The sequence below is a fragment of the Hibiscus syriacus genome, unplaced genomic scaffold (assembly GCF_006381635.1).
Source record: "Hibiscus syriacus cultivar Baekdansim isolate YM2019G1 unplaced genomic scaffold, ASM638163v2 tig00110415_pilon, whole genome shotgun sequence".
Classification (NCBI taxonomy): domain Eukaryota; kingdom Viridiplantae; phylum Streptophyta; class Magnoliopsida; order Malvales; family Malvaceae; genus Hibiscus; species Hibiscus syriacus.
In genome coordinates, this window is record NW_024062729.1 from 293,289 (window position 1) to 365,042 (window position 71,754).

Below are 71,754 nucleotides of genomic sequence, written 5' to 3' on the forward strand. Positions count from 1 at the left end.
AGTAACGGAGGTAGGAACTAATTTTGGCCGAGAGGATAATCAGATGATTTTTTAGAATCAAATAAATTTAGGGTAAATTACCCAGATGGTCATTAAACTATAAGGTCACTTTTGTTTTGATCGTCAAATTTAAAAAAAAATATCAGTTAGACCTTTCAAAAAACATTATCGATTTGATACTTATTTAAAATAATTTAATAAATTTAACCCTTGACATTTACAAACCATTTCAATTCGATCCTCACTCTAAATTCTAAATATTTTAATAAATTTAACCTCTCAATAAAATGGTGTGTTATGTTGTCATGGATCCTCGGCCATATCCACCGGCTTTGGCCAAAATGCCTGTTTCAGGACTTTCAGACTAGGAAATAAACAATCTCTCTTTAACTACTGATCTTCGATGATTAATAGTCCTTGCTGGACTACGAGGAGGAATCTTCATAGATCCACGGCAATATCCACCGCCTTTTCCTTGTGGAATTTGTATAGTTTAGGGACGTTGAAACGGAGCTGGAGATGAAAGGGGGGAGTAGGGTTGGGATAAGAGGAGACAAATAAGAGAGATGGCAATATTCGATGGAAAATAGAGTAACGGCGAGTAGGCAGTGCAATGACAAACATTTTGTGGTTGGAAAACGAAACGTCATTGGATTGTGAAGCTTCTTTTTACTTACCTCACACAGCACCTCAGCACTGCTTGCATTTAAGTCCCTCAAGGCAGCTCTTTTGATATACTGGAAGTAAATTACTTGCCTCTCTTGTTGAGGTCTTACGCAAGGAATAAACAGCTCGAGAAGCTACCTGACACATACAAGATATGGACATTATGCCAATTAGACCATATAAACAACAGGAAAAATGGATTGAATTTTGTTTTGAATCCAACAATGGTTGAACCTTCAATGCTACAAATAGAAAATCCATGTCAATGCCCCTCTTTCGAGTTCCGAATGGAGAATTCATCACAACAGTATCAACAATTTGACCTAAAAACGGAGTGAAAGCATGAGAAGAAGACGGGAATCACAACTTAAGATTAAAGAAATGCTCAGTAGAACATCAGTCTGCTAATCTGCTCCATCTAACATTGGTCATTACAGCAACTGTCTGTTGTTGGATGATGTAAGTTTTTCTTGTTCTTCATGGTAGCTTGATCTTTATGTATATATATATATATATATACACACACACACACAACTGGTAAAGTATTAACTATCTGATTTTTTAATAACTCTTAAATTTTGATGATTATTAACATTGGACTCCGGTTAGCCATGTTATTTATTCTAAATTTTGGTTTAAATGAACAATATAATATAATGCCAATTCATTTCTTCCTCACATTTGTGCAGTTGGAAATTACTTTTCTTATAGCTTGTCTATGCATGATTGCATGTGTGTGTATCCTAGTTTTAGGATATTGACGTATTTATTTATTTATTTATACACGCATTTGCATCTTATCTTTATTTTTAATTTTCTGACTGCCGGAGGTTTTCCACGGAAGCTGATCTCAACCTGGCGTTGGGGTCAGCCTACTACCCTACCTCCCCCTTACCCCATTGCATATGGGAATCAGGGTTTTGTTGTTGTTGTTGTTCAGTAGAACATCAGTTTTAACATATTATTTTGAACTTAAAACTTTCCAACTATGTTTCTCTTGATTGATTCAGTACACATGGCATAGTTTCCAGAAAGTAACAAACACATCAATTCATAGTGCATCTTCAACATAAATATATATTGAAGTCAGAGAAGAAACAAGTTGAATTATTGTAGAGCAAATCAGCCATGTCCCGACAAATCTAAGCACGAAGATGACTAGCTATACACTTCCCAGATATTTGTTCACCCAAATTATTCCAATGTTCAAGACAAACACCATTGCCTGCAAACGACTAACCATTGATTCCATAGCTTAAAGAGGATAGCTTGTCCATATCAGTATCGTAATGTCCAGTAATTTTCACGAAAAAACAACTATCGCGATTATGTTACAGTTCCGAAGACAAAGAGGGATAGATAGGGAAAGGGAAGGAAAGGAAACTGTTACCTCTCCATCCTAGGTTACCGATGTCACACTGAATAAAATTTATGTCCAACTGCAGTTCAATTAAGAAAGCAAACACAAGGAAGACATCACGAAACAAGCAAATCACTAAGTGAGTAACACAAAATTAACTAGCAGATATTAAAACGAATCTCATAGATAAACAGGTAAAGAAGAAACAGATGTTAGAATAAGTATGACTTGGACCGATAAAATCTCTAGACTTACACTATTACATCAAAATCAACAAAAAGGAAAAGCACCTCAAGATCTTCTGCATTCATAGAAGCTATTTCAAGAGATTGAGAATCGATATCAATGCCAATAACCTGCCTAATCCAAAGCAAACAAAAACGCCCAAATCAATGCAAAAAGCACGCATTCAGGTCAAGGAATCAACAAAGAGAAAATGGGTTTTACTTAGCACCCAAGAGAGTAGCAGCAGCACCCAGAGTGCCACGTCCACAACCAAAATGCGCCACCACCTTGTTGCTAATATCATCAAATGAATTCTCAGCCTTAAAAAAACACAAAAACAAAACAAAACGAGAATCTCAATACCCAACTAGCCATTAGCACGAGAAAATGAAGCCCCAAAAAGAGGGAAAAAAAATAGTTCATACAGTGTAAAGCAAGCGAGAAGCGATGTGAGGGCCAGTAGGGTACTGTTCGAGCTCACCTGCGTTGAATAAATCAAATAATCCACCAAAAAACTGATTCAAAAACTACTTCCAGATGAACAAATTCTGGGTTTCATTTTAATGAGGAAGAGAAGACCTTTGGGTTTGAGAATTGTTGAAGATCGCCCAAGAGGCTGTCTAGTTGTTTAAGTTTCATTTTTCTCTTTAATGGAATCCTCCTCCTTTAACAAATAAAAAGTACACGCAAGAAGAACAGCAGATCCTTCCCCTTCCTGCTGATGCTTTATTTTCTTTCGTAAGCCAAGCCCACCCCTCTATTAAGGGATATACCGGAATTCCAGGCTTCTGAAAGTACAAATGCTTAAAGGCTTTTGCTCTTCCCGCCCTTTGTCAACATTTTTGGATAACAGATTTTTTTCAATTAGGTGATTAAAACTAGGGTAAACTGCATGAATAGCGACTGATGTTTAAGCTTTTTTTCTATTAATATTTTAAAATCAATAATTTAATTGTTAATATTATTTAATTTTTTGTATAAATATGTTATACGAAGTGAATGGTAGAAAGGATACAACATAAATTAGGTGGATGTTAAGATCTACTAGGATAATCAGGTGAAGATGATTTTAATATAACAAATTGAAAATAAAAATAATTTTAAATTTCATATCCACAACAAATTATAAGACAAAAATAGAAATAAATTTTGTATTACGCTAAGAGACAATTAAAATTTAATCACCCTTTTTATATATATTTAAAACTAATAATCATATTTTAAAACTAATAATCACCGTCCTATCCAATTAACATCTCTAATCTACTATTTATTCGAGTAGAAATGGCATAATTGGCGGCAACTCTGGTCAAATGTCAAGGGGGTTAATTATTTAGCCCAATATAGTATCATATTTTTTTATTTTAGGAATTACGATATTTATTATAGTGACTTAAAAAATAAAATATATTTTTATTATAATTTGTCACTCTAACTCGACAAAATCTAATTAAAAAAATATTATTTGAGCAAACTCGTCATATGGGCATGACAAGTTTATCCTACAATGTAGCATTTGTCGTAAATCTTAAATTAATTCGAGATAGCCTAATGAACTAATTTTTTCAAGCGCTTTACCTATTGGGCCAATTTTGCCCATAATTGACATCAACCATTTTTTACTTCAGGATTTGGGCTTCGTAGTCCAATGTCAAAATTGAGTTTTTTGGCCCATTACAGCAAACATGTTTTATATTTATCTCATTAGAGCACCCGATTTTATATTTTGGGAATTACGACAAATGTTACAGTGTAGTCGGAACTTAGGATATAATTTTTTTTATGGATTTCGATGAGTGGGCCCCACATAAGACATTAATTTAGTGTAGTTAATGGGACTCGCCACCTCGAAGTGATGCGTCTATTTAATTTTTTTTAAAAAAATTATTAAAAAATATTAAATTTTAAACCTTTAAAAAATTAACAAAACTCGTCGCCTCTTTCAAATAAAAAACCGTTTATAGTCGTTGTACAACGCGCAACACCAACCATCACTTATTTCTAATTCAAGTTAGCCTCAGGCTTTGACCCATCTGCTCATGTCCCACGTTTTATTTGGGGTTTTTTAGAATAATAATTTTGCAAACTTGTTTTAAGAAAAAAAATTAAGTTAAAACATATATTTTCCAAATTTAATGAAAATATTATTTTTTTAGTAATATAATGTGGTTAAAAGTGATAATATATATTTTAAAGATTCAACCATTTTACAATTAATGTACAAATATCGTATAATCTCTTGTGCTTAACACTGAAAAAATATTATTCATTTCAAGACAAAGTGGTTATGAAAAATGATATAGTACGTAAATAAATTTATGCGTATTTAAGTGTTTTTATTTATTTGGTGTTAATTAATCAGCTAAATCAATTCAATTAATTAATTTAAATCGACTTTTATTCACATCTATACTCATTGATCTGTGTACTTTCAGTTCTATAGTTCTGAGGCGACGCACGAAGTGGTTCAGTCTTACCTAGTTAACACGTAAGATTTTATGTTAAGACGATGAATTTGAATTTTAAAATTTTAGAAGATAAAATATTTTTTATAAAAAAAATTAAAATATATAATAACTTTAAATTTTTAAAAAGATGATTATCCTCCCACACCTCTCGATTCATCAGTGGGAACGGTTCGAAGAGAAACGTAAGCCGCAAAACCCCAAATGGGCGAAGGCTCGTAGTTCGGAGTCGGACCACAGGTTGAAGATGTCATTATTGAGTTAGGATGACATCATCTCGTAAACAATTTTATTTTGATTAATTTCTTTTAAAAAAAACCGTAATAATAAAAAGGAAAATTAAATTAATAATTACAAGTGTGGGCCCATCTTTTGATTTTGTTGATACTGAAAAACATTAAATAATAATAATAATAACAATACGAAATAAAAAGGAAGCAAAAAACAAGGGCCCACTCCACTAGGGAGGCAGTACTGTCCAAAAACTTTAAGTCATTTTCCTAACATGAAAAGCCCAAGAGAAAATAATGATAATAAATAATAAAAGAGTTTTATATGAATTTTGCTATCTGCAGACCCTAATTTTGTGGCCCACAAACCGCCTCCCTATAAAATATTGACAATAAAATAAAATAAATAATATTTAATATTTTTAAATAAATTAATTAAATTAGAAAATTACACAAGGAGAGAAAAGTTTAAAAAGTTAAAGAAATATTTAAAAAGATTCATGACAAAATATAATAAGATCTAATTTAAATTCTTTTATTCTCTCTCTTTTTTAGTCATAATTAGTCACCTCTTCTATATTTGCTGATCATCGATCATTTGTATTTATTATTTTAATTTACTTTATTATAACGTATCTTTTTTTTTTTCAATTCTACCTTTATGACACGTCTTATTAGGCTTTTAAAGATATGTTTTTTTCTATCTCTATGACACATTTCTTATCGTGTAACCGTTATTTTCGTTTATCTCTATTTTTAGGGTTGGATTTGACATCGTCATGACTGATCAAGATGACGCTTTATCTGTTATCATGCTAATATTTTCTGTTTTGGACCATCGATCGGATTTGGATACGCAATTTGTATTCGTGTATAGTATTTTCACATAATCAATTCTGATTTGCGATTTATCAGTGACTTTTTAATAGCTTCATCTCATTTTGTGGTTCATTTACCGATGTAGTAAAATCTGTTTGTATCTTCCTTTTATCCAAATTTATTTGGTTAGTTTTTTTTAACTTTTTATTGTATGGTATTATGATCTCAAGTGAATTTTTTGTATTTAGGAAAAATTTTTTTAGATGTTTAGTTTACAACCACTACGATGATGTCCTAAATTTATTTTGATCTATGAATAAATATATCTTAACTACTATTTTATTTTATTATTTTCATAACTATGTATTGTGCATAATTTTTTAAAACATTCATGAAGTATTGGTTTTAGGAAGGTTGGAATTAAAGGAATTGTTTTTTTAGGATTCTGGTTCGAGTACCCAGATGTTAGGGCCGTTAGCAATCATTATCTAAAGATTGAGAACCATCTTTAAACAAATACTATCATGTACTTATCTCAAATTATTCAAAAAAAAATGTATTGATATGTATATATTTTTATCCACGAATCATTGGCATCAAAGGAGGGTGTTATTTTTTATGCAACGAAATAAAATAAAATTTTGGAGGGTTAAAAGTCTCTAAAATTTAATTTAAAAATATCATATTTTGATGAATAACGATTTTTATTTATATAAATTTTTTTATCTTGGAATAAAATATTGATAAGTTAAAATTTTTAAAAATAAGAATATAAAATGACTATTTAATAAAATTTTAGTTTGATTTTTTATATTAAACTAAAATATTATTAGATTTAATTTAAATCTCATCACTCAATTATTTGAATTGATATTTAGATAACATCAATATCAATAAACTTTTATCATTATCCACACACATATATATATATATATATATATATATATTATAGTAGATGCAGAGCTCATTGAATAGTCTCTGTAATTAAATAGAGTGATATTTTTTCTTTAATATTTTAAATTTGAACATCTATATATTTATGATGGGTGTGTATATGTTGTCAATAATTAAAAAATTTATAAATATATATTAGTTTATAATTGCAACATACAATAAAAAAATTTAAGCTTAACTACACGGATGATCACTTATGTTTGTGTTTTGTTCACTTTTGGTCATTGATTTCAAAATACATAAGATATAGTAAACTTTTGTTCTTATTTAATTAGGATATAGTCACCACGAGTTAACTGCCATTAAATATTTGATATAATCACACATTTGGTCTCTGTTATTTATATATTCTCTCAATGTGGTCATACTTTTAATAAATTAAAATAAATTTAATTATTCAATCGAATAATGTCACTGTCATTGGTATCACGTGTCGTGTCGTGTGTCACCATTCGTTTGAAAGACTAACTTTATTTTAATTTAACAAAGCAAAGCAAATTGGTGAACAATAAATATATTAAATTAAAATAAAGTTAGTCCTTCAACCGAACGGTGATAGTGGCATGACACGTGTCACCAGTGACATCATTCGATTGTAGGATTAAATTTATTTTAATTTATAAAAATATGACTAAATTGAGAAAATATATAAATAAATGAGATCAAATATGTGATTATACCAAAATATCACATCACTTGATCTGTTAACTGCTAACGGCGGTTAACCCATGGTGAGCACATCTTAAATAATAAACAATGGTGATCATATCTTAATTAAATAAAAACTAAAGTGATCATGTTTTATGTATTTTTGAAATCAATGACCAAAAGAATACAAAATACAAACATAAGTGATCACCCGTATTGTTAACCCAACAATTTATGACAGTTGTTAAGGTCTAATAACTTTGATCAACCAAAATCTAATCTCACAAACTTTGGATTTGAAGCAATGAATTGAGCCGACAAGTTGACTCACGAGTCTAGAGCTTGGATTATTGAGTTTATCCGAATAACTTCAAAAACGTCAACTTTCATTTTGACAAATTGTTGTGTGATGTTATCAAATCAACAACTGTGGCTAATATTTTATATCTAAAACGCGTAACGAAAATTCCATTCACCTTGACTCTGAAGTATTCCCATGATTGAATGAATTTCCAACATGCTTTGCTTATAAGCGATTCAAAAACAAAAGAAACAAATTCTCCCACACGTTAAGTCTTTATTTCAAAGTCAAAATAACTTGTAAATTTTAAACATTAAATTTAAACCATAAGTTTCAATCTTTAAAATCTATAATCATTTGTCCACAGCTACCCGCGCAGGAAAATGTTCAACCAATGATTGAAGTTCCTCCGGCGCAGCCTCTGACTTCCGACAACTCAGCCTCGGATGAAGCATTCGGGCCTTGGATGCTCGTAGAAAGGAAAAAACGAAATTCAAGGAATGTTAATCCTACAAGGCAATTGGTCCATGATTCCAACCCCATCATAGCAAAATCAAATCCCATTTTGAAGTTGTCTCTAATAATCAGGAAAATCACCCAAAATCTAAGGTGACCGAAATGGAACCCACGATTCCATCGTCAGCATTGCCTTTGAACGCTGAATCTAGCCCATTGACTGAACCAAGGAATACTCTTATAGACAAAAACAAATTGAAGGACAAGGCTCCAACAAATCCAAAGAAAACCCCAACTGGCCCTAACGACCCCAAGAAACAAGCTCACCTCGGAGGTAAACCCGCCAAATTGCATGCACCTAGCAAAGCCCCCATGCAAGGATCACGTAATGCAGTTAATGGAGCTTCTTCCTCCAATTCACCACGATTGAACTTGGCTGAGAATCTTGACCCGAACAAGCACCATGCTGTGAAACTAATAGATGGAGATAATCCCCGCATCCCAACAGAAGTGCTAGTGCCTCCTGTAACTGGCAAAGAAACCAAGACTATGATAGAATAATGGGCTCTTTTGCCTTCCCTCTCCACACTACCTTTTATTTATGTATCCAATATATTTATGTGGAATGCTCAAGGATGTGGACACCGAAATTTCAATCGTGTTGCTCGGTAATACATACGAGACCATTCACTGGATACTGTCGAATTCGTTGAAACCCGTATAAGCAGTTCTGCTGCTGATAAAGCTATTTCTAAACTCAAAATTCTGAACTCTTTTAGAGTAGAAGCTGATGGTTTTTCTGGAGGCATTTGGATCGGTTGGTATGATCACATTCAAGTTGATGTTATTTTCAGTCACTTTTAATTTGTTCACTGCAGGATCCACTGTAAGTCCAACAACCATTCCGCTCTTGTCACATTTGTTTACACAAGTCCAAATCCTACAAAAAGAGAACTCTTTGGTCATACCTCCAATTGCTCTCCAACCATATTACCGAGCTTGGATTATCTTAGGTGATTTCAATGAAGCTTTATCTCCAAATGATCGAAAAGGTTATGTTAAAATCCCATCCTCGGATCAAGACTTCAGTAATATTGTCTTTGATTCAAGTCTACATGATCTTGGTTATCAAGGACCTGACTTCACCTGGTATAGATGACCTTGTGTTGTTCGCCTCGACCGATGTCTATGTACTGATAAATAGCTTATTGTATATCCTGATACACTGGTTTACCACCTTCTCAGAATGAAGTCCGATCATAGACCCCTTACTTTCCATTGGTAAAAGCTATAATAAGCGGCAGCAAAGTCAGTTTCGATACTTTGCGGGATGGACTCTCCACAATGATTTCCATAAACTTGTTCTCGATAATTAGGACTCTTCTCTCCCAATTACGCATGCCATCTCTAAATTCAGTAGCGCAACACAACATTGGAATCATCACACATTTGGGCAAATCTCTCATCGCAAGCGCAATATTACGGGGCAACTAAAAGGCACCCAACGATATCTTGATAAAAAGCACAATGCTTATCTCTCGCATCTTGAGACCAAACTTCAAGATGAACTTGAATTAATCCTTGATCAAGAGGAGCTACTATGGAAGCAAAAATCTCGCTCAGATTGGATATCATTTGGCGAAAGGAACACAGCTTATTTTCATAAAAAACCATTATCAACAGGAGGGCAAATCGAATTTATTCTCTTCAAATTTCAACTGGAGAGTGGTGCTCGGATATTAATACTCTTAGGCAAAAAGCCAACTTTTACTTCCAAAAATTATTTTCACTTCATGATGAGGTGCATGAAACCTATCCTGTTTCGGGGCACTTCCCAACTTTGCCTCTTGAGTTAGTGCAAAATCTGGAATTACTGCCAAATCCATTGGAAATAAAAGAAGCTCTTTTCGATACGGCTCCTCTTAAATCTCCAGGAGCTGATGGACTGCATGCACACTTCTATCAGAAACATTGGGACATTGTTGGTGCTTGGTCTGCTCTACGATCCAAAGTATTTTCAGTAGTAACAATATTGAGCCCCAATTGAACAAAACTATTATTGCCCTCATTCCCAAAATCCCAAGTCCTTCAGCTTCAAATATTTTCGACCTATCAGTCTTTGTACGGTCTTATATAAATTGGTCACTAAGATTACTGTTAAACAGCTCCAGCAAATTATGCCTCAACTTGTCGCGCCTAATCAAACTAGCTTTATTCAAGGTCGTAGCATCTCTGAAAATATTATTATTAACAAGAGGTTATTCACTCCATGAAAACAAAGAAAGACAAAGAAGGTTGGATGGCGATAAATGGTGGACTTGGAAAAAGCTTTTGATCGTCTTCGCTGGGACTTCATAGCTGATACACTTTATGAAGCAGGTTTTCCACCGGCAACTATACGTCTCATTTTACATTGCATTCATCTTCTTCTATGCAGGTTCAATTTAATGGAGGACTTAACAATGTTTTTAAACCACAATGCGGAATTAGGAAGGAGATCCAATCTCTCCTTACCTTTTTGTCCTTACCATGGAAAGACTTGGACATCACATTCACCTTGCCTATGAAGAGTGCTTGGAAACCATTTAAACTAGTACGTGGAGGTTTTCCTATCACCCAACTATTCTTTGCAGATGACTTAGTGTTATATGCCAAAGCTACTGCAGTGCAAGCAATCCTAATTGACGATATCCTGGTGGAATTTGGTCGTTACTCGGGTCACAAAGTTAACAAGCTCAAATCCCATATTTACTTCTCGCCCAATAAAAGTGTAGAATCAGCAAATACAGTCTGTTCCCATCTCAGCATCAAGCAAGTTCATAACTTGGGAGTCTATCTTGGAATGTTGGTTATGCACAAACGAGCCACATGCGAATTCTACAGCTTCATCATTGATAAGATAAAATCAAAGCTTATGGGTGGTCGGCTAGAACCTTATCTTTTGCGGATGGATTACCCTTGCTAACTTTGTGCTCATGGCTATGTAACATCCTAAATATCGGGTTAGTGACCAAATTGTAAAGTTTCAGAAATTAGTGATTAAAGTAGGATAATTGAATAGTTCAATGATTTATTCGAAATATGATGAATGTTATTTAGTAATTATTGAATGAATTAAAGGGTAAAATGGTCAATTGACAAGTAAGATTTTTATATTCCTTTTATAAGATAAGCAACCACGTGGAAAATGAGAGAATTATGAGTTTTCTTTCTTCTTCTTCCTCCTCCGTATCTCCAAGCTCAAAGATATCGAGCACGAACAAGTCCCGGAACGATTATCAAGTTATGATTCGATCGCAAGAGAGGAAATTATAAAAATAGATTGGAACTTAGTGAGGTCAAGGTAAGTGCATATTAATTCGTTTATGGTGCTAAATGGAAACAAGACTTGTGACAAGTATATTTCCTATGTTAGAATGCATGAATATATGATTATACGTATATGCATGACATAAATTGTATGTATGCATGATTATATGTGTTAACATGCTTTTGAATGTAATGATATGAGAAATATGTGCTATGTGATGTATATATATGAGCCATATGACAGGATATATGTGAACATGAGAAAACAAGTATAAGATATAAGTTATGTAATCCTATGAGAATATGAAAAGAAGCTATGTGACTACATGTATATGTGAAAGAAGCTATGAGCTTATATGACATGTGATATGAAAGTGTACATGTGAATATGTGACATGATAGATTGCTAATGCCCATGTTATGTATAAAGAGAGCTAGAGGTATAGTTGGCATGGCAAGAGTCGAGGGTTCTACGTGGTCCATCGGGATATATAGTATTCTTTGAAACATTTACAGGGTTTTATGAGACACATATGTGATCCATTGAAATATGTATATGGTTCTTAAGGAGTGGTCCTTTGGGAAAAATACAGTACATAGGTCCTTCGGGACAAAATTCATAGCCCTAATGGGACCCCATACGAGATGTGGTGACAGCATAGTGCACAACCTCAATAGACTCACATATCTACAGTTCTCACAGATGTACATGGGATAACAAATAATAATAATAAAAATATATATTACATGTAAAGTATATTTTTGTGATATGAATTGTTTTATATGATTTATATGATGATGTGTGTATGGTTTGAATGAGTCATATGATGATAAAAATATATGATTAAAGGATATAAATGATAATAGTATGGATAATAGAATAAGGTTAATGATGAAAGGATGAATGATGTGTATAAGTGTACATTTGATTACAGGAAATACTATATTGTTTTGTGTGATAGCATGATATGATATGTTCATGCATGATTAAGTAGTTAGAGTTACTTTAATGTGTTTAATGTCTCACTAAGTCATAGACTTAGAGTGTGATTGTTTCACACGTAGGTTTTAGAAAGCAAGAAGAGAAGTTTAGAGGAGCAAGACAGGTCAGATTCTCCTTTCACAATTCAGATCAGAAATAGGTTTAAATTATGTATTTTGTCATATGAAATGTAGTGGCATGTAAGATAAAAAATTTGTACTGGAAACGCTCTGATCAATTTGTAAAATCATATGTTTTTATATAATAGAAATTATTTGGGTTTTAGTGGAAATGTCTAACTGAATTTCATTGAATTTTGTCAAAGTAAACGTTTTAAACAGTCAATGTGACACCTCGGACTCGTATTCGAGTCGGGTACAGGTTGGGGTGTTATATTTAATGGTATCAAGCTAAGGTTTAGCCGATTCTAGGCTTAAATCGAAGTCAAATGAGGTTTAAAAGTGTGTAGATGCCAACTAAAAGTGAAAATTTTAATCTGATAGTGTAAGGAGTATGATGTCTTGCTAATAGAATAAGATTTGTATGATATAGTAGAAATTGATTATAGAAATTGTCAAAGTAAAGTAAATCAATAGCTAACAAATCTGATGGTGATAGCAATTCACCTGCCCTGGCCAGGCATGATGAAGAGCGGAAACTTCAGAAATGTCTTATAAGATTAAATGTTGATTTCAGAAAGTTGAAATAATATTAGAATAGTGATAGAAGATCTTTATTGTTTTGAATCGGAAAAGCGATATGGATTAATTTTGTTAGTACGTGGATAAGATGGAATATGGTGAACAAGTGTCACCATAAGAGCATTAAAAAGATCAAATGATGTGGTGAGTACTTATAGAAGAGCTCAAGAATAAGTTCATCAGTGACAAACGTATAAGATGTATAAAGTCAGAGCTTATGAGTTTGAAACAAAGTGATATTATTGAGCATAAATAAGAGTATGTTTATGATAAGGGTTTGCAGTTAAGATAGAAAAAGTTTACGTTGGCTAACAAGAATATGTGATGGGAATGTACTGGAAGTATAAGATTGTAAGATATTGTCAGGTTATGATAACCAAATATGAAATGGATCTGGATACAGTTGTATATATGGATCATAGTGATGTGGTATATAAAGGAAAAAGGAAGTAAGGATTTGTATAATTGAGTAAAGCTGAGGATTGATAAGAAGAGTTTAAGAATGAGTATATCGATGATTAGATTATAAGACAAATGAAGTCAGAATGTTGAGTTTGAGCAACAGAAATTACATGATGTATATAATTGGTTGACTAGGGCTTGTACCCTAGATTGAACATATGTTATTGATCAGTTGACAGAGTAAAAGTGATAGAGTTATAAGATTGAAGGAAAAGATAAAGTTGAGTTCATTGGTTATGATATGAATCTGAATATAGTTGTGTATTCTGATCAGATAGCTATAATGCAGAAAAGGAGATAAGTATTTGCATGGAACCTTAAGGAAGAAAATACAGGTATAGTAAATGATAAAGAATGAAGTTCTGTCTAAGAAATGGGTTATCAAAGTTATGAGGATGTAATGAAGATTGGTACATAGAGATGAGTGTAGGTGATAAGACAAGAGTATGTGAACATGAAAGGAAAGATATGATTTGGGTATAAGGAATAAATAAAGGAATAATGGAATAAAAAAATGAAAGGGATGAGTTAAAGGATCAGATATGATAAGGTTAGATGGAAGTGTATATGATAAGTGACAGTAAATGAATGTATAAAGGAAAAGGTAGTTGAAGAAATAAAGGAAGGAAATATTAAGAAATGAGGTAACATGAGAACAATAGAAGATATGTTCTTATTGATTTGTTCAGTGAAAATTCGAGGACAAATTTTCTTTAAAGGAGGGGAGATTTGTAACATCCTAAATACGGGTTAGTGACCAAATTGTAAAGTTTCAAAAATTGGTGATTAAAGTAGGATAATTGAATAGTTCAATGATTTATTGGAAATATGATGAAGGTTATTTAGTAATTATTGAATGAATTAAAGGGTAAAATGGTTAACTGACAAGTAAGATTTTTATATTCCTTTTATAAGATAAGCAACCACGTGGGAAATGAGAGAATTATCAGAGTTTTCTTTCTTCTTCTTTCTCCTCCCGTATCTCCAAGCTCAAAGATATCGAGCACGAACAAGTCCCAGCACGATTATCAAGTTATGATTCGATCGCAAGAGAGGAAATTATAAAAATGGATTAGAATTTAGTGAGGCCAAAGTGAGTGCATATTAATTCATTTATGGTGCTAAATGGAAACAAGACTTGTGACAAATCTATTTCCTATGTTAGAATGCATGAATATATGATTATATGTATATGCATGACATAAATTGTATTTATGCATGATTATATGTGTTAACATGCTTTTGAATGTAATGATATGAGAAGTATGTGCTATGTGATGTATATATATGAGCCATATGATGAGAAAATAAAGTATAAGATATAAGCTATGTAATCCTATGAGAATATGAAAAGAAGCTATGTGACTACATGTATATGTGAAAGAAACTATGAGCTTATATGACATGTGATATGAAAGTGTACATATGAATATGTGACATGATAGATTGCTAATGCCCATGTTATGTGTAAAGAGAGCTAGAGGTATAGTTGGCATGCCAAGAGTCGAGGGTTCTACGTGGTCCTTCGGGATATATATGTATTCTTTGGGACATTTACAGGGTCTTATGAGACACATATGTGATCCATTAAAATATGTATATGGTTCTTAAGGAGTGGTCCTTTGGGACAAATACAATACATAGGTCATTCAGGATAAAATTCATAGCCCCTAGTGGGACCCCATACGAGCTCTGGTGATAGCATAGTGCACAACCTCAATAGGCTCACATATCTACAGTTCTCACAGATGTACATGGGCAAACAAAGAGATAATAATAAAAAAATATATTACACGTAAAGTATATGTTTTTGTGATATGAATTGTATTATATGATTGATATGATGATGTGTGTATGGTTTGAATGAGTCAAATGATGATTAAAATATATGATTAAAGGATATAAATGATAATAGTATGGATAATAGAATAAGGTTAATGATGAAAGGATGAATGATGTGTATATGTGTACATTTGATTACATGAAATGTTATATTGTTTTGTGTTATAGCATGATATGATATGTTCATGAATGATTAAGTAGTTAGAGTTACTTTAATGTGTTTAATGCCTCACTAAGTTATAGACTTAGCGTGTGAGTGTTTCACACGTAGGTTCTGGAAAGCAAGAAGAGAAGTTTAGAGGAGCAAGACAGGTCATATTCTCCTTTCCACAATTCAAATCAGAAATAGGTTTAAATTATATATTTTGTCATATGAAATGTAGTTGGCATGTAAGATAAAAGATTTGTACTGGAAACGCTCTGATCAATTTGTAAAATCATATATTTTTATACAATAGAAATTATTTGGGTTTTAGTGGAAATGTCTAACTGAATTTCATTGAATTTTGTCAAAGTAAACGTTTTGAACGATCAATGTGACACCTCGGACTCGTATTCGAGTCGGGTATGGGTTGGGGTGTTACAGGTTATCCCAACGTATTTCATGCAAACTTGTCACTTCCTCTCTCGGTTTTCAGGATATTGAAAAATTAGTTCGGCAATTCATATGGAGTTCTAGTAAGCAAGATCGAGGTATTTCTCTTGTTAACTGGAACATCTTAACTCAACCTAAGCATAATGGGAGCCTCGGCATTCGAAAGCTTCGACATCATAATATTGCCTTCCATATGAAGCTTTGTTACGCTATTGCCTCATATACAGAGAAATATTACATTAAGCTTCTTCGCCAAAAGTATAAGGTGCTCTCCAACTGTCCCACCTCTATATTCCGGCCGAGTTGTTCTCACTTATGGAGGTCCTTATCCAAAGTATGGAATAATTTCTACAGCTTTTTATCTTGGTCCATAGGCGATGGAACTACGACCAGATTTTGACATGATAATTAGATGTCGAAACTTTGATGTCTTGTAGAATAGAAACACCAGCACATTACTATTGAAGATAACATATTAGTCCATGAAGCTGCCTTGCCAAACGGTAATTGAAACTAAAATCTACTCTGGCAGTCTCTCCAGCCCTCCACAATGTCGTATCTAATGAATATTCAACCTCCTAATCCGACTACTGGTAAAATCGATGTTGCTGGCCTCAAGGCCAACACGGTGAGTTCATTGTAAAATCTGCTTATGATCTTATAACCAAGGATCTTTTGGAACCCAAATATGTAAAATGGACTAAGCTTTGGCATATGACCATTCCTGAACGCACTAAACCTTTCCTATGGCTTTCATATAAAGATCGTTTGCTTACAAATGTCAATCGCTGCGCAAGGAAGCTTACGGATGATCCTTTATGTCAAATTTGTGGCTTAGCTAATGAACATACTCTACATATACTACGTGACTACCAACACTCTGCATCACTTTGGCAACTGATTCTCCAACATCAACCCCTACCGAACTTCTTTTCCACTGACACGTCTGATTGGCTCATGATGAACCTTGAATCAAACAGACTTCTTAGGAACAAACATGCCATGAAAGGTTCTTTTCTCCTCCATAACCTGGCAGATCTAAAAGAGAAGAAATTCATTCATATTTTCGAATTCGTTTATCCAAAATGACCAACTCCTCTGTCTAAGCAAAAATTGGTCCCTATATATCATCGACGCAAAGATTGTTACCCCGTCAGACCCCGTTGCTGCTCAACCAGAACATATATAATGGAAGCCAGCGCCCCCAGACTGGTTTACTCTAACACAGACGGAGCGGTTCACAAAATTTCCTCAAACGGCTCGGTGGGTGGCCTTATTAGGAATATGAATGGTGACTGGATCATTGGTTTCAATAAACCGGTTGGAATTTCAACGCCTCTTCAAGCTGAACTTTGGGGAATTTTAGAAGGACTTCATTTGGCGCTTTCCCATAATTTCGAACGCCTCCAATGGCAAACCGACAGTGCCGAAGCTCTTAATCTTGTCTCTTCGCCAATGACTAACTGCAGTCCAATAGCTCTTGTTCGCTCTATTGCAAATCTCATCTCAAAGCAATGGAAAATTGAATTCATCCTCATCCGGCGTGAAGCAAATGTTGCAGCAGATTTCCTTGCAAAAACTACCGCTGATACTAATGAAAGAGCTCAGACCTACATAGTAACTCCTCAAGAGATTATACCTCTTCTTCAACGTGACCTCTATGGTCCTGCTTTTCTCCGCATCTAGTATTTCTTTGTAATAACATCCTTTATAATTCAAAAAAAAATCTATAATCATAAGCATTTTATCAAATTGATCATAATTTGAACTATTTTTTATAAAAAAATAGTATTTAAAATTTCTATCAATTTAATTTGAAATAATTCATTAAAAATTAATCATTTATTAATATTTAGGTATGCTTACTTTCAAAATTATCGAAGTTTAGGAATTTATTGTATGAATGTCTTCATTTTCGATCATCATCACGTTCTCCGTAGCTCCTAGGGATGGTAAACTGGTACAATTTCGTGGATTCCGCACCATACATGCTCCAATTGGGGCGGGGATAGGTATAACTTTAGTGGGTAGTGGGCGGGTGTGGATTTAGAAAGTGGTACTCGTCGCGGGTGATGGGTTTGAGAGCTTACCTGCCCCGCATCTGCCCGCCCCACATCGTTCGTCCACTAAATACCCATTAAATTTTGGACCATTATAAATTTAGGTATAATTTTAGGGTAGGTCATTTATGTGTGCCGAAAAACAAAAATATTATGTGTTTGTCATTTATATTTCTAGGTTTTAATTATGTCTTTTATTATGTAACACTTAACTCAGATAATCATTGTTTATTTTATTATGTTTCTTAATGGACGTGTTTATTTTATGTTTGTTGCTTATGTATAACTTAAGGTTGTTGTTAGGCAGGTTTAGCCAGTACATCTCCAGTTGGATAGTGGATGTGGGGATGGATTTGAGAATGTACCCGTGTGGGCGGATGTGGATTTGAAAATTTTTACCCATAATGGGTGGTGGGAGGATGGTGGATTTAAAAATATTAGGTGGGTGTAGGGATAGGAGAAGGTATCCGCACCCGACCCGCCCGTTTGCCATCCCTAGTAGCTCCCATATCGTCTTCACGCCGTCGTTCATTAGTCCTTAATCGTCTGACCTCTTGTCATTTTTTTCATTTGCACTAAATTCCACAGCCAACCTCTTACGATGTTGCAACCACGTTGCCACTCATCTAATAATCCCCCTAGACTCCCAATGCATCTTTGCTCATCGTAACCCTACATGCTGCACTCATTGTCATCATCGTCACTTTTTTACAAACCACTTGCCCTTCAAACACTATCTTTTTTTTCTCGTGACAATCATTTTCCCCCTTCTGTTTGTTACTCTCACAATCGACCGACGTTCGTTGGTCTCAGCATCCAACCGTACACCAAAACCTATCTTTTTAAAGTTGAGGAACAAGTTGACTAAGGGTGCTATTGAGTTCAGTGAACCATGGTTGTAAGGCATGCATGGGTGACGTTGTAAGAGATCAACGAGGGTTGCGTGGTTGACTTGGAGAGGCGGTGACGACATCTGAGCAAACGAGGGCGACAATATTGAAGAATGGGTGATAGGGAAGACCATGTTTTGGGAGATGAATTTTGGGATTTTATATAATTTGTAAATATTGAAAAATTATCGACTTATTTTGAATTATAACCAATCTTATAGAAATATAAATTAAGGACTAAAAAAATTGTATAAATTGAACCCAAAGTTCAAGCAAATTAATTGATTCAATCTTTTTCTTCTTCTTAATATTCCAACTAAAGACAAATACAAGAATGATTAAGTTTAACGACATCATAATAGCAACCCATGGGTATGATTAAAGGCCAATTATGTAGTTCATTAGTATATATATTTTTATTGTACATATTAGTTTATATTGGAAAAGCTTTTTCTAAAGTTTATGAAAATGACTTAATAATAAGTTGTGCCACAACTTTTAATTCATTAGTTACGATTGTATATTACTATATATTTCAATAATTATACCTATGATTAATCATCACAATACGATCGAATAGATAATTATAATATTTGCCAACGAGTGTTGGCACAAGTGGTTGAGTTTCAAAAATTTGAGCTTGTAATGCAAAGTTTGAATCCCACCACCGTCACTCTTGATGGACAATCTGTAAAGTCCTATGTAAATCTCGATTGGGTCTTAGGTATGCCCTGAACCTGAACTGAGGGAGTCACCCCTGACCTAAACTTTATTGTAACAGAAAAAAGACAATTATAATATTTTTCAAACTTGTATTAAAATAAATGTAGACAAATTAACTTTATTACTTACCTATTTTATTAATTTAATCACCCTTGAAATTGAATTTTATGTGTAATGTGCATGGAGTCATTCTTCAAATTTGAGATTTAATCTTTTAGGGTAAATTGTATCCGTCATCATTTAATTATGGAAGATTCCAATATGAACATCTATTTATATGTTTATTCAATCGAATCATTTAATTATTTAATAATATTAATCAAGCTATCTTTTGTTAATATTTGATAGAAAATTGATGTCGCATTTAATGAAATTAGTATAATTATATATTTAGTCACTATTACTTACACATTCTATCCACTTTTTCCTAATTTTAATTTAATTTAATAAATCCAATCCTTCAATTATATGGTGACGCGTGATCAGATTTGTTTAAATTATCGATATAGAGAGACTCAACACGAACATATGTATATTTCTCATTTTTATCAGATAAAATATTAATCTAATTGAAAAATATAGTTATCTATAATTAGGTCAAGTTAGAAATTTTTTTCCTAATTCTAAGCCTGACCCAACCTAGTTATATCTAAATTTTAAAAAAATACTTATCTTATAAGATCGAATTAAATTAAAACTCATCGAATTCAAATCTTATCTCTATCTCTAATCTTATATTTAAATTAACAGCCTATTACGTGTGTGTATATACTATCATGGAGGCTAGAGAAAAGCTAATGTAGAAACAACCACTCAGTAATTATTATTTTTATAAAAAGCAGAGAAATAATATATATTTCTTGTTTGGGTATAAAAAAAATTATTACTTAATGAGCGGTGAGGAGAGAGCAAAACAAAGTGGGAATTTTCCCCCTAATTTATATATAAATAGACAAAAAGAAAAGGAATAAAATAAAACAAAGTAGGTTGCTGTGAGAGCATACATAGGGATCAGTATTTTAATATTTTATTTAGAAAAATATTATAAAAATGTAAATTTTGAAGAAAAAAAATCCATACCAAGAATGATTGATTGAATTATTTATACACTACTGAGATATGCTTCCCAGTTCTTTATTGTCACCTTTTTTATTCTCCATTATGAAATTCAATATTTTATTAACACGAAGAATATGCCAAAACGACATTAAAATTAAAAAAAAGCAACAGCTATTACTCCCAATTTTAATAATTTAATTATATTTTAAAGTATCGAAATATATTTTTAGTGTTTAATTTTTTTATTAAAAAATTAAACACTAAAAATATATTTAAATGAAGGTCTTGCTTGTTGACACTTGTCTTAATTCTTTTTGCAGATAACATCTAACACGGTGCCTTTTCGTATTTAAATGAAGGTTTCAAAAAATAAATACTTAAACTATGGTTCGAAATATATTTTTAGTGTTTAATTTTTTTTATTAAAAATATGTGTTTAATATTTTTTCTGTTATATTTTTAGGAGTTTATCATTATATTTTTTTAATTTTTTAAATATTAAAAATATTTTTTTAAAAGAAAAAATTATAAAAAAATAAACCTCCTTCCCCTCGTTGTCCCTCTCCCTCCCATCGCCCCACCTCCGACGGCGAACGGTCACCATCGGTCGAATTTTATTCTACACATGATGAGAAACACAATGGTGACAGACGTGTAACGTACGGACGGTTGTAGGCGTCAAAATTGCCGAAAAACTTATACGAAAAACCTAAAAATTCGACGACCTTTTGCGATGTTTTTCACGACGATCGACGCAGTTTCATCGTGGATGGGAGACTGGGTTTTGGTCGCGACAGCGATACGGTTTGATGGTGTCAATGATGACGACCATGAACTGACGATGGTCGTTCGGTGATAAAAAAATATAAATTTTGAGATTTTTTAATTATAATATTATTTTTTAAAATAAAATAAAATTTATAATTTTATATACATAACACGTATCATATAACGGCCAAAATTTTAGCAAAAAAATCTTTAAACTAATCGTATTTTGAGGTATAGTTTAAATACTTATTTTTTTATAAAACCTTAAATGAATAGAATTTGAGGTTACTTAAATTGTTTAAATTTTTCTTTTCATGACTTTGCTATACATTAGAAAAGACCACAGTATCAAAAGTTATAAAATAGTTACCGACTATAAAACGTTGTTTTGTTGAATCCTTTGACTATTAAAAGTTACAAAATGTTTACTTGATTATTCATGTGTTTCAAAAACGTCATTTTTGTTTTAAAAAAAAGGTGGTCGACTTGTGGACTGAGATATGATAAAATTTGATCTCATATCCGTTTGAGTTATATTTTGTGCATCGACTCTCCGTTTACATTATGTCGTCGACTTTGAGCTAGTACTTGAAAGTAAAGGCGATGCCAATAGGTCTCATTAAAATATGATTTTATCATATCACAATCAGCATGTTAATATTAAAATAAGAGTAGGACTAATATGCAATGATTTGTGTTGGAATATACGTTTATAGGAGATAGAACACAGAATGATTATTGGTGGTTAAATTAATTATTAAGTTATTTTAAATTAGCACCAAATTGATGTAATGTATAAGTTTTGAGACTAAATTTGCTATTATATCAACTCACATCATTATCTATATTAAATCAACCACCAAAATTAATAGTGAGATATTAAAATAGAAATTAAAAGTAACACTAGGCATAAATTTATGGAAAAAAAGACCAAAATAGAAACACAATAATATATGAGGCACCAAAGAGATTGTTTACCCTAATATTTTCGTTAGTCGATCGAGCATTATTACCGCATTGAATAAGGCATGAATCACTAGCAATGCACGCGAACCAAACATAATGCAACCATGCGTTAATCCTGGAAAAGACACGGCGTAGCCGACAAAGATTTTGGATGTACGGACAAAAACAAACGCGGCCATTTCGACTTCCTTCAAAACATTAAAAAATGTAAAAAAAAAAAAAAGTTGGGTGAAGCATTAATCTCTTGATTATAAAATATTATTTTATTAAAATTTTTAATTATTAAAAATTATAAAATGCTCATCTTAGGATGAGACATTGTTTGATTATTTCGATTATTAGAAGTTATAAAACGATCACTTAACTATTCATATGTTTTAAACTCGTCATTTTTCGTTAAAAATTGATGATTGTATAAGTTTTACACTAACATGTTGACTGAGATATGATAATCGTTTGAGATCATATTTTATCGTATCTTAATCAATAGGTTAACGTCCAGCTTAGACAATCGTTTTTTTAACGAAAAATAACAAATTTGAAATATTTAAATAATCGGATGATCATTTTATAGCTTTTTAAGTTGAATAACTCAACAAAACAATATTCTATAATTAATTGATAATTTTATAACTTTTAATAATCTTACGCTGAACAAATAAATATGTTACAGTTGGAAACATTCGTATATTGTGCCCTAATTTTGTTTTATGTATTTATATAAACTTATGTTACCAAAATATGTTGTCAGATTAACACGGGATTTAAGGGGCGTTGTCTTGTTTTATTGTTTGTTGTTTGTTTGTGTTTGGGACATGGGAATGTGGATTCAGGGAATGTTTGTCATGGAATAATCCAATTAATTATTCCAAGAGAATAATTTTGTTTGTCTGTTTTTTAATCAATAAATTAAATTAATTCGGTCATTTAAAAAAATCAATTTTTAAAAAGGTTAGACTAAAATATTGGATCTTTATTAGGTATTTTGAAAGGTTAAGACCTTTATACGAGTAAATGTAAAAACATTCAATTTTTATTCGATGGTTTTAAAATATTAAGACCTTATATATATATTTTTACATTATCTAAACTATTTATATTTTTTCACAATCATAGATTTAAAGATATTACACGTTTAAATACGTTAAAATTTATGTCTACTTGTATGTTACAATATTAACAATGTCAATCAAATTAATATTCAATCAACATAATATATTTAAACACTTTCAAACTTATATCTTTATGTATATTATAACAACACTACAACAAAATAGGTTTTTAGCGACGTTTTTTCAATCATATAGCGGCGTTTGTATAAAAACACCACAAAAATATGAGTCTTTAGCAGTGTTTGTATACAAACGCCTCTAAAGTAAGAGTCTTTTGCGGTGTTTGTTCAAAAAGCACCGCTAAAAATATCGCAAAACTCATTTTGCTCTAGTGCAACAACAATACTAACTATATAAACTACATCACAATAAATAGAATATAAATATAATAATATATATTTTTTTAACTTTACAATTAAAAATATAAAAAAAAATATTCATTTATTTTGTTAATTCGCGATTTTTGTTTTACATGTATATACACAATTTCTATAAAATCAAACTTTTTTGTTGTCTTTAAAAAACGGATTAACCCATGCTCATAGAAAAAGTAATCTTAGGGAATTTCAAAGCACTAGATTTTGGTTTTTGACCTCTTGAAAACTGTGTACCCTAATGTCTGTTGGTTCGGGGATGGAACTAGAGAAGGCTGAATTAGATCAGTCGTACTCCTAAAAATTTTAAATATATTTTAAATATTTTTTATTAAAAATAATTGTTCGTCATCTAATATTTTATAAATTATTCACTTCTTAAAATTATATAAATCCGTTTATTTTAAAATAAAGTCTTACGTTCATCCATGCTCGGTTTTTAAACCTCACTCCTCGTTTACCACACGTTTTTGTAATTTATTCACTTTTTTATTTCATTTTTCATTTCCCATTTTCCGTCACCTTGACGTCATTGATATCAGATTTACACGTCTCACATTTCTACATGGATGTTTGTTTGTCTCTTAATGGAATCATTCAGCGCTGAACGGTGAACCGTTCAGCATTTAGCGCGTTTGTTTCGCACCTCTGAATGATTCAATGATGCCTGATTCAGCAAAATAATGCTGAATGATTCAGCACATAAGTACATTCTGAATGATTCAGAGTCATTATCAAACAACATGTCACATTCAGAGCTAATTCATACAGAGACTCTGAATCATTCAGCATTTGAATCATTCAGCGTTTAACTATTCTGAAGTAAACAAGCAACCCCTAATTTTATGTATGTCTGCACATATTCATGTAAGCTCACATTTAAGATTAGGAATTAGACTTGGAATAGTTAAATTGTTTTTAAATTGGACTTGGTATAACATTAAATTATTAATTGGACTTGCATTATGATTAGAAATATTTTAATTATTCAATTTGATGATTTTTAATTTAATTTAATGTTATAAAGTTGGAAAAATGATTATTATAATCTTTATATCTATATATTTTTTGTGAGTATTTTTTATTTCTTTATTGTAAATATTTTGTAATATAGTAATTGAGAATTGTTTCCACCTTTTTCTGCCCCACTTTGAGATAAAGCAAAAGCAGAGAAAGGAACAAGAAACAAAAAAAGGAAGACATAAAAGAAAAAGGCAAAGCAATAAACAATTTTAAACAACAAAGGCTCTCAAAACCTCCATTGATTCAAACTCTCTCAAAAGGAATAGAGCTTGTGGTTGTGTGTTTCTTCTCTCCACTTAAACCAGGCTTTGCGATCTCAAAATCTTCTGTGCTTAAACGAGGAGATAAAGATAAAGCTTTCAACCGATCACTTCGCCACTACCGCCACCGCCACGTCCGCCGTCGTTATCGTTAGTTGTTTATCGAAGGGCCATGAACCGAGGAGCGTTGCAGAGCTCACCAGTGCAGCAGATGATGGCGGCCGGAAACCCTAACTGGTGGAACATCAACACCACGCGCCCACCGCCGCCGTCGACCTATCTACAACAACAGCAACAACCACCTTCTCCGACTGCTTTCTTCCCTCATTTCACACCCACTTCTTCCTCCTCCTCCAACTCCTCCAATTCGCTTCATATTCCTTATTGGCATGAGCATGATAACCAGGAGCTTCCTCACTCATGGAGCCAACTACTCGTGTATGTTTGTGTATATGTATATCTGGACGATGCATCATGCATGTTTTTTCACATCGTCTTAATTTCGTGTTACATATGTTTTATTTCCAGGGGTGGATTAATGGGTGAAGAACAGGCATTACACCATGTGAAGCAAGAAAACCCAGCAAGTGCAAGCAGCTATGTGTATGGACATGCAAGTGAAGGCTTTCATCATCATCAAATAATGGCTGCTGCTGCTTCATCATCCCCCAAGTCATCTGTAACGGGTTTCAGCAGCCCTAACATGCTGGAATTTTCTGGGAATAAAGCTGATGCAAGCCAGTCATTCCCAGATCGATCTTCTAATGTAAGTTGAACAAATTAAAGAAACTTAGGGTTTTCAGATCTGTTTCAAGACATATTAAACATGGATTCGATCAGATTAATCTTTACTTAAAATGATCGTTAAACCGATAAGTGGGGGGCACACCGGATAAATAATTCTCATGCCCTTATTTTGGTGTTTTTGGTAGTATAATAGCAGTGGAAGTGGTGGGACAATGAAGAAAGCTAGGGTTCAGCCTTGTGCAACCCATTCCAGCATCAAGGTAATGTACAGAAAAGGAAAAGCCAGTAAAAATTATGGATTTAACCTTTCAATTTTCCATCTCTGTCATATTCACCGCATAAACACAAAAATGCACGCACACTCATACAAGATACCCTTGAAACCAGAAAACAAACACACTCGTCCGTTATCTGCTACAGAGTTTGTCCTCCTTTGCTTGTCCATTTCTTCGCAGATTGGGATTCTTTTGGCCTTGCTATGTATACCTTTCTCTCTCATATATGTATGTATGTATGCATGTATGCATGCGTGTTAAAGGAATTGATTAATCAGATTTATATGTATTAACAGGTGAGGAAGGAGAAATTAGGGGACAGAATCACAGCACTTCACCAGCTTGTTTCTCCGTTTGGGAAGGTATATATAATGGGGAAAATACACCCATGGCCACTTAATTATTAGTTAGGTTATGGAGGGGTCAATTTTTTGGCTAAAAGTTACAATTTAGTGAATATTATAGTAAAAGCAATACTAAATTGATGGAATTATTATATATGAAAAGGGTTAAGTTTATTGAATTATTTTGAATTAAGTCCAAATTGATAGGTCAAATAAACTTTAGGGATTAAACTACTATTATACCATATCACATTAGACATATATTTCAATTTTAGCTATATAATAGCATATTTATAACAATTAAGTGACCTGAGGGTGAATTTTACCCAGATAAAATTAAGCTTTGATAAAGGAAATTTGAGAATGGTAAAAGATTTTACCATTTTACCATGTAAAAACACCCATGAATAAAGGTATGTGGACAGTGTCATATTTGAATGTCTTTTTGCAGACTGACACAGCCTCTGTCTTGTTAGAAGCTATTGGGTACATCAGATTCCTTCAGGGTCAGATTGAGGTAAATTTGTCTTTTTTTTTCTGGCCTGCTTGCAGACAACCATGGATGACATTAAGACCACACTGTTCAACATTTTGCTTAGTTGTTGAAGCATACATTCTCTTCCACTGTAGGCTCTCAGCTTACCCTACTTGAGCAACGGACAAGGAAATATAAGGCGGCGGCAGCAGCAGCCTGTAAGAACGCACAGATTGCTTAGATTCTCAGATTTCTCTAATTTTTTTCTGCATGAAAATATACGTATATACGTGTCGGAGTTATTAATGTGGTATTAATTGCTTCATGATTACAATGGTGTTTTTTCTTTATTAGGTTCAAGGGGAGAGAAACTGTATATTTCCTGAAGATCCTGGACAGGTAAGTCTTTATTTCATTTATAGTGGGAAAAAGGGACGGTGAAAAAAACAGGTATATAAGTTTTGATCTAATTTGATAGTATTAAATTTTAGGGTAAGTTACGCATTTAGTACTTAAACTATTAATTTTAGTCCGTTGTAGTACTAAACTTTCAATATTTTTAAAATCATACCTAATATATAGTTTTTGTTTCATTTTAGTATCACCGTTCAAAACTTAACATTAAATTTTAAAAAATTGAAAGTTAGTTTAGGTACTAAAACAGATCAAACTGATAGTTTGGATACTAAACGTGTTAAGTTTTTAATGACGGGTACTAAAATGAAATAAAAAATAAACATTATACATACTTTTAAAAAATTAAAAGTTTAAATACTAAAACAGATTAAAACCGATAGTTTAGATATTAAATACAAAACTTATCTTAAATTTTATATAAATTTCGAATTCCGGATTGAGTTATAACTTTTTAAAATACTATCTTGTCGGAATGAATTTAAATTTAGAAAAAAAATCAGTTCTATCCCGAAATAATTTTGAAAATATACTTTCATATATTTAAATATTCTTAGTTAGGTTTTGATAAAAAACACATGTAAAAATTTTAGCACAATATTTTTTCGATAAATCTAGGGTGTTATAAGTGGTGATATATGTTCTAAAAACTCAATTATTTGACAACGAACGTTTAAATACCCTCCAATCTCTTGTGTTTGAACTTGAGATCTCTAAGAATTACTAATTTATTCGATTATATTTTCTATTTTGACAAAAAATATATGAAAATTTTAAAATTTATTTAATTAATTCATATCAGATCATATTCAGATTTTTAATTAGATTTTAAGGTAATGTTAGTATTGATAAAAAATCAATTTAATTAAAATGCTTTAGTTTGATCGACTAATGAATTAAAAACTGTTATGTTTTTTTTTTAAATTTTTTGTAGCTGTTGAATGAAAATCAATTTAATTAAAATTATTATATAATATACATTTTATTTATATTTCCAATTTTCTTTTAAAAACCACATGCGTTATAATAAAAACAGAAATATAATAAATTTTATTTTTCTCATATACAGGAAAGTCATGAGGAACCGAAGGACCTGAGGAGTAGAGGGCTGTGTTTGGTCCCGGTGTCATGCACGCTTCATGTAGGCAGCGACAACGGCGCCGATTACTGGGCTCCGTCGTTCGGCGGTGGCCTCCAATAGAAGGCTCGGGAAAAGGCAAAGCAAGATTCAAAGAAATGTAGGAGTAGAGGGACGACAAGTTTTTTTCAGTGGGAACGATATAACATCATGAGCAGTCACTCTGCAAGAAAAAAAGAGATGAAAGGCTGATTGCTCATGATGCTATAAGAATTGCCCCTTTCGTTTGAACTCTTTTGTAGATGATTTGTGTGTTGAAATTAAGCCACTGGACCAGTGATTTGGATGATTTAGGCTCTAAATTATCTAAAACACTTTTTTTTCTTTATTTTTGATGCACTGAGAATTTATTAGTTTATAATTTAGGGTCTAGATTTAATTTTATTTTTAATAGTTCGGTGGTGAGACGATTTATATATCAGTTAGGGATGAGTATTTGACATGAATCTATTAAATTTTGATCAGATATGATCTTATAGGATAACCTTTTTGAAAAATTGAGCCCGGATTGGGTCGCCTTTTGTAAGGATAAGATTAGATTTGAATTTGAGGCGGAAGATACTCGATTAAAAAATAATAGTATAATTTGTTGGAAATATTTATACTGTAAAATCATATCGTTAGCACTGACATGACAATTTAAATAAAATAATTGAATAAAATAATTTGAATCGTGTCGTGGTGAAACCATAGTCTTATAAACGAATTCGTCTCGATATGTGTAATTGATACGATAGGTGGATCATCCCCGAAGTTAACATAGTCACTCCGATGATTCATACACCCGAAACATGAAGTGGACTGTAGTGGTCCTGTTCCTATTTTAGGAGAAATGAAGAATACTTAGAAAGTTACATAGAGCTTTTGAGAGGAATTGAGAATGTTTTTGAGTGAGTTGAGAAGCTGAAAATGCTTCTTTATTTATAGGCTAAATTCGGGGACAAAAACGTCCAAGTAAAAAATCAGATTAAATTCTGATTTTAATATTTTCGGATTTTATGCCTGTCATAAACCAATGAACCTGGTCTCAAAATTGTCCAGGTTCATAATTCCGAGATAACTGTTACAACAACTAATTAATCTGCAATTAAGCCCCCGTAACTGAAGCAGCATAACATCTATCTAATAAATTTTGTATATAGCTGAAATACTGTCCGGATACATCGCATATTCAAATAAGACATAATTCTAAAAATAATGCTTCTCAATTACAACTGACTTAATTTACATAATTCAAATGACAACTAATACAGCTGTTACACCTCTGTAAATTTTGAATCGAATATTAGCTCATTGTTCAGCCTATAAATATCAGAGAAAAATTCTTTCACATTCTTTGTTTACCCATAAAATTCTTACAAATTTTCTCCAAAAAAATAGTCCGCACACGGACATGTTGAAAACACATATAACCACAACCCAATCCGACGACGATGACAATTGAGATTGACTCTTGTTCTCTATCACTCAACAAGGGAGTAGATAATGAACACTATAAATATCTTTGTATGTGATATTTCCCACTCAATGTGGGATAGTGTCTATAGCATTACCAACACAATCGATCTTTATACATTTAGAGATACTTTTTATAAGGCATAATACAAACAAATACCCCCACTACAACAAAAGTGTTCTGTAGCGACGTTTTTAGCGGCGTTTTAAGGGCAAACGCCACAAAATTTAAGCATATCGCGGCGTTTACTATCCAAACGCCACAAAATGATACTTTAGCGGCGTTTTTTTAAACAAAAGCCGTAATAGAGTGGTAATTTAGCAGCATTTATAGCTAAAACGCCGCAATAGAGATGTTTATAGTGGCGTTTTTTCAACAAACGCCGCAATAGAGTGGTAATTTAGCGGTGTTTTTACACAAACGCCGCAATAGTGTTACTTTAGTGTCGTTTTTAAACAAAAACGCCGCAAAATATTTGGACATTAGTGGCGTTTTTATACAAATGCAGCAATAAATTTAATATTTAGTGGCGTTTTTTAATCAACGCCGCAATATAATATAACTTTAGCAGCGTTTTTAAGAAAACGCCGCTATAGAGGCTTAAGTTAGTGGCATTTTGAAACACAAACGCCGCTCAACATTTGGACAGTAGTGGCGTTTTTTAAGTAAATGCAGTGATAGAGTGAAACTATAGTAGCGTTTGGATTACAAACGCCGCAACTTTCTATAAAACCCCCCAAATTTTGAGACTGAGCCCTAGCCCTATTCTCTTCATCGTATTATTCCCCAATCAGTTGCTCAGTTTCCTCCATCAACCCTCGCATCGATTCTCCACCATCGGCGATAGTCACAAAGGTAAGAACATCTTCCTCCACCATCGACCTTTTGACTCTTATTTCTTTATTTCTCCGCTTTATTTCTCCTTTGGTTTGATTTCTTCGAAGCATTTCGTTTTGATTCATTTTGATAGCACTAAATTTCTATTCTGATTTTCTGCTTATTTCTTCATTTTGATTCAATGGGCATTGTTCCTTTAATGCATTTGTTAGAACCCATGTCACGAAAAGTTGAATAATTTGATTTAATTGATGCACCGTGCAAACTAGGTCTTTGTATTTTCTACAATTTGTCCATTGTTTAAAATATCTGAATAGATCAAGGCCCCAGTGATTGTGGTTGGTTGAAACTTGATTTATGAGATGAACGTCAGCCCATGAACTTGGAACAAGTCATGGCACCAATCATGCAACAGTTCAGGGAGATCGAAACCTATATAGAATGTTCCGCAGATACTCTAATTCAGGTTTCAATTTTCTTTTGTACGTTTTTTAGGTTTACATCACACTCATTTTGTAGTTTGTACGCATTAGGATTAGCAGTTCACCTTTTAAATGTTGGTTGTCGGCTATAGTGAGAATCAAGACTTAAGCTTCCATCGTTGTTTTGTTATTTGATGTAATATACTTCCTGTTTTATATTTCTTTTGAGCAATTGGTAAATGCTACCTTTATGTTTGTTAAATCCATTTACCATTTTTTGCCTGTTTAGTAGGTAAAGATATTTGAAGGTCAAAATATAAGTGTTACATTTTTATATCTCCAGGTCCCTGATGTATTCTATTATGCTCAAAAGGCAGTTCTGCATCCAACAGCTCCACTATTTGATCAAGAGAAACAAACCTTGAAGCCACGATGTATCAGGGCATTGAAACAAATATTTATGCTTTGTGATCATGATATGGACGGAGCCCTTAGTGATGCAGAGTTGAATGAGTTTCAGGTATTCTTTTCTCTTTTGTTGCTTTTTTTTTCTTAACCACAACTACTTCTCTCCTAGAAACTTGGAAGGTTTGACATGTTGCACAATATATAAACATGTTAAATGCTTTAATGGTCCATTACAACCTACTAAGATTATGGGTGTAAAGAGGGTGGTTCAAGAGAGGATAAAAGGAGGAGTCAGTGACCTTGGTCTTACACTTGAAGGGTTCCTATTTATTCATGCTCTTTTTATAGAAAAGGGGCACCTTGAGACAACTTGGGCTGTCTTGAGGAAGTTTGGATATAATGATGAATTAAAGCTTCGGGATGACATACTTCCAGTTCCAACAAAGCATTCCCCTGACCAGGTGACTCTTAGTTTTGATAGTGGACATAACTATTATTTGTTCAAACTGACATTGATGCTATTGTCTTGTTTTTCCTTGTATATATTTCGTTTAAATTCCAAAGCACTTGATTAATCATATATATGGTAATATGTTCGGTCCGAGCCTAGAATTAGGTTGGTAATTTTCTCAAGCTATGGACTTTTTGCGTGGGATCTTCCGATTGTATGAGAAATTAACTTTTAGCCTTGCCAATCTACTTCTACTGCTTTCATCTACTGATCATTTTTTTCTCGTATAAGAAATTAACTTTTAGACTTGGCCTCTGCTGTTGTTTACCCATTATCCTATTTGATTTTTAGAATATATTTCTATTAACATATTTGTTGTCCTTAATTCAGCCCATGGACTACAGAGCCTTACATAGAGGTTGCAAAGAGAACGCCTCAAGGAAATTTAACACTTAATTGGTTTTTATCTGAGGGTTGTTGTGCTTACTACTCATTCCTTGATTTCTTACTCTTGTTATAACATGTGATATCATCTTAGTGGCTATCTTGGACCATTTATTTCTGTTATGAGTTTTGTCCATATCCTAAATTTTCTGCACAGCACAGTGTCTTAAGGATCCTACTCGTGGCACTAGAAGCGTTTATGGATTTCACAAGATTTTTATGCATTTTCTAATTTGCATTTGTAAACCATATGGCAATAAGTATTGAACATCGGGATGCTGTTGATCTGAAGTTCCACTTACTTGCAGTGCATGGTCTTATTAAGTGGCTAATATTGCTGGATAGTTTCATAATTTCTTTAATTAAATTCTCTATGGAAGTACTTTACCATTTCACCATGTTTATTGTCAACTAAACATCACTGGCTATACTAATGCTTTATCTACATGTAGAAAAATATGATTGCCTCCCACCTCCGTTAGCATTTTGGGTTTATCTGTTCTCTTCTCTGTGCTCTTTTAGCATGGGACTTCAATTCATGGTTCTGAGATCAGATATCTTTCTTGGGTTTGGTAAAAATGCAGGTCTTATCTTGTTGGTATTGATTGATATTTTAACAATTTTATTCTAGTCAATCTACTTCTTAACTCTAACTCTCATTATATACGTGGTCTGCAGTGGGCCTGGATGACAAGTCTGGAGCCAGCATTGAGTTTGGCTAATTTGATTTGCATTGGATATGGTGGAGATCCAACTTCAGCCCTTCGTGTCAGTAGGCGACGATTTGTAGATTGTAAGAAGAAACAGACGGAAAAAATGTTTTTCACTGCTTTGTTTTTGGTCTTAAAAAATCCGGGAAGTCCACTTTGTTGAATTCAATTATAGGAAGGTGTTGAATATCAACCACTAATCAGTTTACCGATCTTGCTAGTTCTTTAGCTTCTTTTGTTCATCTACTAAAATTATACTATTTATTTGTCTTCCTATTCTTTATACTATGGTTCATCGATGAGAATGACATTTGTACTGCAGGTCTTTCTCAAGTAACTACACTCCAACAAATGATGTACGTTATGTATCGAATGTTGTTGAACAGATTGGGGTGAGTAATAACTGTTGATATGCCATATGACCTGGAATTTTCTTGTAATTCACTTGTTTCCTCTTTCTTTTTTACCACCCTATCTTTTCCCTGTGAGATCATTGACCATGATGGTGGGGTGTAAAATATTAGTTAAAAAAGACTAGGTTATTAGTTACTACAATGTCCTTGGGAAAATAAATTTATTTTCTTTGGTTTATAAGATTCTTGTGTATTGAAAACGTGGCTGCTCATTTCTGATGAGTTTCAGATTTAATGTGGCAATCTTTGTGATCCTGTTGACATTACAGGGTTCTCAAAAGACCCTTATTTTACAAGAGATACCAGAAGATGGAGTTAAGAAATTACTGTCCAACAAGGAGTGTTTGGCTGCCTGTGATGTAGTCGGGTGCACTGTCAAGGATCATTTGTTACTCCCAATAAATAGTCTCATTTATGTTATCAGCATTCTGTTAATGTTACTGAACCGTGTTTAACTGAACTTATATTACGTTAATGAAAAATTTTATTTATTATATTAGATTTGTGTTGCTTGTTATTGATATAGAGTTTGATGTTATAGCTGTTATGTTTGTTGGATAATGAAATATGTTGAAAAAATAGATTTGGGGGTAATCGACAATAATTTTTTAATTGGTTAAATTTTGTGTTATTTAGCGGCGTTTGTATCAAAAAAATGCCGCTATATATAAGACCTATCGCGGTGTTTGTATCCTAAAAACGACGCTATATTCCAGTCCTATCGCGGCGTTTGTACCCTAAAAACGCCGTTAAATACCAGACCTATTGCGCCGTTTTCACAAAAAAATGCCGCGAAATATCAACATTTATTGTGACGTTTGTGATAAAAACGCCGCTAAATATTAACACCAATTGCGGCGTTTTTAAGACAAACGCCGCTAAATATCGTTACCTATTGTGGCGTTTTTGGTTAACAAACGCCGTGAACTTTAGCGGCGCTATTTTCAGCGGCGCATTTTGCGGCGTTTTTCATAATGCCGCATGTATTTTTTGCAGCGCTTAAAAACGCCGCTATAGGAAGAAAAAAACGCCGCAAAAAACCATTTTTGCTGTAGTGCCCTAATGTTTGACAGTATTGTCAAATTTATCTGTATTGTTTTTTGGAACATTGACCCCCAAACGTTTCATTATGGGTAAAAAAGAACCTTCGGTGGATGAAAACCGTTAGTCAACTAACAGTCAGCGCATGGTGTTAACCATGCAAGAACATGTGGTCCCAGATCTTGATGTGGCATGTTCAAGTCATGATAGATGATGACATGGCACTGTCGTGTCAGATTTTTAAATAAAAATTAAAATATTATTATTAATATTTATATATTTTTATTTAATATTTTTTGTCCAATGAGATGATAACACATGTCAACACTATATTGGTTTAAATTTAAACCAAGCAAAACACGCTTTGTGGGGAGTTAAACCTAGGCCAAATGTTTGGAACCTTATCACCTAACCACCAAGCTAAATCTTTCATTTGTTTATCTTTTGTATTACAAAATATTTAACATATTCGTTATGTCTCTCACACATTTTATCAAACACCTTCTTCATCACTCTTGACATGCAGTTTCTTCTCCCTCTTAACATATATTGTTAATAATCACACAACTTGATGATTCTTGCAGTAAAAGAGGGAAAAAGATAGAAAGGATTTCAAGCACGGCGAATGCAGTGTCATTTTGAAGCACAAATTTGTACACGATGCTCGACCCTAAAACATAAGTTGATGATTTCAAAAAAGTCTCTAACTCCAAGTGCTTCGTTTCCTCATTCACCGTCACTAACTTCCCTCCTTTCTGGTTCACATTGAACCCTTGTTTTTTCCCCTTTCAATTTTGCTATCGGAACTGGTTGTCTCCGATCTATCTAAAGCGCTTTAACTTCATAGCGAAAGATATCATGCTCGATACATCAAAGATCGACTCAACTTCATGATGAAGGAGCCACCCGTAATTCAGCTCAACAACATGGAGCCATGATCTATTAGAATTTTCAAATCGAATTTCAACTCCGTGACGGAAGATATTCGATAAGAGAGTCGATAGACATTGAGTCAGATTTCAATCACAGAGAAAGATATCATACTCACAGGAGCAAATTCACTTTTGGACCCTCTTCTTACCGAGCAAAAATTTGTGTCATTTTGTCTTTGCCCTATTTTCGTTACACGATAAATGGGCAAAGAGGGGCAACTATGGACACCGATTTTTTTCCAAGGACTTTTTATTATTATATAGTCCAATCCAATCCAAAAGCAAGCCCTACTAGGCCCAACAGTCTAAGTCCAACATATGGGAAGCACACGTTTCAAGACCCTATTGGAGCTAGGGTTTCAACGCCGCACGTTCTTGTTCGTTAGATCATATTGTAATTTGACGGTCAGATTGAGAGCATTTTAGGGCTCTTGGAGAGTCCTCATTCTAGCCGCAACAAGCAACAAACCCACTTTCCAGATTTTCCGACACATCATGGAAAAGATAATCTCTTTTAGAGATTTTGCGAAAATCAAGCCAAAAAAAAAGAAAAAGGAGAGAGCATTTTAGTCTAATTGAAACTCTAAACCAAAAAAAAAAGATCCCTAAGTCTATAAATCCCTACAAAATCAAAACAAAGGGAGGTGAAATTGAAAGCAAAAATATATTTGTAATCTTGAAAGAAACATCAATAAAAGAGGTATTCTTTTAATAACTTTTTTCAATTTTGGTATTGTGTGTTTGCATGATCAACTGTTTGGTCTTTTCTTTTTTTGACTCGAAAAACCGCCACGGATGGAGGAAGCCGATGATCTTTCTTAGATCTTGCTCCCCTCGAGGCTTTCCGATGAAAATAGTGGTGAGATTCTAAAAGAGGGAGAAAAGGGCTTTCGAAAGGTGTAAAAAAAGTTTGATTTTACCGCAAATGAACGGTAGTCAGTGCCGGTCCACAGCGACCGAAAAGGCAGAGCTTGGCCCGAATCTGTTTTTTTTTATTTCCGGTTGAATGTTCTTCGAAAATTAAGAACATGAAGAACATGTAGAAAATAGGAGAGCAAGGTTTGATATGTTTTAGTAGAAATGTGAAAAATGAGATTTGTTTATGAATTTTGTACCTTATACTCGACCCGAGGACTCGTAGAACCCTCAAGATCCGTGCATTTTTCTAATGGGTACGGTCTGATTCTCTTACCTATCCCTATAAGTTTTCTTGAAAATTCACTTTGGCCCTTTTCCGTAGTTTTTAAATTTTTTTATCGTGGTTTTTAAATCCGTTCCAACGCACCTTAATTTGTTTTTTATTTTGTTTTTAAATTGTTGTTGCTCTTATCTATTTGTTTCAATTTCGATCTCTGTTTCCATGCTTGCTTAATTGATTCCTAAGTTTAAGGATTTGACTTAGAGTAGACCTCTTAGAATTTCTTTTAATTAGGTTTTTATTTAGATTAATTAGGATAACCTTCTAATCAATATCCGCTTACAATCGAGTTTTTTTTATTGTCCGTTTAAAACGTTAAAATTTAACCCTTTTTTTTTGTTCTTTTTTGATTTACCAAATATTTTATTTTACAATCTAACATCTTTTTTACTTTTTTAGGGGTAATTTTAATCGATCAAAGGTAAGTAATTCGGATCGGATTTTAATTTTTAATTTAACTTTTAATTTTCGCAATTAAGACAACTGAGAAATTAAATTGATACCGAAAGGACAGTACAGGGGTCCTAATCATTTCTTGACTGTAATCGACTTCCGAACCCGATATATTTCTTGTAAAACGTGGATAAAGTAAGATAGTAAATTAAGGTATCTGATCAACCCGATTTTAAATAATCGATGACGACTCTAACACATTTATTTGAGTTGAAGTCCAATTCTGAGCCCAATCGAGTTAATGTTACAACAAGTATCACAGACGAAACTGCGAATTCAAATGTCAGATTAAAAAATAAAATGATATTATACTAAAAATTTAAGATATCGTATATTAAAACTTTTTACCCTTAGCGTTTGCCCATTTTTGCAATATTGCCCTTATTATTATTTTTTTTCAATTGCACGTTTATTTATTTTTATCCAAATCGATTTTATAGACAGAAAATCTGATGTGGTCGGTGACTAACAATTTAATAAGAATTATTGATACAGAATTTCATGTGCATAATTGTTGGCACGATATTATTTTATCTTATATGTTGTATTAAAAAATATTTTAAAATATCTTCTGTTTACTATTTAATTCTAAATATTTGATTAATAAATGATATTTTTATTTTTAAATATTTTATTATCGTGTCATATAAAACAAATAATATTCTCTCACTAATTACGTTGGCAATTCTAATGACAAAAGGCGTAAATTATAGCCAAGCTAAACACAAACTATATTAGAAAAAGAACATAAATCTTAGATCGAGCTGATGTAGGAGAGAATCAACCTCAGCAGCACTCGATCTAAATGCATCCACGTTCGACATCTCGGATCGAGCCGGCGACGACGATGCTCGAGTAAGCGAATCGGCATGAAGGACGTCCTCGATTCTCGACATCACCGAGTAGGCCAAGCTTTCGAGTACCCTGGAATAGCTCTCCGGGATAGGCAGTCCATCATCCTGTTGAACCATTTAGAATAAGTCCATCAAACTCGGAGGAGATTAACAAACGAAATGGTTTATGGCCGTACCTTGTTTTCTTGGATCTTTGATATATCAAGTGCAGATTGTGGAAGTCCAGGGAAATGCTGCTTGAGTATGAGCAAGACGGTCGCCGCCCGCTCTTCGAATAGTTCCCTCTTCCCGACACTAACGCTTGTGCCCCATGAAGATGACCTTGCATCTTTCTGGACCTTCTTCCTTCTCCAAATAATAACCGAGGCTTCGATCCTGTTCTTGAAGTCGAGAATCTTGTGTTCGGTCGAGAAGTCCATCGCCGCGAGGAACTGCACCGGATCCAAGTACTCCACTGTTATGCTTTTGTAGGTCGAATCACCAAGGGTCTCTTTCATTCTGCATCACTCATGCTTTTGTAGATCGAAGGCTACTCGATTGGTGCGACATTGATTTCATTTCTTTACCTTGGGCAGGGAATCGATGTAGCTTTCCGGGATCTTTATTTCGGACAGGACTTCAGCATTGATGTTCATTGCTGCTTTCAGCACTTGGTTTACAGACTCCTTTTCGTAATGCAGCCATCGTAGTTGGTTTTCCGACAGTCCGTTTTCCGGAACCTTAACGACCGGATGCCATCATTTGTCTTCCCTCTGCCCGCTTTCCTTGCCTTCAACATCATCCTTGGACACATACCAAAACTCCTCTTGTCCAAAATTGTTGAGAGTCTCCCGTGGCATTGTACAATTTGATCAGCAAAACCAAAGTGTTAAAAACCTTTGTCATCGTCATCATCATCATATGCTAAGGATAGAGATACCGGCGATGAGCAACGCGTCGAGTTTGCGCAGGCAGAGTATATTCGCTAGCAGATCGGCTCTGTGTCTCGTGACCATAACCTGTCTAGTCGAAACAAATCATTAATTGGGAGATGATTAAATTCGGTGAAATTCACTAGAGAAAGATTATGAATTGATGTGGCTACCTCCATTTCTGTTCCATCCTTAGATGTCTGTTTAGCAGGAACAAGTTCAACAATGTGATCAGCAACAGATAAGTGATCCACCATCAGTTCGGAACAATCGATGTTTCTCGGACTAGGGACGATTAACCGGTGCCGATATGTGTAGAAACACAGATATAACGGAATATGTATCGAATATATATATATATACACACACACACCAGACATGAATTATATCCACCTGCTAGATTTGTGACTGCATTTGACAAAGCTAGAGTTGAAGAAACGCCTTTACCACCTCCAGACATATCTTCACCCAGAAGCAACTTTGCAAACCTTTCCTTCATCATCTCCATATCTGCATCAATGGCAGCTATGGTCAAAATTTGATTACATGTTTATATATAGGGAGAAAGATGCTTGAACCTGCACGCATCTCTTCTGGATTCAATGGCTCCGATTGCTCCACATATTGCTGCTGCACCATTGATTGGTCTTCTGCATTTTTTATGCCGACATCATCGGTCACGGCGGCGGCAGCCGATGCGCCGCCATCTGGGATGAGATTCTGGTGGTTGAGCTTCGAAGTTTTCGTACCTTTGAAAGAAGACGAGCCACGAATTCTGCACCTGCGCGTTATTGTACGAAGCATATCGTCGAGTTATGCGGAATCAAGCTTCTTCTTTGTTCATAAGAACAGAAACAAAGAAGAAGAAGAAGAAATGAATAGGGTTTCCGCGATAAGGTGCAGAGGTTGAAGAAATAGAAGGTTCGAGTGGTTGATTATCGTTTACTGTTTTTACGACAAGATAATGAGAGGTCTGCATGTATTCACAAAACGTGTACTATAAACAACAAAGTGATTTTGAATCGCTGATATGTCTTTGTTGAGGAAAATCAATGTCGCACAATGTACGGGAAAACGTACGAGTTTAACCGCTTTAACTGACTTGTCTCTCTTCCCTCTTTGCTCTAATAACATGATCATGGTGATAAAAATAATTTCTAAATTTGTTGAATAATATAATTGTGATAAAATTCTAAATTAGTTACTCGATATCATATATTTGAGGTCAAATAACATTTTAGATCACCATATATTTGAGTTTAATCAATTTAATCCTTATTTTTTTTAATTTTGATGTTTAAGTATTTTATCTTTTAGTATCAAGTTTTGATTGTGTTATGCACGAACTAACTTACCTCAATAATTGAATGAATCGTTGTTAATCCTAGTGGTTACGGGTTCGAGCACCAACGACTGTAGATGGGTAATTGAGTGTTCATTGTCAAATAGTTGAGAGTACTTATAACATATACTACTTCATAATCACCTTAGCTTAATAATTTTTTTGACTCCGACCTTTTTGTAAAAGTGTTTAAAATTATTGACTCGATATATTTGATCTCTATTAATTTTATGGATTCATGGGTTAGGCTACGCGTCGTAATATCCGATTTAAAAATATCACAATTTGATTTCTTAATTTTTTTTATTTTATTTCAAATTAAATTTGTTACTCTTAATTCTCAAATTATTTCATTATAACATTATAAATTTTAAATTTCTCAAATAATTTTATCTTGACATTCAAAATTATTTTTTTATTTTAACGTTCTAAATTTAGTTGTATTTTTAAAATTTTATGTTTTAGAGTTTTAAGTTTTACCTTTATGTAATTTGGACTTTTAAAATCTACGTTTAAATTATCTATTATAGATTTTAAAATTCGGTAGACCAAACGTTTAGCACCTCAATTAATATTTTTGTACCGTTTTGGTATCTAAATTTTATTTTTTTAAATCATACCTAACGTTTAATATAGATTTCAATATGATACTCCGTCGTTAAAAATTAACATAACTACTGACATGGTATTTTTTTTTAAAAGTAATGGTGATGCAATATTACTTTATAGTGACATGTCAACATAACCATTAATTTTTTAACGGGGAGGTGCCCAAAATAAAACCTAAACTAAATATTATGTATGATTTGAAAAAATAAAGTTGAAATATCAAAAGAAAATAAAAATACAAATTTAGATACTAAATGTACAGTTTATCTTTTAAAATTTTATTTTCCACATAATTTTTTAAAATAATATGATTAAAAGAAATAAATATAAATCGGATACTCGTGACCCAAAACATAAGTACTCGAATAATACGTATCTAATATTCATAGATCGAGATACAAGTCATATTTTCTACTACCCAAAAGATCAAGTACTCAAAATTCGAATACCCCTTATACCATGTTCGTCTCAAAAAATATGCAGACCATGTGACTTTTCAAAATAATATCCTTAAAATATTTTATAATAATATGAAATTTTAAAATATAAAACTAAGACCACACCACAAAATAACTATATAATCGTAACATTTTATTTACAAATGTCATCCTCCGAACATTTTTTCGAAGTAAAATCGTGATTTTTTTTTATAAATATAAAGTGCTTACAAGTATAAAATTATGATATTTTTTTTTTCAAAGTGTAACTCTCTAATTTTAAAACCTTATGGTCAGTGGTCGATGTACGTTGATGTTAGGGTAGACACTTGTTCATCCTGGAATTTCTTAAAATTCTAATTTTCTTCTTTAAAACTCAAAGTTTTCTTCATTAATACATGTGTGTCCACCCTGAAATTCTATGGTGCCCACCCTGAAACTTGATCGTATAAAAAATTTATATTATTAATATATATGTGTTCACCCTAAAAAAAAATTCTAAATCCGCCATTGTTTATGATGTGTTATAAGTTACACTTGTAAATGAACGAGCTTGCTTAATATATTAACGCATGGCTTAGGCAATAAACATACAATTAAGCCAGAAAAAAGGTGAAGTGGATGGTGAGGATTCAATTGCATTTATGATTGCCACAAAAATGAAGTATATACGTACATGGCAAGACCCCTGTGAATGCTTTAATTTGTTCATTGTTTTCAGCTACTATAATTTTTTTACCTACCAACTGCAAATACCCAGTTCCAAAAAAAGTAAATATTGAATCAATTTAATCTTCATTTAGTTAATAACATGATGGTAAAAAAGTAAATATTTCTCAATTGTGTATGAAAACCCAGCACTATTTTTTTTTAACTTTTCCCGACATATATTTCATGATGAGCCCTTGATTTCCACTCGGGCTTAAAGAATAATATAGGGTAAACTAAGTGTTTAGTACCTTAAATTATCGGTTTTGATTTGTTTTAGTATTTAAACTTTTAAATTTTTTAAAATCATACCTAAAATTTAATTTTTCTTTTATTTTAGTATATCGCCGTTAAAAACTTAAGTTTTTGTTTCATTTTAGCACCCACTCAAAAATTAACGTTAAAGTTTGAAAATAATTTGAAAGTTAAGGCACTAAAACTAACCAAAACTGATACTTTAGGTACTAAACGCGTTTAGTTTTTGGCGATGAGTGCTAAAATGAAATGAAAACTAAACGGTACATATGGTTTTGAAAAAAAATGGATGTTTAGGTACTAAAATGAAAAATTAATAGTTTATATACTAAATGCGTAATTTACCCAATAATATATTATCACGGTTAAATCATTTTCAATATTCAATAAATATGAGATTTGAATAGATATAATAACAAAATAGTTTATAAATCAACATATAAATAAACTTGTTATTGAATATAAATTAATCAAATATAATTTTATTTATATTTATTCGTTTGAACAAAAGATTTTATTTATATTTAATAAATCAATAATATATAAATGGTTCATAATAAGTTAAATGAACACCCGTGACAGAGGTATATTTAAAACTAGGGTAAACTATACGTTTAGTATTTAATTTATTAGTTTTGATCAATTTTAATACTTAAACTTTCAATTATTTCAAAATTATATTTAACATTTAGTTTTTATTTCATTTTAGTTGTAACAACCCGATAATATCAAAATAATAGTTAAATGGAATTGAAGATTTAATTGTGAAAATTGGTAATTTTTAGGGACTAAACTGAAAGGTTTTAAAACTTGTAGCTTGTTTTAGATTTAAAGAAAATTCAGGGACAAAACCCTGAATTTACCCAAAAAAGTTAGGTATTTGGTTTATATATATGATATATGCGTGAATTGGGTTCTGAAAATCAAAACCCAATTCCTCCCAAATTTCCATTTCCTTACCTCAACTTCCGACGACGATTCCGACACCGTCCGAATTCCGATCGTTGTTTTGAAAGTACCATCGTGTTCGTTATCGAGTCAGGAACAATTCCCTCAATTTAATTGAAGCGAAACGCTGCCAAACACCGTGAATTTCAAGTCAAAGCATCGATGTTTTTTTTAAGCTCAATCGCCTAGAAAATCCTAAATTCATCGTCGATCGCTACTCCGTTTACGACACCTCCCGCACCATCGTGTTCCTTGTGCCGTTCCGAGTCCGCCGGTGTCATCCTCGATCTCCGTTGACGGCGGCGCGTGGGGAGGTGGATCAGTCAAAGATTCGGCCGAGTCGAAATTGAGCTCTCCGCCGTTCAAAAATTTGAACCGATCTTAGTAAGTATCTCGAAATCGCTCAAAATAATTTTTAGAAATTTTTCCGTGATTTTTAGAGCCCCGGAGGACGTCGCACGCGCCACACGCGCCGCCGTAGGCGAGTGAACGCTGGAAACCGGTTTTGATCGGTTTAACCGGTTTTGAACCGGTTTTGACCGGTCACGACCCGACCCGTTGACCCGACCCGACCGTTGACCCGACCCGACCCGTTGACCCGACCCGTTGACCCGACCCGACCGTTGACCCGACCCGTTGACTGGTGCTATTCTGGGAATTAATTTGGTTTTGGTGCTATATTGGTAATTATTTTAAAATGGGTGCTATTTGTGTAAAATGTTTGACAGTTTGTTGACCTCTTTTGACCAGAACTTTGACCGGCTATTAAACGACCTTTGTTTTCGACCAAAAATACCTATCTTGATAGTTTTCGACGTCTCGAATCTGTTTTACTAAATTCAAACCCGAAAGTCTCCAAATCGTCAGTCAAACCCGTTGACTTTATTTTTGACCAAGAATTCGAAATTTCGGAAGGTCATACTTTATGTTTTTCGACGTCCTGAATTTGATTCCGAAGTCCGTTTTGCCAAATTCTGACCCGAAATTCCTGAATCGAGCTTGTAAACCCAAAAGGCTTAATATATTTTAATATTTTGATTATTTAAATGAGATTTGGTCAAGGATTTTTTCAATAAAATATTTTATGAAGGTACTCGTGTTTCACCTGAGCAAGGATCAATTAGGTCCGATATTATCCGTTCGTTAGATCAGCCTGAACCGCGTACTACGAGAATTACCCGTAGGTTTCCGTATATTATTTAAATAATATTTAGATTATTTATATTAGGATTCCAATATGGATTTTTCCAATTCGTAGGGTCTAGCGCTGCAGCAGAACGTGATCGACATACCCAGTAATAGGCTTCCCTATCTGATTTCCCAGACTGTTACAGGTGTGTTTCCTAACAGTATTATATTACTGATTTAAATAATTTATCTGAATACCGAGTATTTGATATTTGATTTGCTGTATATTCTGATATAATTTCTGAATTAAGGTATTTCATACCGATTTCTGAGATATGCTTATCTGATATCTGAATTATTGATTTGAATTCTGATTTCCGTATTTCTGCATATGGTTTCTAAGTATGAAATATTTGTTATGTTTTAAGTGATTAATCATTGTTTTCAATTGAATACATTCATTGTCATTTGGGGGGTATTGTTGAAGGAAGATTATCTGCAGACTTCTCGGCTTTGTGCTCAGGGTCTAAATGGCATGTGCGGTTGGGTGTATGGTTCTGGGGAACCTACACAACTATGATGTGAACGGATGGGGGTAGTGTTCATGTTTTAAAAATAAAAATAAAAACATATTGCATAAACCGATTTCATTGAAATATTTCATCTGTATATTTTCTTATATACTGTATGGAGCACACTGAGCTTTTTAGCTCATTCTGTAGTTTTTACCCTTTTTCAGATAGTAGCAGACAGTAAGCTAGCAGATTTGGCATCAGTGGAAATCAACTACTTATTTTGTACGAACATATATTTCTATATGTTTTTCAGTTATGTTTGGTGACATGTATTTGCTATAATTTTGGACATATCTGTATTATTAATATAATGTATTGTAAGATATTAAAAAAAAACCTCTGAATGGGATATGTGACCACTTAGGTTTGAGTCTAACTCACAGACCGGGTCTAGGGTGTTATATTTGGTGGTATCAGAGCTTTCGGTTTTAAACACTCGGACTGTATATGGGTCCTAAATTTTGGATTTTTAAGAAATAAAAAAAATGTCACCTTATGTTATGATTTAAAGTTTTCTCGAGATCCCTGATGCTAATCTGACACATGTTTCAAATTTTTTCTGTAGAGCCTTATAGATCCAACGATGAATGCTGCTAGAGGTCGTAGGACAGGACGTGGACGTGGTAGAGGGCGAGTCACTCGACCTTCTGTTACGATAGACGATCCGATGTCAGCACGTGATCCTCCTGTTCCGCAAGTAGATCCGACTCTTTCTCATGATGATCAGTTTACTCCCGTGAGAGACCCTCTCGTCACTGAAGATGAGGATACTGAGATGAATGAAGACGCCATTAATAGAGCTATCTTTCGCATGTTTCAGAGAGCTACTAGAGCCCTAGTAACATGACTGCGGTGGAGATTTCAAATTCTCTGGTTGCTGCTGGTGTAGTACCATTTGAGGGTATTACTGGTGGACCTCCGACAGACGCTGAGTATTGGCTGGAGGAGACAGAGAGGATTATGGATGAGATGGACCTCAGACCTGAGCAAAAGTTAAAAGGGGTCCTAACTATGTTGAAGAAAGAAAGCTTCAGATGGTGGCAATCCATTTCTGGTAGTATTCCGAGGAACCAATTAACATGGGATCTTTTCAATACGCGCTTCCGGAGTCGCTACATCGGAGAGAGATATCTGCAGGAGCGACGCCAGGAGTTTCAGAATCTGGAGCAGGGTAATATGTCTGTTATGGATTACGAGGTTGAGTTCATCCGATTGAGCCGATATGCTCCTGGACTTGTGGACACTGAGACAGATCGATGCTTGAGGTTCGAGAATGGACTCAGGTATGAGATCAGGAGTCGAGTCGCTACCCATCGAGAGAGGAATTTTGATGCTTTGGTTGAGATAGCCAAGACTGCTAAGGAAATAGAGCGACTGGGTATGGAGAACAGGAGAGATAGTGATCGAGCTCAAACCCGATTCAGGAGGCCTTCTGGTTCTGTTAATTCTTCTGCACATCCTAGCAAGAGAGGCAGGGGTGATTCCTTTCAGAGAGGCGGTGCGAGTGTCAGACCTGTTGCATCTGGTGCTTCAACTTTTCAGTCTACTAGACATGTTGGATCTTCTGGGTTGCAACCTTTGCAGACATGTGATTACTGTGGGAAACATCATCTTGGGGAATGTAGAAGAAAATTTGGCACATGTTTTAGATGTGGTTCTAGTGACCATATTATAAGGGATTGCACAGTGTCAGTTTCTACAGTTCAGACACTAGCTCGTACTCCCGCTCATACTCAGAGTACTGTTCAGACTCCTGCGGGTGGTCGTACTCAGGAGAGAGCACCTGGATCAGTTAATAGGGGCCGAGCATCTCAGAGTAGGGGTCAAGTCAGATCTGAGGCCAGACAACCTGCATTGGTTTACACTGCTAGACTTCGACAAGATCGTGATGGGCCAAATGTGACTGCAGGTACTGTTACTATTCATTCAGTTCCATACTTTGCATTGTTTGATAGTGGCTCTACAAATTCCTATGTATCACATTCCGTTTCTGAGGGTCTAAATATTCCTGTTGAGAATACTGAGCGTTCAGTGATAGTTCAAAGTCCCTTAGGCCAATCCATCGTGTTGGATCGTATTTTTAGAGAGTGCCCTATAGAGATCAATGGGGAGATTTTTCTGGCTGACCTGATGGAGTTACCCTTTAAAGAGTTCGATTTGATTCTCGGCGTAGATTGGTTGGACAAACATCGAGTAAATATTGATTTTGAGACTAAGAGAGCTGTTCTGAAGACCTCAGATAATCAAAAGATTGTAATGATCGGGAACGACGTGGATTTTTGACGAATGTTGTGTCTGCTTTAGTAGCGGAGAAGATGATCAGGAAGGGTTCCGAGGCGTTTCTTGCTTATATTTTGGACACTAGGAGATCGCAATCCGATATTGAAGGCATCCGAATTGTTAAGGAATTTCCCGATGTTTTTCCCGAGGAGTTGCCTGGATTACCTCCAGATAGAGAAGTCGAGTTTGTGATTGAAGTCTATTCTGGTTCCACCCCGGTTTCAATGGCTCCTTATCGTATGGCCCCAAAGGAGCTTAAAGAACTGAAAATCCAACTCCAGGAGTTGTTGGACAGGGGATTTATCCGACCCAGTGTATCACCGTGGGGAGCCCCAGTTCTCTTTGTCAAGAAGAAAGATGGGACGTTGAGACTCTGTATCGATTATAGGAAACTGAACAAGCTCACGGTGAAAAACAAATATCCTCTTCCCAGAATCGACGATCTATTTGACCAATTTCGAGGGGCTTCTATCTTTTCAAAGATAGACTTAAGATCTGGTTATTATCAACTTAAAGTGAAAGATTCGGATATTCCGAAGACTGCTTTCCGTACTCGATATGGCATTATGAGTTTTTAGTTATGTCATTCGGGTTAACTAATGCCCCTGCTGCTTTTATGGATCTGATGCATAGGGTATTTCGACCTTATTTGGACCAGTTTGTAGTTGTATTCATTGATGACATACTGGTTTATTCTAGAAGTGAAGCAAAACATGAGGAGCATTTAAGGATTGTTCTTCAGACTCTAAGGGAGAATAAGTTATACGCTAAGTTGAGCAAGTGTGAATTCTGGCTCAGCGAAGTGACTTTTCTTGGACATATCGTCTCTGCTGATGGTATTCAGGTGGATCCGAGCAAAGTGGAGGCTATTATGAACTGGAAGCAACCCAGAAACGTCTCTGAGATCCGTAGTTTCTTGGGCTTAGCTGGTTACTACCGTCATTTCGTTGAGGGGTTCTCCCTTATTGCAACTCCTCTGACGAAACTATTGAGGAAAGATGTTCCATTTGTCTGGTCTGAGGACCAACAAGCTAGCTTTGAGAAATTGAAGACTGTTTTAACTCAAGCCCCAGTGTTGATTCAGCCTGAATCTGGGAAGGATTTTTCTGTCTACAGTGATGCTTCTCATTTTGGATTAGGATGTGTTTTGATGCAAGAGAAGAAGGTTGTCGCTTATGCGTCACGTCAGTTAAGGTCGCATGAGCGTAATTATCCTACTCACGATCTGGAATTAGCTGCGGTGGTTTTTGCTTTAAAGATCTGGAGACACTACCTCTACGGAGAAAAGTGTTATATCTATACTGATCATAAGAGTCTGAAGTATCTGCTTACTCAGAAAGAATTAAATTTGAGACAGCGTCGCTGGTTGGAGCTTTTAAAGGACTATGATTTTGAGATAGAATATCATCCAGGAAAGGCTAATGTAGTGGCAGACGCCTTGAGCCGTAAAGCGATATCAGATCTCAGAGCCTTATTTGCCAACTTGAGCTTATTTGATGATAATAGTTTATTAGCAGAGTTACAGGTTAAACCTACTTTGGCCGAGGAGATTAAGGCTAAACAACTCCTTGATAACTCGTTGCTTCCCATTACTGAACAAGTTAAGCAAGGATCGAGTTCGGAGTATACTGTGGACCAGGATGATATTTTGTGTTTTCACGGTCGTTACTGCGTCCCTAAAGATGATGAGTTGAGACAGATTATTCTTCAGGAGGCTCATAATAGTCTTTATGCTATGCATCCTGGTGGGGACAAAATGTACAATAATCTCAAAGAGCGCTACTTTTGGACTGGTATGAAGAAGAATATTTCAGATTTTGTGGCAAGGTGTTTGACTTGTCAGCAGGTTAAGGCAGAGCACCAGCATCCGTCTGGATTGTTACAGTCAATTAAGATTCCTGAGTGGAAATGGGAGCGTATTACGATGGACTTCGTTACTGGTCTTCCTCTAACTCCTTCCAAAAAGGATTCTATCTGGGTGATTGTTGATCGACTCACCAAGTCAGCGCACTTTATCCCTATTCGGGTTAATTATTCTCTGGATAAACTGGCTAAGTTGTACATTTCTTAGATCGTTAGACTTCATGGTGTTCCGTTGTCTATCATATCTGATCGAGATCCGAGATTCACTTCCAGGTTCTGGAAAGCTTTGCACGAGGCTCTGGGTACTCGTTTGAATTTCAGTACAGCTTTTCATCCTCAAACTGATGGACAGTCTGAGCGAGTGATTCAGGTGTTGGAGGATATGTTACGGGGTTGTGTGATTGATTTTCGTGGTAGTTGGGAAGATTTCTTGCCGTTAGCTGAGTTTGCTTACAATAATAGTTATCAGGCGAGTATTCGCATGGCACCGTACGAGGCTCTGTATGGCCGTAGATGTCGTACTCCTATATGTTGGACAGAGTTGCATGATAGAAAAACTTTGGGTCCAGACTTGGTTCGAGAGACTGAAGATACTGTCAGACTGATCCGTGATCGCTTAAGAGAGGCATTTGATAGGCAGAAGTCATACGCAGATAAGCGACGTAAGGATATCGAGTTTGAGGTTGGAGATCATGTTTTTCTCAAAGTATCTCCATGGAAGAAGGTATTGAGATTTGGACGTAAAGGTAAACTGAGTCCGCGATTTATTGGGCCGTATCGTATTCTGAAGAAAGTTGGACCTGTTGCTTATCAGCTTGAGTTGCCTTCCCAGCTCAGTCGTATTCATGATGTTTTTCATGTTTCTATGTTGAGGCGATACCGTCCAGATCCAGATCACATCATTCAGGTTGATGAGGTAGAGCTGAGACCTGATTTGTCATATGAGGAGGATACTGTTCAGGTTTTAGAGAGGGAAGAGCGAGTCCTTCGGAATAGGCGTATTCCAATGGTCAAAGTGCAGTGGAGTAATCGTAGCCCCTCAGAAGCTACTTGGGAGACATTGGAGTCAATGGAGGCTCAATTTCCTCATCTGTTTTCATAAGGTAAATTTCGAGGACGAAATTTCTTGTAGAGGGGGAGAATTGTAACAACCCGATAATATCAAAATAATAGTTAAATGGAATTAAAGATTTAATTGTGAAAATTGGTAATTTTTAGGGACTAAACTAAAAGGTTTTAAAACTTGTAGCTTGTTTTAGAGTTAAAGAAAATTCAGGGACCAAGCCCTGAATTTACCCAAAAAAGTTAGGTATTTGGTTTATATATATGATATATGCGTGAATTGGGTTCTGAAAATCAGAACCCAATTCCTCCCAAATTTCCATTTCCTTACCTCAACTTCCGACGACGATTCCGACACCGTCCGAATTCCGATCGTCGTTTTGAAAGTACCATCGTGTTCGTTATCGAGTCAGGAACAATTCCCTCAATTTAATTGAAGCGAAACGCTGCCAAACACCGTGAATTTCAAGTCAAAGCATCGACGTTTTTTTTTAAGCTCAATCGCCTAGAAAATCCTAAATTCATCATCGATCGCTACTCCGTTTACGACACCTCCCGCACCATCGTGTTCCTTGTGCCGTTCCGAGTCCGCCGGTGTCATCCTCGATCTCCGTTGACGGCGGCGCGTGGGGAGGTGGATCAGTCAAAGATTCGGCCGAGTCGAAATCGAGCTCTCCGCCGTTCAAAAACTTGAACCGATCTTAGTAAGTATCTCGAAATCGCTCAAAATAATTTTTAGAAATTTTTCCGTGATTTTTAGAGCCCCGGAGGACGTCGCACGCACCACACGCGCCGCCGCAGGTGAGTGAACGCTGGAAACCGGTTTTGAACCGGTTTTGACCGGTTTGACCGGTCACGACCCGACCCGTTGACCCGACCCGACCGTTGACCCGACCCGACCCGTTGACCCGACCCGACCGTTGACCCGACCCGTTGACGGGTGCTATTATGGGAATTAATTTGGTTTTGGTGCTATATTGGTAATTATTTTAAAATGGGTGCTATTTGTGTAAAATGTTTGACAATTTGTTGACCTCTTTTGACCAGAACTTTGACCTGCTTTGACCGGCTATTAAACGACCTTTGTTTTCGACCAAAAATACCTATCTTGATAGTTTTCGACGTCTCGAATCCGTTTTACTAAATTCAAACCCGAAAGTCTCCAAATCGTCAGTCAAACCCGTTGACTTTATTTTTGACCAAGAATTCGAAATTTCGGAAGGTCATACTTTATGTTTTTCGACGTCCTGAATTTGATTTTCCGAAGTCCGTTTTGCCAAATTCTGACCCGAAATTCCTGAATCGAGCTTGTAAACCCAAAAGGCTTAATATTTTAATATTTTGATTATTTAAATGAGATTTGGTCAAGGATTTTTTTCAATAAAATATTTTATGAAGGTACTCGTGTTTCACCTGAGCAAGGATCAATTAGGTCCGGTATTATCCGTTCGTTAGATCAGCCTGAACCGCGTACTACGAGAATTACCCGTAGGTTTCCGTATATTATTTAAATAATATTTAGATTATTTATATTAGGATTCCAATATGGATTTTTCCAATTCATAGGGTCTAGCGCTGCAGCAGAACGTGATCGACATACCCAGTAATAGGCTTCCCTATCTGATTTCCCAGACTGTTACAGGTGTGTTTCCTAACAGTATTATATTACTGATTTAAATAATTTATCTGAATACCGAGTATTTGATATTTGATTTGCTGTATATTCTGATATAATTTCTGAATTAAGGTATTTCATACCGATTTCTGAGATCTGCTTATCTGATATCTGAATTATTGATTTGAATTCTGATTTCCGTATTTCTGCATATGGTTTCTAAGTATGAAATATTTGTTATGTTTTAAGTGATTAATCATTGTTTTCAATTGAATACATTCATTGTCATTTGGGGGTATTGTTGAAGGAAGTTTATCTGCAGACTTTTCGGCTTTGTGCTCAGGGTCTAAATGGCATGTGCGGTTGGGTGTATGGTTCTGGGGAACCTACACAACTATGATGTGAACGGATGGGGGTAGTGTTCATGTTTTAAAAATAAAAACAAAAACATATTGCATAAACCGATTTCATTGAAAGATTTTATCTGTATATTTTTCTTATATACTGTATGGAGCACACTGAGCTTTTTAGCTCATTCTGTAGTTTTTACCCTTTTTCAGATAATAGCAGACAGTAAGCTAACAGATTTGGCATCAGTGGAAATCAACTACTTATTTTGTACGAACATATATTTCTATATGTTTTTCAGTTATGTTTGGTGACATGTATTTGCTATAATTTTGGACATATCTATATTATTAATATAATGTATTGTAAGATATTAAAAAAAAAAACCTCTGAATGGGATATGTGACCACTTAGGTTTGAGTCTAACTCACAGACCGGGTCTAGGGGGTTACATTAGTAGCCGCCGTTAAAAACTTTGTGTTAAGTACTTAAACTATTAGTTTTGATCCTTTTTAATACCTAAACTTTCAATATTTCAAAACTTAATATTAAATTTTGAACGGTAGTATTAAAATAAAACAAAAATTAAAATTTTTAATGGTAGGTACTAAAAATAAATAAAAACTAAACTTTAGTTATAATTTAAAAAATAAAAGTTAAATACTTAAACAAACTAAAACTGATAGTTTAAATATTAAATACATAGTTTACCCTTAAAACTGGAGAACAATTTAAAAAATGCGAAGAACAGTTACTGAGGAAGACGAAGCAGTAGTCTGCCAAAAAAAAAAAGCTTGAATTTACTGTAAACTGTCCTTTCCCTCGTTGTGCTTTCCAACAGATTTCCTTTTGTTTTCTTCGTTCTTTTTTATTTTATTCCCTTTATTTCTGCAACACGCATCCGATAGATTGATAACAAAAAGTCCCACCGCCATGAAATCACGCCGCTCACTCTGCTTCTTCTTCAAACTCTCTCTTTTTCTCTTTCTTCTCATTAAACTAATCAACTAAAACATAATTTTTTACAGATTTTTCTCTCTTTGATTTGGAAGCAAAAGCTGAATCCCCCTTCATTGCTTCAACAACTAAGTCAATGCTCCTTGCTGCTTTCTTCTCCTCTTTGGATGTGAATCTCTGCACTTTCACTGGCAGAAAAGGTCAGCATTCCCAGCTTTTAAATTCTTGGGTCTTTGTTTTTCCCCCTTTTTTACTTGCGGTTTCTCATCTGGGTCTTCTTTGTTCTGCCTTCTTTCGGGAAATGAGAGAAAACTGAGTTGATTTGTTCATAAAAGATGGCACTTTCGGTTTTGGTTTTAGTGAAGGATCTGTTTGGTATGGAAGATGATTCAGTAGCTGAAGTTTGAAACATTCCAAAAGGAAATGGAATTTTGTTTTTTGTTTCTTTCCGTTCATTTGCCTTTTTGTTTATTTGGGACGGCAGCAAGTGATTTATGGATGTTGCTTATGTTGTTTTCATTGAACCAGGGCAGAACATTTGTTGCTGTTGTATGTTTTGAACAATCTTTGAAAAAGACTGATTATTAGAATATCGAAAGCATGTAAGAAACCATCTCATGAGAATACGTTTTAGTGTTGGTGGATTTGGTGTCTTGAGTATTTGTAGTTTTGTATAACCTGACATTAGAAAACGCTTTGGATAAACAGAATATGCCTCAAGACGGTCTAAGGTCAATTGTTTGCAGATCGTTTGTTATGTGTGATGATCCGAAGGGAGTCGTAGAGTCCGCGAAGAAGATGGAGCGCAAGAACAAAGGCCGAGTATCGATTAAGGTCGAAAGAGAGGAGACGGTGTCGAACGCTGCCGTGGAAGAACTTCGTTGCTCGTCTTCCTGTCAGCTGGTGGAGCCTTCTAGAGGGGCTCACAAGCTGAACCAGGTGATCAACTCGGGGTCGAGAGGAGGGATTTGGTGCGATCAGCATTCGGAAGATATAGCGAAAGATCTGTTGAAAGGAGCTCTCGAATTGCAGGATTCTTTACACGTGCTGGGGAAGTTGCAAGAAGCATCTCATTTGTCTTGGTTGAAGAAGAAAGAGAAGGAAATATCTGATAAGGAGAGAAACGATCAATTGATTCGGAGAGTGAATTCGAGTCCAATCGGTGAGCGGAATTCTCAGAAGGGAATCCAGAATTCGCACATTTCAACAGGTGCTTCTTCAATAGATTGCATTGACGAGCTTAGGGAGGTGATTAGAGATAGCTTAGCTAGGCAAAATCTATTACCAAAAACAAAGGCTAAAGAAAAGAGATGTTTTAGTTCAAGAGATCTGGATTTAGCTTCAGATATCCCGTCCACAAGCTTGAGTCGATCTTCTTCTTTTCAAACCGACAACTTTACTTCCATGGATTCGTCTGTCTGCTCGGCAATTGAAGAGAAGAAGGCAAGAGGCCCAAGTTTGATCGCAAAGCTTATGGGACTTGAAGAAATGCCTTCAAAATCATTGCAGACACATTCTCAGAATGTTATGGAGAAAAACAAGACTTTCAGTCAACAAAGACCTAACTTCGAAATTGATACGCCGAAAGTACGGAAGTCTCAATTTGTTTTACGAAAAAAAGATCAAGAGAAGACGCTGAAGGATGTCCTTGAGACCATGCATTTTAAAGGGCTTCTGAAAAACAACTCCATCAAAGAGATTAGGCCTGATTCCTATCAATCAAGTGACTTCTTTACCGGAAACAGGTTGATTAACAACAGTCCACCTATTGTACTCATAAAACCTCGACGTGATCCACATCTGCAACAGCAAGAGAAGTTTGAGCCAGTGTTTCAAGTGGAGAGAAGCTCAAACATCGAAACAATGCTCAAAAAGCCGAAAGTTAAAGAGGATTCTCCTTCCAAAATATTTGACCCCGATAATAGAGGTTTGAACTTCAGTAAAATGAGCAGAAGAGTGGAAGCAAAAGAAACTCCAGTGAAGAGACTTATCCAGCAGGAAGGTGGAAAAGACGGTCAAAATAACAAGACCAGACCAGTGAAAAAGGAAGTGAAGATTAAACAAAGCCTTCCTACTAAGGTGAAAAGTCCGGGTTCTCTAACTCAGCCATCTGTGAAGAAAATGGCAACTGCAAAGAACATCGACATGATACCGAACCCTATTATAAGCAGCAGGAAACCATTTGGCAAGGAGGTTGCAAAAGCAAAGAACTTATCAAGGTCTAGAGATCAAGCTGAGGTTGTCCCTCGAAAGCCCAGTAAGCCTGAGAATGCATCAAATGTTACGAAAAATAAAATTTCCCATCAACCAAGTCCAACTGCAAACTCCGACTCTGTTCGCAGACCACAAAATACAGTTCGTGGCCCCATTGATGTGAAAAAGAGTTCAACGAAAAAGGGAGTGAGCAAGCCTACCGTAGCTAAAATAGCTGTGAGTCCTTTTAAGTTTACTTTCTGCTGTTATAATTCTAATTTCATTTAATAGCATGTTGACATACGAGATTTAAAATGCATTTGCCTTGCACGTATTGAGCTATGAAAATAGAATCGAACGTTATTAAATGGGGTTTGTGCAGACTGAAAAATTAGAAGGCAAAGGAGTCGAGGTTCTTTTGGAAGCAAAGAAGATTAATATTGTATCAGAAAATGATACTGTTTTGGAAGAAAAGAGGATTGATCTTGCATCAAATGATGATACTGTTTTGGAAGAAAAGAGAATTGATTTTGCATCAAATGATGATACAGTTTTGGATGAAAAGAGGACCAATATTCCATCCGAAAATGATACAGTTTTGGATGAAGAGAGGATCGATGTTCCATCCGAAAATGATACAGTTTTGGATGAAAAGAGGATTGATCTTGCATCAAATGATGATACTGTTTCGGAAGGACATAGCACTGAAACGGCATATCAACTTCCTGCAGATGAGGAGACAGAACACACTGATATTCAGATTGGAGGTAACACCCTTTGTGACTGAAATTTTATCAAATCACAGTATTGATATTAGCAAGATGCCATTTGCTCACATTAGAGATGTAGATACATATAGAGACACCTCTGATGTTATTGCTTATACAATGTTACATGCTGGAATTTGCTGTTTCTCTTCAAATGCTGATACTTCCTCCTCTCAGTCAACCGCATAGATTCCAGGACACTGTGAATCCACAATGTCCGTCGTGTTGAGATTCTTGACTTTTATTTAACTCTGATTATCTTGCCTTGAGAGAAAAGCATGTAGCTTGAGAACAAACTTAATGATCAAAATGGGGATGTGACTTTCTTTTCTCTTGTCTTGTTTCTCTTACAGAACAATGCTGTGAGAGTTCTGTCTGTGAAGTCACTCCAGTTGCTATCAATGATCAGAACAGAACAAAATCTATCGGAGACGATGATGATCCCATCACTCCTATTGGTGTCGACAGTGAAAGCTTCATGACAGAGACCGGTCTAAAGGCATTGCTATTGAGCAGTCCAGCTTTTAATGACACGCGACTTTCCTTGGACTGTGCGAACGAAATTGTTCAACGAAAAAGCCATCCTGATTCTCAACTGATCCACCATCCCTGGTCAAGCCTGGTAGGAAATGCCAAAAGGCATCTCTCTCTATACCATTTGTTAAAGGAAACTCGCAAAGGTGTCGAAGCTCTGAGAAGCTATAGCAAACTTGCCGATGAAAACTACCCCACCGATAGCCTTTATGCAATGCTGGAAAGAGATATAAACCACAGTGAAGTTTTGAGTGGAATATGGGACTTGGGTTGGAAGAAAGGATTCTCAATGGATGACACAATACAAGTAGTGGAAGATATAGAAAAGCAACTATTTAGAGAAATAATTGCAGAGATTTGTGCATAAATTTTGCTTAACAACTTGTTAAAACGGTTCATCCGATCTGCGGATTCAATAGCTTCAACAAGATCAGTAATGCAGAACACCAAAGGAGGCAGAGTTGCGAGTGTTGGCCATTTTCTCCCATTCAAACTCATAGTTTCATTGCTGTATCTGAAAATATGTAAATAACCCAAGCTTTATTTTACTTTTAATATATGAATTCATATATAATATATCATATATTTTGGCCTAGAACTTATTCAAACCGAGTTAATATAAACTCGGTCATTCATTAGACCTCCGTGTGTCACGACGACAACCTTGACTGACTCGGTTCCTTTGAAAGCTACTCAAGACTCAATCATTCACCATTTCTGCGCTGGAGTTTGCCAATTGCCATTAACCTATAAGCAGCAGCCTTGCTGAAAATGACAACCAACCAGAAAAGCAACCGATTTCACAAATAAAAATACAGTTTACATTATTCTAACTCGGCCACAGTACTTCTTTCAAGAACATTGCAAACAAGAATAAAGAGACATCTGAACAGCTGAGTTCATCTATTTGAACATAACTCGGCAGCAGCAGACTCATCAAGCTTATTACCCTTAACATACACATCTTGCAGACCGATAAAGCTGGGTTTTTTTTTTGGCTCTGCCCTAAGAAGATGAACCCTTGAATATAAGGAAATTGAGAGTTCCCAAAGCAAAATACACAAAAGTCCCTTTCGTATGAGTGAAAAAACAACCAAAGTTTGAACCCACCACACATTGCCATCCACCTCCATATTTCTTGTCAAATTCCTGCATTTAAAAAAAACGAAATATTTCATATAAAAGCAAAAAGAAAAAAAGGGTATTGAAAAATGAAGACCTTTTTTATGTGAGAGGCAATGGAGATGCAATCAGAAACATCATATAGATCAAGAGCTTGAGAAGCAGAATCCGTGGCTTGGGTTTTCATCTTCTCCGGCATATCAGTTTCTTTTATCAAAGCCTTGCCTTCCAACATCTCTTCAGCTTCTTTTGCTTTTGTGATGAAATCTTTATTGTTGCATATAAAAGAGTGAAGATAAGCCAGAAGAGCTTGAGAAGAAGAACCAGAAGGTTGAGTTATATGGGAGAAAAAATGGAAGATGATGACCATTATTGCGTATGAATTATACAACTTTTAGAATGGTGACACGTACTCCAATCCCTTCTGTTAATTTGTCAGATTCTTCAACTTCTTAAAATTAGGGTTCCTGTGGATATATCTAATCTAAGATTCTAATCCGGAGTGACGCAGATATGGCAAGTGCTGTTGGATTCTAGCGTAGATGGGGAAATTTCCTTCCATCTTTATTTTCTCTCTCTTATTTGCGTCACTATTTGTTAAATGGCTAACTCAACTCACATATTTATTGGGTAAATTATGTGTTTAGTATCTTAACTATTAATTTTGATTTATTTTAGTACTTAAGCTTTTATTTTTTTTCAAAACTATACCTAAAATTTAGTTTTCGTTTCATTTTAGTATCCCACAATTAAAAACTTTAGTTTTTGTCTCATTTTAGTATCACGTTCAAAATTTAACGTTAAATTGTAAAAAATTGAAAATTTAGGTAATAAAACGGACTATAATTGATAGTTAGGTACTAAATGCGCTAGGTTTTAAATGGCGGGATACTGAAATGAAATGAAAAACTAAACGTCATGTATGGTTTGAAAAAATTGAAGGTTTAGGTACTAAAACGAGTCAATATTGATAGTTAGGTACTAAATGTATTAGGTTTTAAATGGCGATATACAAAAATGAAATGAAAACTAAACGTTAGGTATGATTTTGAAAAAAATTAAAAGTTTACGTACTAATATGGACTAAAACTGATAGTTTAGGTACTAAATATATAATTTATCTTTTATTTTTATAATTTTATTTTAAGTCAATTATTTTTTAAAATCATCCTTAATGTTACATTTTAATTTTATTTTGACCATCATCATTAAAAGTTTAACATTAATACTGAGATATCATCATAAAATAATATCATACTATTATTAAAAAAATAAAAAAATATCACATCAACATCTATATTTACCTTTTTAACAACAAATGATCGAAGTATAACCAAAATTTAACCTTAAATATAATTTTATGAAAAAAAATAATTAAGTGAGTAAAACATAAATTTAAGAATATATTTATAATTAAATACGTGATTTACTCTAAAAGGTTTTAGCAAAGTTTTGGGAAATTTTCTCATTTTTCAAAAAACAATTTTTTACATAAAATTATCTAAAAAGTTTAAACTACTTTAAATTAATGTCCACGCAATCAAAATAAGTAAAATTAAAAAATTTAATGATGAAATTAAAACTTTAAAATTGGAGGAACAAAATGAAAATATAAACAAAATTAAGTGACAAAAATAGTTTACCCTTAAATTTGTGGGTAAAATACACAAATAGTCCCCATATATAGTGTATTACTTTATTAAGTCTCTCGACTATTAAAATTTATAAAATGATCCTCCAACTATAGAATGTTGTTTTGCTAAGTCCCTTCGCTATTAAAAGTTAAATAGTCATCAAACTATTCATTATGTTCTAAACTCGTCTTTTTTCATTAAAAATTTGACGATTGTTTAAGCTGGATGTTAAGATGATGATTGAGATATGATAGTCGTTTCAAATTCTGATATCAGATTTTATTATCTTGATAAATTCGTCTCACCTCCTTTATCAATCTATCGAGTTCAATTTTTTCGATCCTTTTTAAAATCGACGAAATTAAACATAAAAATTTATATCTTTTTTATTTAAGGACTTTCTCGTATTTGAGGTTTTTGAGATGTTTGTTCAAAAATTTAAATGATGATATATATTATTTTGTTATTTGAACAACATACCTCAAAAGTAACCTCATCGACTGATCATCAAATGAGATTAAACTATTAAAATATCATACTTTAATATGCATTTTCGTCTATATTAAATGTTTTTTGTGAAATATTAAGATGAGATAAAAATGAATAAAATGTAAATATTTTGACAATCTTATTATGCATTATAATTGACGACATGTGATAATTAATTGCAAACATAATCGAAATTTTTAGTGTATAATTGGGTAAATTACACCGTTTCTCATCGAACTATACTCTCTTTCCTATTTTCCTCACCCAACTTTTAATTTTTCTATTTTGTTCATTCTCCTATTATCTCTCTAACGACTGGATGATGTACCATTTTTTTTTATTTTTAATATAAAATAATTAAAAATATTAAATAAAACCAGAAGATGGTGGGATGCCACCGCTAACCACCGTCGTCCGCTATAAATTGTGGTCGTTTGGTCCCAAACTTAATGGGTCGCTTCGACTTGCCATCGTGAGTCCGAATTCGACCTCCATTTTTTCGAAAGTTACTCTGAAGTTTGAGATTTAAAGTGAGGAACCCGAAATGTTTCAGGCAAGATTCGTAGGTTTTGGGACATTTTTCAGTGAAACAACCTCCAGGTTTGGATTCAGGGGGTTGAGATGAACCGACCCATGAAATTTGGGATCGAACGGTCATTGTAAACGACGATGGACGGTGGCCGGAATGAAAATGACATGGTGGCCAACGGGAGAAAATGAAGAAGAAAAGAAAAAAAGGGTAAATTACACAATTCCTCACTGAATTTTATTCTCTCTCATATTTTACTCACCGAACTTTCAATATAGGATTCGAAACGACATTGTTTTGGAATATATTTGAGTTTTTTAAAACGACATTGTTTTGATTCTTGTGCCATATCATCACGCCGTTAAATAGTTAATTGTAGAGTGAGCAAAATGATTCAATCTGTAAAGTTCAATGAGCAAAATGGAAAAATTAAAAGTTGGGTGAAGAAAATAAGAGAAAGAGTATAGTTTAATGAGGAATGATGTAATTTACCTATAAAATTTAAACATTTTACAGTTATATCATTAAACTGATACATAAATTAAAATTAACAAGAAAGAAAACGACTACATTAATATGACATTTAACATATAGCAGCTCCATAATATCAATTTAAAATTCAATAATAAATTCGATATAGAAACTAAAGTTGAGTGATAGAGGGAGTAATTTATCCTAACTAAAAAAACCAATTACAAGAACACTGTCAAAATTGAGGAAGCAAGCATAGATTTCAAAGAGCCCTTGCTCCTCCCTATATCCCTTGATTCATCTCAATTTCCAAAATTGAATTTATCTATCTATCTATCTATATATATTTATAATTATATATGTGTGTTTGTGATTTTGTTTCTTGTTCGTGATTGATCATCAGTGAGTTGGAAGGAAACGGTCGATGCGAGTTAGGGTTTTTGGGATTACTTGTAGGGGGAGATTAGTAGCAGCTGTGAATTTTTGGTGATGGGCGATGACAAATCGATGCTCGTGATGGCGAGTAGAGATAGAGAGAGTAGAGATCGAGAGCTTCTAATCCCGGTCGCCGACTCTACCTACGATGATTCCTCCAAACCTTCTCCTTCATCTTCTTCGCATCACGCCGGCCGTGAGGTCTCTCTTTTTCAGGAAAATAGATTTTGAAATAGATTTTTTTGGTTGTTAATTGAAGTTACATTTTTTATTGGATTCGATTTGACTTGGTCTACTGCAGCTCTTTTTTTTTTTGGATAATGGAAAGTTTGCAATCAATTAACGTAAACTGTTACTTTCATAATGGAGCTTGTGCGATTTCGATTGAATGTTTAGTTGTTAATGGAGAGAAAATTGGATGTTTTAAATTGATTTTTAGAATACTTATATGGGATTGAACTGTTTTATTGTGTTCGTAGGATTACAATATAATTTATTGGAGCTGTTGAAAAATTTGTAGTTCTTTCTTTTCTATTTTTTAAATCAGAATATAAGACCGATGGTTGCTTGGGTCTTGTCCAAGATTTGTGATAATGGTTCCTTTTTCTCTTAGAGGCTAATGTAAGTTTTTGCATGTATGTGAGTTTTATATTTTAGCTTAAAATGCTGTATAACTCATGTTAAAGCCCGCTCCAAAGTGTATATGATTATTGATATCTTTGTAGTCTATTTCTGTTGTAAATGCCCTCAGATGAGTTTAGGGTGTTGAGATCAAATAAAGGTTTGAATTTGGAGTCACCCTTCCGGTTATGAGACTTGTTAATTTTTTTCTGGTCTATGGCGTAGTAAGAATATTGTTATGCTTGTTATTTGAAATATTTGAACACAGATATTTTTTTACCCATGCTTGTTTATGTACTCATGTAATGACAACTGTACATTATTATTATTTATTTATTTTGAAAATTTTGCCTGACAAGCTTTGTTTTATCTAGACCTTTTACAAAGTTTTACGGAGCTGGGCTTCAAAGAAGTTCATGACGGGATGGTAAGCAGCATCCTTTGATCTCTTTGCTTTTGATTTATCATGAATTTCCTTTGCTACTTATCTATCATCTTAGAGAAATGGTAGTTCTGGCCATCGTGAATCTGTGGTAAACTTTTAGTTGATGACTCGGAAACTTCTTAGATTTGGCTTCTAATAGTAAATACATGTTAATGGAATTTATATCTTATGGAAATTCTATTACCATTCACTATGCTGTTATGGACATAGCTGATTCATTGTTGTTTTGCAGTGTCATTCTGTTTCCTATAGCAATCACTTTCTACATAACATGGTGGTTTATTCACTTTGTGGATGGCTTTTTCTCTCCAATTTATGCTCAACTTGGCATCGATATATTTGGTGAGCATCTAACTTAGCTAGCAGCTTAAAAAATTTTCTTTTCATCTCCCCTCTAGATCTGTGAACTTGTTTAGTGGTTTATTAAATCTTTACTCTTTCCTTCCATTGGATCTTGGAGTTTGTAAATTTATGATATCTTTCCTTAAGGCCGCTGAATGATAGCGGATTGTTGTGCGTTGCAATTTTTTGTAGGTATTTTTGACAATTATGATAAATTGGTAATTGTGAGAGCTTGGATGATGCTTATTATCATATACTGTCTTTTCAAAAATGTCCTTGTTCTTACAGCCTAGATGATACTTATTAGCATTATTCATAGAAATTGGCAAGAATGAGACTTTGATAGCTTGGAAATAAATAGACACACATAGATATATGTATATATTCTGGACATTTTTGCCTAGGGTAGAAAGTTTATTAAATTGTAGTTTTACATATCCTTAACATGGTATATTATTTCTATATATGCTACAAGAATGCTAAATGACTTTCAAGTAGTGGCATTTTGCAAATAGTATACCCTTATTACATGTACTAATGTCAATATATTTGTCATTTTTTGTTTGGAATGTCACTTTTTAGGATATGTACTATCTGGCTAACTTAAAAGGCCTCTTGATGGTTTCTCCTTGTGCTTTGTCGACAGGTCTTGGATTTGTAACTTCTATAACATTCATCTTCTTGGTTGGGGTATTCATGTCATCATGGTTGGGAGCATCTGTTCTAGGCCTTGGTGAGTGGTTTATCAAACGGATGCCATTTGTTCGTCATATCTACAATGCCTCCAAGCAGATTAGTTCTGCTATATCACCAGGTATGCATTCTGCTGGTTTTCTTTGACATAACATAAATTAGTTTAGTTGGTCATGTTAATAAATTTATTTCAGATAGTGACATTCTATATTTTACATCTCCTTCATGTTTTATATCTTTATTCTGTTTCAGATCAGAACACCCAGGCGTTCAAGGAAGTAGCCATCATAAGGCATCCACGTATTGGTGAATATGCATTTGGGTTCATTACTTCGTCTGTTACTCTACAGGTGGGCAAATAAAGTTTTTGTTCCTAAACTATAATTTCTGCATGGTGTGATTGGCATTCACGTTGTCTTTCCTAGAACCCTCGAGACTGCTTGTTGTGGAGTGGTTTGGTTCTTATTTCCCTGGCATTCTCGTTGGAAATAACTTTCCACTGTACAAAAATCATTTTCTTCAAATATAGCTAGTGGTATACTCCTCTCCTTTTTCGCAAATGTCGGCTGGATTTGCTGTGGCAGTATTTTGGGCATTCATTACATAATCTTTTTCTTTTTGGTTTCGGAGAAGTCTTTTTTTTTACGTTTATGTCCTATAAACAATTAAAAATTTGGTTCCTTGACTACCGTTTTAAAATTTAGCAGTGAAAGCATGAGATATAATAAGACACATCAGGCAATTTCAATATCAAGAATGTTGTTCTTATTATTTTTAATTTTTAAAATGCAGACCTACTCCGGTGAAGAAGAGCTATGCTGTGTCTATGTTCCCACGAATCATCTTTACATCGGTGATATATTCCTCATCAATACCAATGATGTTATCAGACCAAATCTATCAGTCCGTGAAGGAATTGGTGAGGGATTCCCTTTCATTTGCCCTCCTAATTTACTAATTCAAGGGAGGGTGGCCTTGCATCTGGTTGATTCACATAAGCTTACAAACCCCTACGCAACAACTATTTTATTGATATGAATTTACTTTTATGTTACTTTAACATTGAACCGTTTTTCAACCCGTTGGTCCGGTTTTTGAAACACTGGTGGGATTACATTCTACTTGACCCTTCACGAGGATGGTTTCTCTATTGTGAAGTGGCTGTACCATAACATACCATGCTTATTCCATCTCTCTCGTTCATTCTTTTCATTGCAGAAATTGTGGTGTCCGGGGGGATGTCGATGCCCCAGATACTGTTAACACTGGATACACGTTTGCCTCTGGAAAGAAGTAGATCCCACTGAAGCTGATCGTTGCTTGTTCACATAGAATGTAACAGAACAATATTTTCTTTCAAATACAATTTCAGGCAGGTAGGCAGTTTTCTGTTGTTGTAAGTGTTGCTTTGTGTTTCTTTCAACCATTAGAATGGAAAATGTTTATTGTAACTGAATATATATTATATACTAGTAAATGTACGTTGCAGAAACTCAATTTTCAAATACAATTCCCTTCCCTTTATTTTGTTTGATTTCCTTTCAATTCCATGTTTATTTTTTAACGAATCGTTTGGAGAATTAATCAATCTAAGCATTCCCGTTTCAAAATGGTGCATGCCAATATGGTTGACTATTGATTGTCCTGGAGAAGCATGAACTATATCATAGTTTAAGGGTGTGTCTTGTTACATAGAATATTAGCTTTGATTCATTATGATGTTCGTTGTTCAAAGTTCCACCTGTATATGTAGAGAAATATGAACTAGATTATGTTTCATGCTTGTTGCTGTTATATCTGTACTACAAAAGAAGTCGTAACCAGGGATATGAAAATAGTTTGTCGATGATTATATCAATGGTGGCAGTCGGGGTAGATTGATGTTAGCAATTTGCAGTCGTAGTTGCCCTATAAAAATATATGGGGTATATTGAGTTATAGAAACAGAACTAAAATTGTGTTACTTTCACAGACAAATTAACAGTAGCCTTTCTCGTCTGGCTTACCTGATACAAACAATGTGTATATAAACACTGTAGGGAGAGTCACATTGAGTTTCCTACACAAAACGACAGTATACTCCAATGACCCAATAAATATGAAAGTATACGTTGAAGAACAGCTTCTTCATTATCTACAGTTTTTTTTTTTTCGAATCATAAGCTTTCAAGAAATCCAAACTCACCTGTGCCGGAAAATTCAAGTAGCACCGTGTACTATATCCGGACAACCACCAACAAATTCTCTTCAGTTTATGAACACCAATTTACAAGCTGCCCTTGCATCCTATAATCCCTGGTAGTTGTAAACTGTTTCTGGCATATAATCCCCGGTTGCACCCGATAAACACTTGATTGAGCGAGGAATGCCGATGACGATTCATATTTCTTCAACACCATTTGGCTTCTTGTTTTTGCACCGGATGATCCATTTTGCTCGGTCATGGCTACTCTGGGTATCTGCAAATCATTAGAATAAGTAGCACTGAGGTTTTGTTTTTTATACATCTTCTCCAAACCCTCGGCTGGTATCTCATCTTTATTATTCGATGCAACTCCTCAATCCACACCTTTTAGAACTCTTCTTGCTTCGGTTAGCAAACCGATTGCACGGCAGGCATCTGCAACAAGCTGTATGGTGCTCCTCTCGACAGAAATACCCTTCTCTTCCATAACCTGCAGGAGTTCTTCTGCTTTCCAAGGCTGTTTTGCTTCCCTGTATCCCCATATCAAAGTCTCATAAGTAGTCAAATTGGGAGAAACACCGGTTTCGCACATTTTCTCATAAACTCTGGATGCATGCTCCATTTTCCCGGCAGTGCACCAGCCACTGATGATGGTGGTGAAGATTACTACATTTGGATGTACACCGAACTTGCTCATGGACTTCAGAAGTGACTCGGCCTCCCCTGGCTCCCCGGCACGAATATAACCTTTCCCCAAGATGCTAAAGGCGTGGACGTTGGGTTCTATACCGGCCTTCACCATATCATCGAAGATCTCCTCACATTTGTCCATCAACCCTGCTGAGCTCCATGCATTCATAATCGTACTAAATGTTATAACGTCTGGTTTGACCCCGAATTCTTCCATCAGTGTCAATGCCTGGCAAAGTATGCTTTTCGTAAGCGAATCGTTAACACAAAATATGATAGAAGTAATATTTTCTAATCATAGTGCATGATTCCAGGAGCATTTTATAATTTACTAGATGATGGAGAATAATTTTCGGAAAAAATAAACAAAAGAATTAAGGCTGCAGCTCACTTCACCAACTCCGTCGGTATCTGTAGCATCAAGAAAACCTTTTATCAGAGAGTTGAACACAACAAGATTTGGTTTCACTCCTAGCTCCTTCATCCGGTACACGAACCTCAAAGCTTCCGTCATATTACCTTCTTTACAATATCCGGTCACAATGATAGCACAAGTACGCACATTGGGAGTCACTTTATTGTTTTGCATCTCGAATATCATCTGTTCTGCCCTATAAGTCTCCCCGGTCTGAGCATAGGCTCTTGCTATTGTATTGTAAGTGACAGCATCGGGTTGCATACCGGACGCCACCATTCTATACACCACATTCCATGCTTCTTTTATGTTCAGCTTGTTGCACCGTGCCCTAATCAGAATATTATATGTTCTATCATTCGGTTTCGTAGGCTTGCATCCGCTCTTCTTCATTTTCTGAAAGATTTTCATAGCTTCTTTCACATTCCCAGACTCCGAAAAGGCATTGATAATAGCATTGAAGAGAATCGAATCAGGCTTCAAATCATTCTCTTCCACTTTGGAGATAAGCGGAATAATGGACTTGTAACGTTTCTGGCGGGTTAAAGCCGACACAAGAGCTGTGTAGGTCACAAGAGTTGGTTTGTGTCCTTCCACTAAGCTGTTGAAAATAAACTGAGCTTCTTGAGGCTTCCCCTTCTCGATCAGAACATTCATTAGTTTCGTCCTTGCACGAACAATCCGACAACCGCTGCTTCCCAAGCAAACAACGCATTTCGATTCAACTTCGGAATCCACAGAATCTGCACTTGAATGTGACCGTTCATTCTCATGTACATGTGATACCTGCTACATCGAAGGCGAAAATTATTTGATCATTACCATGCAAACAACAAGCATGTGCTCATATAGGTAAGTGTGCATACAAGGGAAAAGAACTGAACCAATTAGAAAAACAGAAAAGCAGTCGAAAAGATAATACCGCGACTGCCGAAGCTTTAACCGGCTTCTTGCTCATGATTGTTCCCTCCTGATGCTTAACCATGGGAATGGACCTCCTCTTAGCCACACTATCCAAAGCTTCTTCTACGCTCTTCACCATCTGATAAACCAGCACCTGCCTTTTGGTCAGATTGGAGATAAAATCATTGCCAGGCCATATGTCGGGGCGGGGAACTTTTTTTCGGACTGGATTTCCTCTGCTCAACACCTGAATAACCTATCCTAAACAGAACCAGATAGGAATGCAGCAAAATCAAAACATCATGCATCATAAAAAATAGGTGAAGCAACAATGATGTTTCAACAAGTAGCATAGAATTAGATCCACAGGAGAAGATTCTTTCATCCACACAACTCAGTCCATAGAAGTCAATTGCAAATATATCCAAGGAGCGGAAAATCCCCGGATGTCGCAAATAGCATCGGACATAAATCGGTTATGTTTCCGACTTAAAGCAGTTTTCTTTAGATGCACACCTTTAAACTAAGGTTTTGGCAATAGTTTATGTTTCATCTTACACAACAAGGCAAGTCATATATCATCACACACATACAAGCTATGTTAATCATACTCGGATGTAAGTGCCAAAATCTACACTAATTCGTGGTTTAGCCAAGAAATGGCAGCATCTATCAGTCCATTAACAATCATATACAGAAAAAGGAACAAATTCTAGAGGAACAGATTAAAATGCAATTTACCATACATCAACACAAGCAAGCAAAGTAAGACCAAACCCTGAAACTATAACTAAAAGCCTGCAAATGTTTACACACGCCAAGAACCTAAATGGAAACAAACAAACAAAAAACATTTTTGAAGAAGAGCTGACGGTACCTCTAGAGAAATGGGTTTTGATAATGCATGGCCAAGATTTGAGAGAGATGAAAGGAGCAAATAGAGAGTTGAAATAGGGAAAGAGGTGTGTTGGAGTGTAATGGGGAATGGGTGAATGGTGATTGTGTTTTACATATCCAACTGAGATTCTTATCCACAAAATATTATCAGAAACAGATTCTCTGCATGGGTTTTTCTTCTTCTTCTTCTTCTTTTTTGTTGCCACTTATGACTTTGTACATTATTTGTGGAATCACATGCTGCCACGATAGCTTTTGCCCCAGTGGCTAACAATTTTAGAGCACAGAAAATTTGTAAACTATTTTTATATTGATTTTTAGTTTCCCTTTGTCCTTAGCTTATTGAATTTGAACTTTAACTTTAACTTTAACTAGCGTTTTCATTTTTTTACTCCTGGTCAAACAGTCCCACATAAATCATAGATTGATGAGTAGGGCTACTTAATAAGTTGAACAAGTTGTCAGTCATTTAAATTCGATTCGGCCAAAATTTAATAGATGTTTAATTCGGATTAATTTGACTTGAGATCTTAACGAGTTGAATTGAATAAAGTTTAACTTAAATTGATAAGTTTTTTTTAATAATTTTTAGTAGTTATTTTTAAAAATTATTTCATTCAAAAACTACTAATTTGCTGATAGATAATAAAAACATGACAAATGATTAATGTATTAATTTATAATATTAATAGATTTTACCTATAGTTAAAAAAAATAAGATAAAAATTTCAGTGATCTTAACGAGCAACGAGCTGAGCAATGGACTTAACGAGTACGAGTTGAGCAATAAGTTTTTTTTAACGAGCATGAGTCGAGCAAAATTTTAACGATCTTAACGAGAAACGAATCGAGTTGAACAATAAATTATTTTAACGAACACTAATCAAACACCACCAAACTCGTGATCGACTTGTTCGATAAACACCTGTATCTATATAAGTATAGGAGGGATTGTAGCTTGATTTTGTTAATAATAGTCGGATTTGTTGTATTTTGAATACAAAAAAAAAGTAATCTTTTATCATTTTAATAGAACTCCAAGTAAGCCAAAAACACCCGCAAAACTCAAAGGAGTTGGGCAATTAGGTATAGTCTGACCTCCAGTTGGAAATGGGTTCCAAATTTTCTCTGTTCTAGTCTCCAACCCCCCCCCCCCCCCCAACACACACACACAAAATGTTGAGATATGGAAATGGTACCAGTACTTTTGTGCCTAACTTTTACCTATCTGAGCTATTGGGTATGTGCATGTTTAGGTTTTATGTTGATTTCTTGTGGGTTATTGCAACATTCTATAATGATTTTTGTTTGGATTATATTCGCATTTTGTCCATTAGCTCCAGGATTGCCTGCTTGATGTTCATAGTTTATCTTTGATTGAGTGCTGTTGATTGATACTTGATAATGTTGATTTTCAAATGGTGACGTAAATTCAATCTTATAATAGCAATGTCTTGGCTTGGCTTGCTCCCTTTCCGTAATGGAAACTAAATTAATATTTGTGCCTTGGATATTGCCATTGGTTCCAAAGTTTTGTCATTTGTGGTGATTATAGTCCGAAACCGCATTAAAGGTGTGCCGTTTAAGTCCTAAGACATCCTAGTGTGCTACAAGGATTCACTTGAGATAGAGCTGTTAAGAAAAGTATGCCTGCTGTGTTCTTCCCTCCTTTTGTCACGGTCTCAACCTTTTTCGTGTTCGTGCTGATCTACTTGTGATTAAGCCAAAATTGTGTCTTAGTTAGCAACGATTCCAACCCAGGGTTTATGGTCACAGTGGATTTAATGATGTTATGGTGTGCATTTCTTAGCATTTGATGTAAATTTGAGTTTTTTCCATGTTTATTCTGTCATTCGCGAAATTCAATCATAAATCTTAGGCGATATGAATTCTTCAAAGCTTGTGCGGTTCTGATCACGTAGCTTTTCACCACTAAATGATTGTTTTATAAGAGTTGGTTGATCTTTGTGTTTCATGCATCTGACACATTCACACCAGTTTACACTTACCTCGAGTTTCATAGCAAGCATAAAATACGTGCTTATGAATTTTACTTAATTGTAGAAATAAATTTCAATTTTGTACCAAGATAATCGTGGTTAAGCAGTTGATATTAAGGTGTTGTTTTTTGGTTGGTATCATGCATTCGGGTTAACTAATTTTGGATTATTCATAATTCGATGACACATTTCCCTTTCAGCAGTCTCTACTTACCTTTCTCTTTTAAGGCAATAGAAGTATTTATTGCATGTTTTGTTCTTTAGGATTGTTTTCTTACACTTTAAACAACCAATTTCTTCTGTTTGATGATTCTTGTATAATGATATCAACAAATAAACATTATTCCTAATTGACGAGTAACTAGCTGTAATGACGCGTTTCATATGTTTTTACATATATACTGTACTCGTTGTCCAAAGATTTGTTGGCAAGAACGGAAGAACCGTGTTTGCGTTTTCTGAAGTAATAGTTTCTATCATCCGCTTGTGTGTGTGCCGAAGTAATAGTAAGACAATGATTGGTGTTTCAATTGGCAGGATGAAGATCAAGAATTTAAGGTCAACTGGAAAAGGGTAGCTGTCACAAGTACATTTGGATTTGGATTTGTCGGACCACTTGGACACTTCTGGTTTGTTTTTCTTCTTCTTCTTCCCTTCTTTAATGTGATTTAATTAGCCTGATTATATCTGCAAAAATTAAAGGAAAAGAGAACTCTGAAGGTGTTCTTGGGGAGCATTTGATGGCTAGTACTTTGTAAGATATCAAAGTTTTTGTATGTGATGATTGTCAGTTAGCATTCTACATGCCTCCAACAAAATCAAGGATTTTGTCAAGTTCAAATGGCCAAGTCCGGAACAGTAAAATTGTACTTCGGGGGATTGAAACGTGTTTCCCTGATTCATTCGATAAAATATTACAGAATTCTTACCGATCGTATAGAACTAATACGTATAAACGGAACTTAGAACTGGGTTTTATCTTGTAAGATTGGCAATAGGAGTATATCTTGAACCGGTTATGCTGGCAGCTGCTTACAGCCATAATCCTTTCTCCGTGTAGGTATGAAGGCTTGGACAAATTTATAAAGA

General features: G+C 34.6%; 7 protein-coding genes and 3 pseudogenes across 8 annotated transcripts in view; 6 read left to right on the forward strand and 4 right to left on the reverse strand.

Moving 5' to 3' along the window:
* Window positions 1-425: 425 nt before the first annotated feature.
* LOC120124216 lies at window positions 426-4,970 on the reverse strand (annotated as a pseudogene).
* A 12,233-nt stretch (window positions 4,971-17,203) lies between these two features.
* On the forward strand, window positions 17,204-17,701 carry LOC120124217. The gene has a single exon (XM_039142931.1). It carries the CDS (start codon window positions 17,204-17,206, stop codon window positions 17,699-17,701), a length of 498 nt encoding a protein of 165 aa, XP_038998862.1.
* Window positions 17,702-25,185: 7,484 nt separating this feature from the next.
* On the forward strand, window positions 25,186-28,971 carry LOC120124187 (transcription factor bHLH68-like). 2 transcript variants are annotated; one of them, XM_039142912.1, is made up of 8 exons: window positions 25,186-25,688; window positions 25,779-26,016; window positions 26,183-26,257; window positions 26,569-26,634; window positions 27,068-27,133; window positions 27,247-27,309; window positions 27,446-27,490; window positions 28,575-28,971. In XM_039142912.1, exons 1-8 carry the CDS (start codon window positions 25,423-25,425, stop codon window positions 28,704-28,706), a joined length of 951 nt encoding a protein of 316 aa, XP_038998843.1. In that variant the 5' UTR covers window positions 25,186-25,422; the 3' UTR covers window positions 28,707-28,971. The 2 variants fall into 2 exon arrangements, with proteins under 2 accessions (XP_038998843.1, XP_038998844.1); XM_039142913.1 differs by lacking the exon at window positions 27,247-27,309 and having other exon boundaries at window positions 25,187-25,688.
* A 463-nt stretch (window positions 28,972-29,434) lies between these two features.
* On the forward strand, window positions 29,435-35,467 carry LOC120124218 (annotated as a pseudogene).
* Window positions 35,468-38,142: 2,675 nt separating this feature from the next.
* On the reverse strand, window positions 38,143-39,977 carry LOC120124219 (annotated as a pseudogene).
* A 13,800-nt stretch (window positions 39,978-53,777) lies between these two features.
* Window positions 53,778-57,236, forward strand: LOC120124268. Its single transcript, XM_039142970.1, has 4 exons — window positions 53,778-53,902; window positions 54,009-55,730; window positions 55,876-56,260; window positions 56,614-57,236. Exons 2-4 carry the CDS (start codon window positions 54,012-54,014, stop codon window positions 57,159-57,161), a joined length of 2,652 nt encoding a protein of 883 aa, XP_038998901.1. The 5' UTR covers window positions 53,778-53,902; window positions 54,009-54,011; the 3' UTR covers window positions 57,162-57,236.
* LOC120124270 (dynein light chain LC6, flagellar outer arm-like) lies at window positions 57,173-58,418 on the reverse strand. Its single transcript, XM_039142972.1, has 2 exons — window positions 58,014-58,418; window positions 57,173-57,943 (listed from the first exon to the last, which is right to left on the reverse strand). The coding sequence occupies exons 1-2, from the start codon at window positions 58,284-58,286 to the stop codon at window positions 57,800-57,802; spliced, it is 417 nt and encodes a 138-aa protein (XP_038998903.1). The 5' UTR covers window positions 58,287-58,418; the 3' UTR covers window positions 57,173-57,799.
* A 2,905-nt stretch (window positions 58,419-61,323) lies between these two features.
* LOC120124269 (protein CONTINUOUS VASCULAR RING 1-like) lies at window positions 61,324-65,114 on the forward strand. Its single transcript, XM_039142971.1, has 7 exons — window positions 61,324-61,675; window positions 62,470-62,522; window positions 62,773-62,882; window positions 63,529-63,696; window positions 63,828-63,925; window positions 64,368-64,494; window positions 64,794-65,114. Exons 1-7 carry the CDS (start codon window positions 61,529-61,531, stop codon window positions 64,880-64,882), a joined length of 792 nt encoding a protein of 263 aa, XP_038998902.1. The 5' UTR covers window positions 61,324-61,528; the 3' UTR covers window positions 64,883-65,114.
* An 899-nt stretch (window positions 65,115-66,013) lies between these two features.
* Window positions 66,014-70,029, reverse strand: LOC120124220 (pentatricopeptide repeat-containing protein At5g21222-like). The gene is made up of 4 exons (XM_039142932.1): window positions 70,015-70,029; window positions 67,788-68,024; window positions 66,842-67,654; window positions 66,014-66,679 (listed from the first exon to the last, which is right to left on the reverse strand). The coding sequence occupies exons 1-4, from the start codon at window positions 70,027-70,029 to the stop codon at window positions 66,134-66,136; spliced, it is 1,611 nt and encodes a 536-aa protein (XP_038998863.1). The 3' UTR covers window positions 66,014-66,133.
* An 85-nt stretch (window positions 70,030-70,114) lies between these two features.
* LOC120124221 (PXMP2/4 family protein 2-like) overlaps window positions 70,115-71,754 on the forward strand; it is a 2,126-nt gene continuing 486 nt past the window's right edge. The window contains exons 1-3 of the mRNA XM_039142933.1: window positions 70,115-70,142; window positions 71,177-71,294; window positions 71,726-71,754. The exon at window positions 71,726-71,754 is cut by the window's right edge and continues 486 nt beyond it. Coding sequence (XP_038998864.1) covers window positions 70,115-70,142; window positions 71,177-71,294; window positions 71,726-71,754 — 175 coding nt within the window. The remainder of the gene's footprint in view (window positions 70,143-71,176; window positions 71,295-71,725) is intronic.

Coding starts and splice junctions, on each gene's coding strand:
- LOC120124268 (XM_039142970.1), top strand. CDS start 54,012: ATGCCTCAAGACGGTCTAAGGTCAATTGTTTGCAGATCGTTTGTTATG. Junction 55,731..55,875: donor CTACCGTAGCTAAAATAGCT/GTGAGTCCTTTT, acceptor GGGTTTGTGCAG/ACTGAAAAATTAGAAGGCAA. Junction 56,261..56,613: donor CACTGATATTCAGATTGGAG/GTAACACCCTTT, acceptor TTTCTCTTACAG/AACAATGCTGTGAGAGTTCT.
- LOC120124187 (XM_039142912.1), top strand. CDS start 25,423: ATGAACCGAGGAGCGTTGCAGAGCTCACCAGTGCAGCAGATGATGGCG. Junction 27,134..27,246: donor TCCTTCAGGGTCAGATTGAG/GTAAATTTGTCT, acceptor CTTCCACTGTAG/GCTCTCAGCTTACCCTACTT. Junction 27,310..27,445: donor GGCGGCGGCAGCAGCAGCCT/GTAAGAACGCAC, acceptor TTTCTTTATTAG/GTTCAAGGGGAGAGAAACTG.
- LOC120124220 (XM_039142932.1), bottom strand. Junction 67,655..67,787: donor TTAAAGCTTCGGCAGTCGCG/GTATTATCTTTT, acceptor CCTTCGATGTAG/CAGGTATCACATGTACATGA. Junction 66,680..66,841: donor ATACCGACGGAGTTGGTGAA/GTGAGCTGCAGC, acceptor ATACTTTGCCAG/GCATTGACACTGATGGAAGA.
- LOC120124270 (XM_039142972.1), bottom strand. CDS start 58,286: ATGGTCATCATCTTCCATTTTTTCTCCCATATAACTCAACCTTCTGGT. Junction 57,944..58,013: donor TTGCCTCTCACATAAAAAAG/GTCTTCATTTTT, acceptor TTTTAAATGCAG/GAATTTGACAAGAAATATGG.
- LOC120124217 (XM_039142931.1), top strand. CDS start 17,204: ATGGAAGCCAGCGCCCCCAGACTGGTTTACTCTAACACAGACGGAGCG.
- LOC120124269 (XM_039142971.1), top strand. CDS start 61,529: ATGGGCGATGACAAATCGATGCTCGTGATGGCGAGTAGAGATAGAGAG. Junction 62,523..62,772: donor AAGAAGTTCATGACGGGATG/GTAAGCAGCATC, acceptor GTTGTTTTGCAG/TGTCATTCTGTTTCCTATAG. Junction 64,495..64,793: donor ATCAGTCCGTGAAGGAATTG/GTGAGGGATTCC, acceptor TTTTCATTGCAG/AAATTGTGGTGTCCGGGGGG.